Here is a 71867-nt window from a genome sequence, read left to right on the forward strand (position 1 = left end):
GATATTTTATACAAATATAGCACACATATGTATGTATTTCTTTTGGGCAGGCTTGGGTTTGGTTGGGCCCAAGTTTTCTACCCCAAGTTCAACCCTAGCTCACAAACTCAGGCCCAACCCATGCAAATACTCGGGTTGGTCAAGTCAAGCTCAATTGGACCCACCCAAGTTGCACCCTTGATAATGATAATAAAAGATATGTTTCCAAAATTTTCTATATTTTTTTATATTTCTATGTCAATAAAAATTATTCTTGTTTATCACACTTATTTTTGTTTAATATGATGAATATATAATATTAGAGAAGTGCCCAAATATTTTTTACAAATTTTTTATATTTTTTATACTTTTGTGTATTTTCATCTTTTTAATTTTTTATTATTATTTAACCATGACATCTAGGATTGACACATTTTGTTGACTTACCACTAAACGTGAAAACAACTCCATTTTTGGGTTAGTTTTAAATTTGTATTTTATTTTTATCATGAATAAAAAGCAATTGTTGCTTATTACACTTATTTTTTTAATATGATTAATTAATATAGAATTCAATTAAAAAATGGGAGTTAATACCCTAAATATAAGGCTTAATGAGAGAAATTGAATTAGGAAAAATGTAGTAGTTCAAATTACTTTTTGTTGACATCAAGGGTTGACGATTTTGTATTTGTATTTTTAATTTTTTATTATTATTTAACCATGACCTCAAGGGTACTCACAACCAAACCTAAAACAACTCTGTTAAGGAATTTGTAAAGATTTATTAGTTATTTCATGCATACTTTTTCGTTAATTTGTTTAGTTAGGGAGTGAGGACCAAAACACATTGTTGGGACCCTTTAGAGTGGTATTTTTAAGTCTTTTATTGAGTTTTCAAATTTTGTACATAATGTTTACTTAAAGTATAAATAATGATAAGAGGGGGCGGCCAGATCTGATTGCTCTCTCATTCTTTTCTTCTTCTCTCTTCTAAAATAAAGGGTTTCTAGAAGATAATGGCAACTTTTTGCCTTGAATATCAATAAAAGATAATAATTTTATAAAATAACAAAAATAAGATAACTTTTTTTTGGAAAATATCAAGGGCAATGACATTGTTCATCGCCTTCCTCTTCCTTTGTTCATTGTCTTCCTCTGCCCTTCATTCTTTGCCTTCTTAGTCTCTCGCACTCAGAAACCCAAACAAAAAAGAGAACGGAAACACAAGGACGATGCCATTTCTTTCTGTCTCGCTCTCTCAGCGGCAGTAAGAGATGATGTATAGTGTCGGTGCCATTATAGCAATAAAGAGGTGTCGCTCTCTCAGTCTCTCTCTCAGTCTCTCTCTCAGTGACTGAGAGATGATGTATAGTGTCAGGAAATGGCGTACAACGAATAAAGAGGCGGTAAGAATTGCGAGAACCGCTCTTCCTCTGTACAATGATAAGAGATGATGTACAGCAAATAAAGAGCCGTTGCTCTCTTAGTGATGGAACCAGACATAGCGAATAAAGAGTCGTTAGTGCGTCCTTTTTCCCACGAGAACCGCTGTTCTCCAATAGGTATACTAGAACTGGAACGACACCATTTCTCACGAGAACCTCCGTTAATGCATCCTTCATCGAGGTTTCAAATCCAAATACAAAGGAAGAGAAAGGCGATGAACAGTGTCAATGCCCTTCCTTGATATTTTCCAAAAAAAAGGTTACCTTATTTTTGTTATTTTATAAAATTATTATCTTTTATTGATATTCAGGGCAAAAAGTTGCCCTTATCTGCTAGAAACCCAATAAAAAAACCTCTTATTTTCTTCATCAATAAAAACAATTGTTCCTTATGACACTTATTTTTTTTAATATAGTTAATTAATATAGGATTCAAAAAAAAGGGATTTAATATCCTAAATATAAGACTTAATGAGAGGAATTGAATGAGGAGAAATGTAGTAATTTAAATTGCATTTTGTGACCTAACAATTAGAGAGGGACCAAATTAAAAAATAGGGGTATTCTAGTCAAGAATAGGATTCAATAAGTATTAATGAAAGTTAATATCTTAAATAAAAGACATAATGAGAGGGATTTGAATGAGGAGAAGAATGGTTGTTCAAATTACAATTCTCACACATTTTTATTCACACTTTTAATAGTAGTATACATATAGATTGGCATAGTATCCCCCACAAAGCTTGCTCCGCATCACAACCCCAATATAGAAAATGTTTCCAATGCATGTTGAGATCTGCATATGAGGCAGATGTAGGATGTGTGGGGAAGCAATCTGAAATCCATTTGTAGCATTTGAAATAAAAAAAAAAAAAGAAACAGTTGATGTGATGCATTGATTTTATTTGGAAAGCTTATCTTCCCTAGACTCTTCTAGAATCATCACTAGGCCAAAAGGTCCAATTTTCCTTTGTATTAATTGCAAGCATAGTTTGCTGAAGAACCAACCACATGATTCCATTGCGACCATGGTTGCTGCAAATTTCCTCTTGTTTGTGGCTAGCAAATTCTCAACATATATCAATATGATATTTGGAATGAATGACTAGATTATAACTATGACTTAACATTTTTACAATCTTTTGAATTTCTTTTTTCCTATTATGGTTTTGATTTCCGATTATCTTGTGAGTTAGACACTTGTTTTGATCAAAGGATTTGATTTTTAATTCTTTCATTTCATAGTGAAACATCATGCTTCAATTCAATGGTAGAAGAGGGTACATTGCTATTCTTAGAGAATAGTCCTCTAGGGAGGAGAAAGGCATACACAACTATTATTGTAGATGAAGTATGATTTTTAATTCAACATGCCTCTTCTGTAATTGAAAGGGGATTTGGGCTATTTACACATTAAATGCCACATTGGACATCAAATATGTCGTGTCAACTAATAAAAGGTCAATGTGATGGCATGGATATTAACAATATATCAGCTTATCAAATGAAACCATGTCATGTATTCATTTTAATTTTCTTAGCTATCAAATACTGGAAAACAATTTTTCTCACATATTTGGTTTCAATAACCAAACGTAGAACAAATATCCTGTCTCATCAATCAAATGAATCTTGTTTCTTGTATATATTAAAGTCAAGGTTTTAAAAGGCTAAAAGCGGAGGCGAGGCGGTATTGAGTGTGAAAGGGGTGACGTCTAAGCCTCGAACAAAAAAAAAGAAAGAAAATAAAAGCTATTTATTTATATTTATTAGGAAAAACAAATGAAGGAAAGATAAGTTATTTTTTTCTAGATTTACATTACCCAACCCAAACTGAAATTGACCTTATCCAGGACCAAGCTAACAATTTCTTTATTAAAAATGTAATCATATATCCAAAGTGCCAAACTTATTATTTTGTTTTTCATTTTATATTTTCTCTAATACTTTTTTTCCTAGGTTTTTTTTCTCATTGTGGTCTAAAAGCATCAAGGTTGGTTTATTCTTTGTAGCTCTATTATTGATAAAAAAAAAATTCTTTGTAGTTCCATTGGTTTGTTTTAGACATTTAATTTTAGCTACATAGTCCATAAAGAAGTTATTTGGATGTGGTAACTTTGGGGTCATTTGATAATAGCTGAACATAGAAGCTTATTGGTTTGTCTTTTAGTGATTAAGTTCTTAAGGAGGTTGTGGACTCCTTAATGGAATAAACTTAAGTTGGGTATATTACTATACCCTTGAAAATTACATCATTTAATTATTTTAACAACTAATATATATATATATATATATTATAATATTTCATTCATTTGTTTTTTATAATAAATATAAATATATAGTTTTGATTTCTTTTTTTTTTGTTTCAGGTTTACGCCTCAAAATGCCTTGGGGCTTAGACATCGACCCTTTCACATCCAATTGCCTCGCCTCCGCCTTTAGCCTTTTAAAACCTTGGCTTTAATATATACAAGAAATAAGATTCATTTGATTGATGAAAAAGGATATTTGTTCCACGTTTGGTTATTGAGACCAAATATGTGAAAAAAATTGTTTTCCAGTATTTGATAGCTAAGAAAATTAAAATGAATACATGACGTGATTCCATTTGATAAACTGATATATTGTTAATATCCATGCCATTATGTTGACCTTTTATTTGTTGACATGACATATTTGATGACCAATGTGGCATTTAATGTGTAAATAGCCCTAGTCCCCTTTCAATTACAGAAGAGCCGTGGACTTAAATATTGAATGCAGAATCATACTTCATCTACAATAATAATATATAGTTGTGTATGACTTTTTCCTCCCTAGAGGACTCTTCTACCATTGAAATATGATGTTTTATTATGAAATGAAAGAATTGAAAACCAAATCCTTCAATCAAAACAAGTGTCTAATTCACAAGATAATCGGAAATCAAAACCATAATAGGAAAAAAGAAATTCAAAAAGATTGTAAAAATGTTAAGTCATAGTTACGTTACAACTTATAATTTAGTCATTCATTACAAATATCATATTGATATATGTTAAGAATTTGCTAGCCACAAACAAGAAGAGGAAATCTGCTCAACCATGGTCGCAATGGAATAATGTGGTTGGTTCTCTAGCAAATTATGCTTGCAATTATTGCAAAGGAAAATTGCAGCTTTTGGCCTAGTGATGATTTTATTTCAAATGCTACAAATGGAATTCAGATTGTTTCTCCACACATCCCACTTGTGCCTCATTTGCACATCTCAGCATGAATTGACTCTCCTACATGTGCCTCATATACACATCCCACATCCCACTAGCCTTTTCAAGTTTTCCCCAAACCCCAAGTAATTGCCGCTTTGACACAAACACATTGACTCCTGCAAAAGAAGAGACAACACAGAAACACTATTAAGATGAAGAAGAAGAACCCAAATGCAGATTTGTTTGTCATTGCTGAATGTATATATTATGTTCTTGAGGCCAGCCAACATTGCTGGCATCTAGTCGTGGGTTGCCGATATCTGTGCTTGCATAATAAAATTGTTCTATGTTGGAAGTACTTCCCAATTGCTGAGTAGCATATGGTATTTTCGGGTCAGACCATTTGTCCATTGGGGAAACATATTCCTACATCTCATGCAGCAAGAAAATTTTAGGGTGGCAAGGGGGAAGGAGGTGTTGGGGGCTTGAAATTTGAATAATATGGGTATGGTGTGAATTCTAGAAAGCTTATGGGCAGCTCAAAGAAATGGAATCACCACCCATTTTTAGAGGAAATGCGCCTTCATTTTTATATTTAAAAAGTCAGTTTGTCTTTGAGAGTGACTTTGTTGTCCATAGGAAAAGACACATAACTGGGAGATTCTAAACCCGAAAGGATTGGGAAAGGAAATGTGTTAGATACCCCTCTCTCCAAGCTGTTGTAGCAACCCAAAACGAGAATTGTTCAGGCTCAATTTCTAACAAAAAGCAACAATGAAAAGCTTTGCTCAGAGCTTTCAAAATAAGAAGAAAACGCTTCCGACTTTACCCAAAATTGGTTTGAGGTGATATTATCGAATCTTAGGTACTGATCTCCCTAAGACCCTTGCCTCTCTGCCTCTTTTTTGCTGGATGAATTGGGAATGCAAGTTTCCCTTGGTTTTTAGACCTTAAGCATCTTAGAACTAACCTAAAAACAAAGGTTTACGAATCATTTAGAAAAAAATGATGGAATGAGAGACCTACCTCTTATGTACGACTTTGATGGGAATTTCTAGTAGTGGGAACAAGTTCAAAGAAGCTTGAATGAGATATTGGGATGAATAGTACGCTTTTTGGTTTCAAATCTTGTAGCTAAAAACAAAGGGGTGGATTTGAAGTTTAAGCTCTGAATGCTTTGGAACTTTAGGTGATTGAGGGCATCTTAGAGGTTAGGGAATGCTCTTTCAGGTCTCTTTCCCCTTTTAGATCTCTCATATCTTTCTAGATTTTTCCCCAAAGTTCTCCCCCTTCCAGCCTTCTCTTTTAGGTTGAGTTGGATTTGTATTTATAGATAAGAGTTCTTAAATTTGCCCAAACAGAGAGCTTGGACTTGAAGACAACATTTTCACAAAAATGGGTAAAGATTTTTCAAAGGAAATGGTGTCCAACTAAGCTTTCTTCTTTGGTGAAAGGTTTTCTTCGATCTGGGGGTGGTTTTCATGGTTTTGTGCATTCAATTGTGGCTTTATGCATACCTGTCATGGTAATCTTGTATTTGGGGCTATCAGTGGTAGAAAATGTAAATTTGATGCACTTTTAAAAGTGGTTTTGCAGTTAAGCTTTCTTCTTTGGTGAAATGTTTGCTTCGATTTGGGGGGTGGTTTTCATGGGTTTTATACATCAAATGGTAATTTGGGGTGTGTCTGTCATGGTAGTCTCATATTTGGGGCTGGCAGTAGTAGAAAATGTAAATTTGATGAACTTTTAAAAGTGGTTTTTCCTTTTCCCAGTTTTAAGTGGGGGTATCTTTGGGTTTTTAGGCTTTTTGGGTCTATTAGGCTCAACTTCATTGGTCCAAGTGTTTGAATCGATCAGGAATGGGCCTGACATCAGTTATCACACTTTTGAGGTTTCAGATTGGGATAGATGAGGTGGTGATTCGATCTATGCGTCGAAATGGTATTTTCCTAGTTTAATGGTCAAACAGGCGAATCGGGTTGTGAAATTTGACATGCTGGGTTTTTTTTACGTCTCTAAATGCAATGGTGAGGTCTGATTGGCCAAATAGGGTCAGGATGATGGAGATCTATGGCTGACAAATTCAGATCAATGAGATTTACTGAAATAAAATCTTTGCTTGATGAATGGTCAAACGAGGGAATTTTGGGATAAAATTTGGTGGGTAGACATTTTTGAACGTCTTGAATCTGATGGAAGTAATGAATCTTTGATCAGAGGTGTGGATTGGTAGATTTGGTTTGGGTCAATGGTTTATCAGTTAACGAGACGATTTAGAATGGAATCTCTCTTTTTTAATAGTTAAATGAAGGAGTTTGGTCATGAAATTTGATGTGCTTGGATTTTTCGGTTTCCAAACATAGTGAAGAGGTCTGATTGGTCAAATGAAGTTGGGATGATGGATGATAAGCTCTAATCAATAAGATTTGTCGAAATAGGATTTAGGTTTTATGGTGGGTCAAGCAAGAAAATTTTGAACTAAACTTTGGTGGGTAGGCATGAATTAAGGTGAGGAATCAAGCCGATGGTTTTGATCTAAGAAAGAAATGATTAATCTAGGTTTTCTAATTCTAGTTGTGTAGGGCCATTAGAATAAAACCTTGGCATTTTTGAGATTGGTCGTTGTGGGCTTGCAATGAGATTATATCATAGTGATCTTGAGGCGAGGGATGTGTTGGATCAAGGCCAATAGAAATGAAGTTTTCGTGATGAATGGTGGATGTGTGACTAATTTATAGTTATCTAAGTTTGTATGCCATATTTGATTGGGCGTCAATGTTAATCTCAAAGTTTTCATTTGTCTTGTGGATTATGTCTGAAGAGATTTTTTTGACTTTGTAAAGTCACAATTTGATCTGGTTGTGATTCCATGTTTTAAGGGACCAAATTCTATTAGGTCCCTTTCAACGGAGGGAAAGAAACTCAGATTCGACTAGCAACATATCTTGTCTTCATGCATCGTTCTAAACAAGATTACAAGGCCATCGAAGTTGCTCTTTTTGATTTACTCAATCTCACCACTTTGTAGTCAATACGTATATTTTATTTCTTTCACATTCAGTTGAATTATTCACCAATCCATTCATGGCCTTCCTTGCTTATTCTTTGAAACCTTTTTTTTTTGCTTTAATTTCTACTTATTCTAGGAACAAGATCGTTATTGTAGAATCTGGAGCGGTACCAACTATTGTATGGGAAGAAGCTAACCAATATCTACGGGGATGTCGATGAGATCCAATTTTCTAGTGGAGTCTGTTTGTGTATCTGCTGAACCTAGCAAGGTGCCAAGGTCAACGGTGCAATCCAGTGCCATGGCCCACCTTGAAGACCAATTTCGTAACATATTCATCAGTTGGGTTTTATTTTAAAAAATTTGAAAAATAATAGAAGGCAAATTTGACTTTTTGTTTATTCCATTAACATTTAACGATGATGTTAATTATCAGAAGTAGTAGGGGTACTTTAAGACAATATGTAAATAATAAGGATAGAGTTAGTCAGTTAGCTAAACCATAAAGGTAAATTTTCCATATATATATATATATATATATATAATTTAATAGTAACTCTCATTAACAATATTTTCAAACAATTCAAGGCTTTGTACATCAAATGGGTAAAGGCTTAAAGGTGTAGGCCTCTAACAATTCAAGGCCTAAGCCTTGGCAATGGAGAGAAAGGCTACTGAGGCCCGGCCTTTTTGGTCAGCCACGCCTTGAGGTTTAGTTCTTTGGCCTTGCCTCAATAGCCTTTTAAACCCATGATTAAAGCCACATCATCCAATATCATTTTAAAGTTCTTTTTTTTTTTAATATAAAGGCATAGGCCTTAAAGAGATTTTTATTTCCCCTTTTTTTAAAGGAGCAACTTTTTTATTTCCTTTGCTATAATAAATGGTAACATGCAAATACGAGTAATATTCTCAATATACTACTATAGTAAGGCGTGAATAGGTGTAGGTATGGTTCTCGTGGATAGAAAATATAAATCGGTTTGAAAGGGCTTTTGGGTCACACATTTCTTAAGTATTGAACTGGGCCCCACTAAAAGCTATGTTCAATGAAAATCAAAAAGCGTGCCACCTTATTCTCTATGCCAAAAACTACTCTAGGTAGTGATTTCTCCGGGATTTATAGGTGCGAGGTGCTCCAACACAGATGCGGTATCAAATAAGTTGTTAGTGTTTGGTGGGTTAGTGGCGGTTTCCTAGGCTTACTAACATTTACGGACAAGTAGGGATTTGTTTAATACATATTTTTGATTTCTACTGTAAATTTATAAATATTCAAAAGGTTAATAACTCATACTTTATACACCAACACCCGCCCATAAATTGATATCAATTCTGAGTTGACACCTACCCTAATAATATTTTGAACCTACAAATTTTAACCCTGGGCTCAACTGTCATTCTCCCCTAACATTTGTCCCTATGTGGTAAACCATCTTTAAAGCTTTTGAGACATGAAATAATGGTATGAATCTCAATATTATTCTTTTAAATAAAGGAAGATGGTGTCATTCTACCAAACAATGAAAAACAAAACAGTATGGAGTATTTGTTTTCTTGTTTCCGTTAAAAAGGATATTGCATCTGAAAAAATAATAACAAAATACAACAACCAAACAAGAGAAAAAATAAACACCTTCTGATCTTTTAGCTCCTTCAGCGGCCAAGCCGCAAGCCAGGAGCCACCTTTTTTCCATCATGCAGAATATATATGAGGGGAAAAAAAAAAAGAAAAACTATTTCATCATTACCAATTGACCGTCCATAACATAATCCATTTTTTACAAACAGAGACGTTTTATAATAGTTAAATAATATCTTTCTATAATCACATGGTGATGTAGTTAGGGTTGTTAAAGGACTCCGAAAGTCTGATCCCTGATTCGACTCCGAATTTAATTATTTCGAATTCGGATATCAATTAGAAATTGTATTTGATTAATAATTGGATTAGATGTGGATTTAATTCCATTCAATTCAATTAAAATTTGAGTTTGATAAATATTTTAATATTTATATATATTTATTATACATATAAAATGCATCTGTTAATCACCATTGATTGTAGAGGCCACAACAAAACCACCAAATTTTACTTTAACAAAACTTAAAATATAAATAATATTTTGATATATATAATCAAGATTGGGGTAAGGTGGAGACTGGAGACTACACTCTCCATCCTTGTTCCCGTCCCCAATTGGGTATATATCATTATTTTCTATCTCTGTTTCCTCCCCATCCCCGCCAAGGCAATTTCCCCCTTTTTCGGCTAACAAGCTTCACCAAGTCCAAGTATGGATGCTCTCCATACCAAAATTTTGACATATGACATATTAGAGCATTAACCGAACTTTTTCGTTTTGACATGTCATATCATATTTAATTATTTAAAATGTCACATATATCATTTCATATTTTAATTTGAAATGTCACATGCATTGCATTGATACATTTGATATTTTAAGCATTGGATGCAACTTGCTTGGCGGGTTAGTGGGGATGATGGGGAACAGAGGGGGTCGAGGATGGGGATTGTTTTGGTAGGGCGGAGATGGGGATTAATAGGAATATCCGGTCGGAATCGGGGTCGGGGATGGGGATTGAGGTCTCTGCCCCGACTTTGATTATATATATGTATATATATTAAATGTTATTTATATAAAATATATTATTATATTATTTATATTATATTTATATATAACAAAACTTATTTAAAATATTATTTATAATTTAAAATTTTTATTTATTTTAAGTAAATTTATTTAAAAAATATTATTATCTGAAAATATTTCGGAGATTCAGGTTCTCACAAGGAACCCATCCCCATTGCGGATTGGGGATGAATGACAAATTTTATCCCAAACAGGAATCGGGGACAAGGATGGGATTAATTTCAGAATTGGGGTCAGGGATGGAGAATATAATGCCCGCCCCGTTGCCATTCCTAGGAACCGAATCCAATAAGGTAGGGTCAAAGTTTAGTTTTAGAGTTAAGGTTGAAAAGTATGAACTCATTTGATTTAACTTCGGGTTGAGGCCTTCATTGTTCCGATTCAGTTTAACCTTATAAAGCAATAGACAGATTTTTTAATGAAAAATCAATTGTTCATGTTAAAATGAATTGATTCTCAAAAAAGAATGGAATTGGCAATTGAGGCGTTCATCCATTTGTTTATTACTTTATCTATCTATTTATATCAACGTTTTCGAACCGTTGTTGACCTGGATGGTCGGACCATTCGGCCCGGGAATCGTCCAGGCAACCGGTTCCGTTTTACCTAAAACCCGAAATCTGATAAAAAACCATTGAGAAAGTCAACAAACTATTGACTCGGGTGGTTGAACCGTCGACCTGTCGACCTGTTCAATGGTTTTTAACCGTTTTTTCATTTTTTAATTATTTTTTAATTTTACTATCAGAACAAGCCGTCCATTCGAACCGAACGGTCAGACCGTTGACCCAAAAACCGGTGCCCAGAACGTTCCGTTTCTGGATCGTTTTTTAAAACGTTAATCTATCTATCTATCTACGTGTGTATTATATGCCAAAAATTTAAACTTAAAAGGCAAACTTTCATAAAACATGATAATTAATTATGTTCTTTTACATATAATAATGTTAATATTGAATTAAAATCAACCATTAAAACAGAGAAACAAGGCCAACCTGATCCCAATCCAATCCATAGCTTTTGTGTTGGGTAAAGTTAGGATTAGGAGTTGGCCTCAACCGACCCTAATCCGATCTGCTGTCTTGCACAACTACTTTGGAATCATTATTTTATTTTTGTTTTTTATAAGCCTGATAAGGCAAATTCATTGATTTCAAGTGCTCATCATACAATATTATCATGAAAAATGAATTCCTCAAGAAAGTACTAAAGAGTCCTAGATACCAGGTGTGCACATGTGATATCAAGAGGTTATTACTTGCATTCCTAGTAGTGAAGATCACCGAGCAGAGCACTGGGAGATTTTGAGCACCCCAAATTTAATACCGAAAAAACGTTTATTTACGTGCCAAACAATCAAAACGGGTCAATTGGGTGTGAGTTGCGGTCAGCACCAGCAACTCTTCATGTGTAGTGTAGTCTGTCATGGGATGGCAAGGTGGGAATGGGACTAATGACAGATTGTCTGGCTTGCTACTTCATACTTGTGGATCGGAGCACCAAGTTTCCCAATTTACAGGTTAATTACAGCTTCCGTGAGATATCAATAAACAAAGAACGACTCGTAATTCCACACTGACAAATATCTTCTTTCTCAATTTATTTCAAGTTTTACCTGATTACAGTACAAATTAATGTGGTAAAATAAGATCTGAAAGCAGAACAAAGTAAAATCCAAAACAAAATCAAATCAGAATTTGCCCACCTTCTTTTTCATTTGCACTCCCATGCATTTAAGTTGGTGCAAATAAAATTTCACTGCAACCAAATGCAGCCAAAATGAACGATACTATTATTGTTCTTTTAATTGTTTCACTTGAACACAAACAAGACTTATTAATAGCAATACCAGCGATTCAAAAGATAGTATGGGCAAGATTACCAATACCATTTGGCAATGCTAGCTGGAACCTTGGATCAGGATAAGGATTGGGTGAAAACTTGCATGATAAATCTATTTTTGTGCTCAAATTTATTCTCTGTTTTGATCTTGATTTTTCTTTACTTCTATGTGGCTGGCTCGGTCGTTCTTATAAAAAGAGAAGGAGCTAGCTCTACTCATCTATCTAAGCCCACTCGTAGTCTAAGTTCCAAACCCCCAGGAAGATGGCTTCTGTTTCTCCCTTGAATCACGCCATTATTATTACCTCCACCACTTCTAAAGGATCTTCATCTCTGAGCCCTTTCAACCAGAGGAGGCCTCAAGTCTCTACAGTTGGCAAACGACGCCAGCGAATGGTCGGTAAGGTATCATGTGGAGCTAGAGGAGGAGAGCAGAAACCAACACAGGGTGACGCGTCTAGTTCCGGCAATGGAGAAGGGTCTCTCGGGAGGATGGATAGGAGGAATGTGCTTATTAGCTTAGGAGGCTTGTATGGTGCCACCGGCCTCGGTGCTGACCGATTGGCATTTGGGGCTCCGATCATGGCGCCTGACTTAACTAAGTGCGGTGCCGCTGATTTGCCTACCAGTGCGAAGCCCACCAATTGCTGCCCACCTACCAGCTCGAAAGTTGTTGACTTCAAGCTGCCACCCCAAAACGAAGACATGCGCGTCCGGCAAGCTGCTCACTTAGTGGACGATGAGTACGTCGCCAAGTACCAGGACGCCATTGCCCGCATGAAAGCTCTCCCAACCGATGACCCACGTAACTTCACTCAACAGGCCAATGTTCACTGTGCCTATTGCGATGGAGCTTACGATCAGGTTGGCTTTCCAGACTTGGAATTGCAAGTACACAATTCATGGCTCTTTTTCCCATTCCACCGATACTATCTCTACTTCTACGAGAGGATACTGGGCAAATTGATCGGCGATCCTACCTTTGCCTTGCCCTTCTGGAACTGGGACGCTCCGGCGGGGATGACTTTGCCGGCCATGTACACCAACCCCAGCTCATCTCTCTACAATAAACTTCGAGACACCAAGCACCAACCGCCGACGTTGATCGATCTGGACTACAATCTCAAAGACCCCTCGATCACGAATGAGGAACAACTGAAGCACAATCTCGCCATCATGTACCGGCAAATGGTGTCTAACGGCTCGACGGCGCAGCTTTTCCTTGGAACCCCCTACCGTGCCGGAGACGAGCCAGACCCTGGGAATGGGTCGCTTGAGAACGTTCCACATGGACCGGTTCACTTGTGGGCAGGCGACCGTAATCAGCCCAATGTGGAGGACATGGGCAACTTCTATTCAGCCGCCCGAGACCCCATCTTCTACGCCCACCACGCCAATGTGGATCGTATGTGGACAATATGGAAGACTCTAGGAGGGAAGAGAAGGGACTTCACCGATCCGGACTGGTTGGACTCGGCTTTCCTGTTCTATGATGAGAACGCAGAGCTAGTGAAGGTGAAGGTCCGAGACTGCCTCGACGAGAAGAAACTCCGGTACACCTACCAGTCCGTGGACATTCCATGGCTGAAGACGAAACCGACGCCCGTCCGTAAAATGAAGGAAGCTCTGAAGGAGGAGGAAGGTCTGAAAGACAAGATCAAGGAGAGGGTGCTGAAGTTGGAGAAGAAGATTGCAGTGAGTGAGTTCCCGAAACAACTAGATACGGCGTTCAAGACAGTGGTCAAGAGGCCTAGGAAGTCGAGAAGCAAGAAGGAAAAAGAGGATGAAGAGGAGATACTAGTGATAGAGAAGATAGAATTGGAGAGAGATTCCGTGGTGAAGTTTGATGTCTACATTAACAACGAGGATGAGCCGAGCCCGGACAAGAGTGAATTCGCTGGGAGCTTTGTGAACGTTCCACACAAGCACGGGAAGAAGAAGAAGAAGAGGGTGAAGACGTTCCTGAGGTTGAGCATAACGGAATTGCTGGAGGATTTGGAGACGGAAGATGACGACGAGGTGGTAGTTACCATAGTCCCACGATTGGGAGGCGACCTTGTCATCATTGGTGGGATCAAGATCGTTTACGCTTCGTGATTAGTTACTGCAATCTGCTGCCGGCCACTCGATTCACAGTAGTCGGCATCTTTTGAAGGTTTAAAGCAAAAAATAATCATGGGCTTTTCCTCTTATATTAAATAAAGGAAAATCTATAATTGGGCCAAGCCAAATTGAATCCACTCCGCGCATTATTTTTGGATTCATGTATTGTCCTATAAATTTGTATTAATTTCATTATTTTTGTTAATATTTATTAATATATTTTATTATTGTTAAATAAATTTATATATATATATATATATATATTCACTAATCGGAAGAATCTTTTCTGAAGTTAATAGGAAGAATGCTATAAAGAAAGGGGGAAAGTTTTTTATACATTCAATTCACACCCTTCGTTGGTAAGCTATAAAGAAAGGGGGAAGAATGCTATTGAGTTTATTTTTTGTCAACTCTATAATGTACAAATCTATATAACTAAAATTGAGTCAATCTCTTCTACTTCTTACTGCTTAATTACTTCAAACTTCAAAATTTTATAATTTAGAAGTTTGCTCCTGAACCAGAAATGTCATTGATTGTATTAATTGTATGTGTGAACAAATCTTTCAACCATGCCTAGAGAAGCGTTAAAGTGGTCTGTTATGTGACTCCCATTATTGCTTTTGAAGATTGAAAGCAAAGTTTTCGAAAATAAAAATTCTTGAAAATATTATATATTTTTCTCGTAGGTGTAGAATTTTTGTCCATTGGAGGGGTAGAAATATCGCATTCTCTACCTCAGTGAAAAGCATATTTTGAAACCAAGATAAGGGCTTTATGCATTGATTTTTCTTAGGAGACAAGAAAGCTCCTTGTCCTTTACTTTAAGAGCAAGAAGAAATTGGCTTATTTTTACTATCCATAATGAAATTAGGAACTTGATTTGCTATATACAAATCTTAGACTAGACTTGCTATGGTGCAAAAATGAATATTTGCAACACGTTATATCTTGATATTAATCAATCACGTTAAATCTTCACTTTTTCACATTTTATAAAGTGTACATACTACAAAAAATATGGGTTTTGGTGATGTTAGACAAACGTCGTCAAAACCACTACAAACATCGTGGAAACTTTCTCGCGACATTTGCGCAATCGTCGAGCCTATAAAAGTCTGAAAAAATTTTCGCGACGTTTGTAGCGATTTTCGGTGACATTTGAAAATGTCACTGAAATCAGTCTTTAGAAACAATGATGATGGAAGTTCCATTAAATAGCTGGAATGTTTTGAACTTGGTCTGAAATGGTTAGGCTTGGGCTCGGGCTATGCTACATCGGGTTAGTTAGGCTTGGGCAGATTGGTTAAGTTTGAAAAAAATTTATGTATAAATTTTTACGTATTTGTCTTTTAATGGGACTTATGACTCAATTTAAGAATAGAATCAATTAAAAAATATTAATAATGCACATTTACAATTTTATACATATACACACGTACACATAATTAGAAAAAAAATTAAGATATTTTATATAAAAATAACACACATATGTATGTATTTTTTGGGTGGGCTTGGATTGGGTTGGGCCCAAGTTATCTATGATGAGAATAAAATTTATCATATTTTATCCCCAAATATTCAGTATTTTATACTGAATTAGTACTTATTTGGACTCATATTTCTTGTATTTCGGTTCAGGGCATGAAAGAATGCATAAGAGAAAAGCAAGGCAAATCGGATGATTTTTCACAATTTCGGCACTGTTCAGTAATCTGGGCCTAACTCTCGTATCCGAGATCCGATTGGGCTGATTCAAGATTCACTGGAAAGATAAGAGAGGAAGCTACAACTTTTATGTTTTGGACTTTCGCAGATTCGGCCTGCATCGAAATCAAATCCAGGCCTGAAGTCGGGGAAAATTCGTAGGAATGCCTAATTCACAGCTGAAGCCCAACTTGCAAAAAAAGCCTTGCAGCAGCCAATTCGCAGAGGAAGTCTAATATGAATGCAAGAACAAGAAACTGAGAAGAGTCCTACCAGATTTAAATTTGTGATGTAATCCTAGAAAGATAAGGAGATTGAGTTCGCTAGATAAAGAGATAAGAGTAGGATTAGAGTAGAACTTTCTATTTTTGAAAGATAAACTCCAAGAAGGAGTTGGAGACCACCCCCTCCCCTTTCAGCTATATAAAGGGATGGGGGCGGACTAGAGAGGTATCAAGAAGTAGAGGAGCAACCAATCTATCAAGCAAGAAGACTACAAGAAGGACATGGCGGCAAGGAGAAGGGGAAATCTCAGCTCTAAGGGTGACACCATGAGTTCTTTCTTTCCTCTTGTTTGCTTTATTCCCTCTAGTATGAACTGATTTATTTGTAGCTAGGGCTGTGAAAAGCCTAATCATAACAATGAATATAATTTTATTCTGATTTTTCCAAGATCGTGATTTTCATATAGTCTATGAGTTATCTTGCTTAGTGCTATTAGGAGTGACCATCTCTTAATTGATTAGGTTTATGTGAATGAATCGAGAGAGGAATTCATATAACAGACCAAATAATTCATGGTGTGAATTGAATGGTATATAGGGGTATATACACATGATTCATCTGAATGTAATAGTTTTTCTTTGAACTTAATGCATTTCTATCTTGAGAACTCTAGTCGAGAGATCGATGTATTACCTGATAAAAGTAGTTTTGATATATCTTGAGAAAGAATATTGAATAAAATTGGAAAAATTTCAGCTTATGGGAATGAAAAATTATCTTGGATAATCTCATCTATTACTATTCATTGGAATGGTTAGGCGGACCAAAGGTCCTAGCGAATTCAGTAAATCGTTGCATACTTCAGTATTGGTACTCTTGCTCTTGTCTTCTTTTTCTGTTTTTCAGTAGCTTTTACTCTTAAATTCGATTGTCCAAATAATTAGGGAAGGTTGTAGTTCTAACAATTATTTTGTTAAATCCTCGTAGGAACGATATTTTTATACTACTTGATAACTAGTGCACTTGCTAGGGTTATAATCATAGCTATCAATCTACCCTAAATCCAAACCGTAGCTTACAAACTCAGGCCCACCCATGCAAAAGCTCGGGTTAGTCAGGTCAAGCTCAATTAGACCCACCCAAGTTGCACCCCTAATGATGATAATAAAAGATATGTTTCCAAAATTTTCTACAATTTTTTTATATTTCTATGTCTATAAAAATTAGTCTTATTTATCACACTTATTTTTGTTTAATATGATGAATATATAATATTAGAGAAGTGCCCAAATGTTTTTTACAAATTTTTTATATTTTTATGTATTTTCATCTTTTTAATTTTTTATTATTATTTAACCATGACATCAACGGTCGAAATATTTTGTTGACTTACCACCAAACATGTTCATTTTTATCATGAATAAAAAGCAATTGTTGCTTATTATACTTATTTTTTAATATGGTTAATTAATATAGAATTCAATTAATAAATGGGGCTTAATATCCTAAATATAAGACTTAATGAGAGAAATTGAATTAGGAAAAATGTAGTAGTTTAAATTACTTTTTGATGACATCAAGGGTTGACGCATTTTGTATTTGTATTTTAATTTTTTGTTATTATTATTTAACGATGACCTCAAGGGTACTCATAACCAAACCTAAAGCAACTCTGTAAGGAATTTGTGTAGATTTATTAGTTATCTCATGCAGATTTGTTGGTTAATTTGTTTAGTTATGGAGTGAGGATCACAACAAACTGTTGGGAACTCTTTACAGTGGTATTTTTAAGTCTTTTATTGAGTTTTCAAGTTTTTGCACATAATGTTTACTTAAAGTATAAATAACGATAAGATGGGTCGGCAAGATCTGATTGCTCTCTCATTCTTTTCTTCTTCTCTCTTCTCAAAAGAAAAACAAAAACTCTTATTTTCTCCATCTTTCTCTTTTTTGTTTTTGCAGATTTCTACTCCATTTTGGGTTGATTTTAAATTTGCATTTTATTTTTATCATCAATAAAAACAATTGTTCCTTATGACACATTTCTTTTAATATGGTTAATTAATATAGGATTCAAAAAAATAGGAATTAATATCCTAAATATAAGACTTAATGAGAGGAATTGAATGATGAGAAATGTAGTAGTTTAAATTACATTTTGTGACCTAACAATTATAGAGGGACCAAATTCAAAAATAGGGGTATTCTAGTAAAGAATAGGATTCAATAAGTCTTAATGAAAGTTAATACCTTAAATACAGGATATAATGAGAGGGATTTGATGGAGGTGAAAAGTGGTTGTTCAAATTACAATTCGGTTATTATACTTTGAGAGGGATCACATTCAACAAACAAAAGTCTCACACATTCTTATTCACACTTTTAATAATAGTATAGATATAGATTGGCATGGTTTCCCCCAGAAAGCGTGCCCCACATCACATCCCCATTACAGAAAATGTTTCCAATGCATGCTGAGATCTACACAAGTGCACATGCATCAGGCACATGTGGGATATGTGGGGAAGCAATCTGAAATCCCTTTGTAGCATTTGAAATAATAATAAAAAAAATCTGTTGATGTGATGCATTGATTTTATTTGGAAAGCTTGTCTTCCCTAGACTCTTCTAGAATCATCACCGGGCCAAAAGGTCCAATTTTCCTTTGTATTAATTGCAAGCATAATTTATTGGAGAACCAATCACATGATTCCATTGCATCCATGGTTGCAGTAGATTTCCTCTTCTTGTTTGTGGCTAGCTAGCAAATTCTCAACATATAAAAATATGATATTTGGAATGAATGACTAAATTGTAACTATGACTTAACATTTTACAATCTTTTTGAATTTCTTTTTTCCTATTATGGTTTTGATTTCCGATTATCTTGTGAATTAGAAACTTGTTTTGATGGAAGAATTTGGTTTTCAATTATTTCATTTCATAGTGAAACGTCATGCTTCAATGGTAGATAAGGGTATGCTGTTATCCTTAGAGAAAAATCCTCTAGGGAGGAGAAAGTCATACACAACTATTAATATAGATGAAGTATGATTTTGCATTCAATATTTAAGTTCGTGGCTCTTCTGTGATTTGGGCTATTTACACATTAAATGCCACATTGGACATCAAAAATGCCGTGTCAACTAATAAAAAGTCAACGTGATGGCATGGATATTAAAAATATATTAGCTTATCAAATGGAACAACGTCATGTATTCATTTTAATTTTCTTAGCTATCAAATACTGGAAAACAATTTTTCTCACATTTTAGTCTCAATAACCAAATGTCGAATAAATATCCTTTCTCATCAATCAAACGAATCTTGTTTCTTGTATATACTAAAGCCAAGGTTTTAAAAGGCTAAAAGTGGAGGCGAGGCGGTATTGGGTGTGAAAGGGACGACATCTAAGCCTCAAGGTGTTTTGAGGCGTAAGCCTCGAACAAAAAAAAGAAAATAAAAACTATGTATTTATATTTATTAGAAAAACAAATGAAGGAAAGATAAGTTATTTTTTTCTAGATTTACATTACCCAACCCAAACTAAAATTGACCTTATCTAGGACCAAGCTAACAATTTCTTTATTAAAAAAGTAATCATATATCCAAAGTGCCAAACTTATTTTTTTTTTTTTCATTTTATGTTTTCTCTAACACATTTTTTCCTTGTTTTTTTTTCTCATTGTGGTCTAAAATGATCAAGGTTGGTTTACTCTTTGTAACTCCATTATTGATAAAAAAAGAAATTGTTTTGTAGTTCCATTGGTTTGTTTTAGACATTTAATTTTAGCTACATAGTCCATAAAGAAGTTATTTGGATGTGGTAACTTTGGGGTTATTTGATAATAGTTGAACATGCTGAATTGAAGAAGCTTATTGGTTTGTCTTTTAGTGATTAAGTTCCTATGGAGGTTGTGACCGATGGAACTACATCATTTGGGGGGCATGAAAGCTTTTGAGATATGAAATAATGGTATGAGTCTCAATATTATTCTTTTAAATAAAGGAAATATGGAGTCATTCTACCAAACAATGAAAAACAAAAGAGTATGTAGTATTTGTTTTCTTGTTTCGGTAAAAAAGGATATTTCATCTGAGAAAAAAATAACAAAATACAACAACCGAACAAGAGAAAAAATAAACACATTCTGATCTTTTAGCTCTGGTGTTATCCGGAGCGCATCGTTAAACACTCCGAAACACCAGTTTAAACATTTATAACTTTTATCATTTTTCAAACAACTACTAATGTAGTAAATGGGTGAGAACAGGTCGTTTCCACATAGAAGCAAGGGAAACACCATTACATACTGAGGTTCGGGAAATAGAATACAATTGGGAATTGCAGAAAGTAAGAAAATAAAATTTAGTATTGCTGAAATTAAATGTTTTGAATTTAAACAAGACAATAAATAAAAATCAGAATGTAATAAAGTATGGGAATCAACAAAGAAAATAAAAGAAATAAATAAATAAACGATCCAGAATCCGGATCCGGTGGCGGTAACTGCAAATCGGCCAAACAGCTTGCAAGAAACCCTCCTGACAAGAACCGGGCATCCATCCTTTCTACAACCCTCGAACCCCTCGAGATACCTTAGCCTTGAACCGAATGAATTCAGATCTGCAAAATAGAGAAACGAACAAGAATTAAATCTAAAAGATTGCAGAAATAAAAATAACAGAAAAGAAAATTAAGAAAAGAAAAGAATGGTTGATCAGATCCAGTGGCAGTAGTTGCAGAATGGTTGAACAGCTTGCAGGAACCCCTCTTGACAAGAATTGGGCATCCTTTCCTTCTACAACCCTTGAACTCCTCAAAAAACCTTAGCCTTGTGAACTGGGTGAATTGACCAACCCCTTCTATAGGGCCCCTAGGACCCTTTTTATAGAGAAGGATGGACACAACTGCAAATAGGGAGAAAGATGGGGGGGGGGGGGGGGGGGGGGCGACAGCTGGGATTTAGCAAAGTTAGGGATGCCCTAGGGTTTCTAATAGATGGCTAAGATGGTTTTGAGGTGATCCTATGGCTGAAAATAAAAGGAGAGGGCGCCCAATATTATGTAGGACTGAGATTTGGGCGCCCAGAAATGGAGGGTGTAGATTAGAACATCTAGGGTTGAATGGTTAAGATTAAAAGAATAGGTGGTGCCCTATATTGAATGGTTGGGATATAAGATGGAGGGAGTGGCTGAGATTTAGAGGTGAGGGGCTGAATGGTGAGGATTAGCAGAATAGGTGGCGCCTTAGGGTTTAAAAGCTATAAAGGAGAGCCCTAAAATGAGTGGTTGAGATTAAAAGAGGTGGAGGGTGGAGATTGAACACCTAGGGGCGGCTAGGGTTTGCTAAGAGTGAAGGGCTCCCTAGGGTTTGCTAAGGAGAGGGGAGCATGGTAATACAATAGGATGGGCGCCAACTAGGTTTAGCAAATAGGAGGCGCCCTCCTGTTCTCAGTTCTTTACAAAAACACCCTCTCTCTCAACTGGTCTTCACACCAGCTCTCTAAAAATTGCACTTCAACCTAGAAAATTTCTCAGTTTTCTATATAATTTGCACAGAGACCCTCAAAGATCACATAATTGGGAAAATGGTACACTTTGACTATTCTAAGGCCGAAAATACCCCTGAATTGATGCCCTTAAGGCATAAAAATGCAGGGTTATCAAGCTCTTCAGGGGCCAAGCCACAAGCCAGGAGCCACCTTCTTTCCCCTACAAATGTCGTGGAAACTTTGTTACGACGTTTGTAGCGATTTTCGGTGACGTTTGCAAATGTCACAGAAATTGGTCTTTAGAAATAATGGCAATGGAAGTTCCATTAAAATGGCTAGAATGTTTTGAACTTGGTCTGAAATGGTTAGGTTTTGTCTCGGGCTATGCTACATCGGGTTAGTGTAGATTGGTTAAGTTTGAAAAAAAATTATGTATAACTTTTTACATATTTGTCTTTTAATGGGATTTATGACTCAATTTAAGAATAGAATCAATTGAAAATATTTATAAATGCACATTTACAATTTTATACATATACATACGTACACATAATTAGAAAAAAATTAAGATATTTTATATAAATGTTACACACATATGTATGTATTTTTTGGGTGGGTTTGGGTTGGGTCGTGCCCAAGTTATCTACCCCAGGTCCAACTTGTAGCTTACAAACTCAGGCTCAACCCATGCAAAAGCTCGGGTTGGTCAAGTCAAGCTCAATTCAACCCACCCAAGTTGCACCCCTAAATGATAATAAAAGATATGTTTCCAAAAATTTTCTACAATTTTTTTTATATTTCTATGTCTATAAAAATTAATCTTATTTATCACACTCATTTTTGTTTAATATGATGAATATATGATATTAGAGAAGTGTCCAAATGTTTTTTATAATTTTTTTATATTTTTATATATTTTCATCTTTTTAATTTTTTATTATTATTTAACCATGACATCAACGGTTGACACATTTTGTTGACTTACCACCAAACATGTTCATTTTTTTCATGAATAAAAAGCAATTGTTGCTTATTATACTTATTTTTTAATATGGTTAATTAATATAGAATTCAATTAATAAATGGGGGTTAATATCCTAAATATAAGGCTTAATGAAAGAAATTGAATTAGGAAAAATGTAGTAGTTTAAATTACTTTTTGATGACATCAAGGGTTGACGCATTTTGTATTTGTATTTTTAATTTTTTGTTATTATTGAAAGGAATGGTAGGATCCATCGTATGGATGCCAAGACTGTTGCGGAATGGGTGGGCGAATTTTTTGTTATTATATATAATGTATTATAATGAAATTCAATTTCATAATATATATTATAGGTTATAATATATAATATTTTATATATCAATTAAATTCGGTTTTTAACCGAAATAACCAAAAATTTTGATTTTGGTTATTTCAATTTTCTTATAATTCAGTTTTGGTTTGGTTTTCATTTTTTATTTCGGTTTGTAAAATTTTGATTTATTTAATTCAGTTTTTAACCGAATAAACTGAACGTTCACCTCTACGCATCACGAAGGAAACCAAATCATGGACTGGCCGGTGAACAAAGGATACACAACGAGAACGTTACATGGCACTACGTTGAATGTGCAGCCGTTTTAACTTTCCTCTTTTTGTAGATTTCCTAGGTCTTTCTTTTTTGTGTCATGTCTATTAATCTCCCGTGTTTCTATAGACTCATGGACTTCAAACACTTATTACTTTTATCTTTTAGTCAATAAAATTAAGTAAATGATAAAACTTTTTAGGATATTGTGATGTTCTCAACTTCAGTTACATTTCACTTTCAGTCGTTAAGGAGTCCACAACCTCCTTAAAAATCTTATTCACTAAGACCATGTTTGGTTTGAAGGAAAAAGTAGGAAAAGAAAAGGAAAGGCAAGAAAACCTTTACAAACCTTGTATAGGTTTTGATATCTTTCCCTTCCTTTCCCTACCTTTTCCTTCAAACCAAACCAAACATATCCTAAAAGACCCACTAGTCAAGTTTCAACATGATGGTTGGAAATGCAAGATCCTTTTAAGTTAGTAAGTTGTTAAGTGGGTTGTGATCTCCACAATGGCTGAATGGAATGTTGCCCTGTTTGGGTTGACTGCATGCAATGCAAATTGAACACAAAATGATCATAAGGCTGTATTTGGTTGCAATACAAATAAATTTGCACTCATGCAAAACTATGACAGTGCAAATGATTTGAGTGTAAATTCTGACCCATCTTTGTTTTAAATTTTAGCTTGTTTTGTTTGATTGCATTACAAATAAAATAAATTAAGACATAAAGTAGAATAAAGTAAAACCCAAAACAAAATTAAACTAGAATTTGCATTTTCTTCATTTGCACTCCCATGCATTTATACTAGTGCGAATAAAATTGCACAGAAGCCAAACACAGCCTAAGGAATTGTGGTCGAAACATTCAACAGTTTGAATGAGACAAATAATAAAAATTGTTCCTTGAAGCAGCCATCTGTAAACAAACCAGCAATTCTGATAACTGAATTTATACTAGATAAAATGTTGGATGATACAAGATACATGATATCTGCCTTGTAGAAAAAATGATACATGATATCTGCATTCTTAGTGATGCAGAAATGGAAAATGGAAATTTTACTGCACCAAAAAGAAATCTCATATTATCAGAGGTTTAACTTTCCGATTGTGGCCCATGCTATTAACAAGGTCTTTGCGGGTACAGGTAGGGAACAAATTTACATTCTTAAGCACCTTAAGTTGCCTGAGAATATATGGAAAGCTTAGTTGATCCCGTGAAGTGAATCGAACTACTTCATTGAACCAGAGGCACATGAACAGATTTGTCAATGGTGTGTGCTCCCTCACGATGACAGATGATTCAGCTAAAGCTGCAAAAACAAATACCTAAGAAGTTCAGCTCATAGTCATAGCAGACAAAAAAAAATAATTTTAGTATTTGAACAAGGAAAATGAAATTTTAAAAGACAATGCATATAACACCTTGATGCTCTTTTCTAAAAACGGAAGGGCTACAATACTTCCGTTTAGCAAATCTTGAGATTAGGCTATTTATTAAGAATGGGATACTTCTATTCCACATTGAGCATATACCATCAAATGTTGAAAGATAGGCCAATGACATAATGAGTGTCATACCATGACTAACATTTGATTTCCCCAACCAATTAGTCTTGGAATAACAAGGGGCAGTCATTAATACCTTTCTTGCCATTAAACATCTTATCATCAGGAAAACCATCACTGCGATACTGAGCCAGTTGCACCTCCACCTCTTCTGGGGTTGCTTTGTTTTTCTTCACTACAGCTTTACCCTCTTCATAGATGCTACCACGTCCATGTTCTGAAATTGCAAGTGTGGATTTTGTACGCCAAAGAAGGGCTTCCAGAACTCGCAGTGGATCCCTACGGAATTGAGATTTAGAGTCTACCCAAATTGAATACCTTGCTTGAGGGAACAATCGATGGCCCAGCATCTGAAAAAAAAAAAAAAAAAAAAAAAAAAAAAAGTTGAACTGAATTTCACATGGATGTTCCTCAACAATAGGAGTGCAAAGTAAGATACATGAAATTTAATTTTAAGTATTCAACTATGGTCCAACAAAAGGGGAGAAAGAAACATGACATAAATCAAAGTGAATCACATAAATTGACAAAATTCTAAGCATCCTAGAAATCCTGTAAATTAGTTCTCAATTACATGAATCTGTCCTGCCATTCTTCCCTATCAAGAGTGATGGAATAACACAACCTTTAAATAGTTAATTACCTACAAAATCAAACTTAAGGTTAATTCATCAAAACATAGCAACAAACCAAGTGAATTGCACCAAAGTTCAGGTGGGGCACAACCCACAAAATAAGCCTTGCCTAAGCCTATGCATGCTTAAGAATGGACATAGGTATTGATATTCTATCTAATATGCTTGTATCATGCTTCTTTAAATCTAGTTTCCAAGTGCCATTTTGCAATACTAATAGTTTGCCAAATTTAATTGACCTAATATATACAGGTTTTCTATACTATGATTTTTTAAGGTATACCAAAATTACATATTTTGAAACTTTTATCATTGTAAAGTATAACCTAGATGTATCCATGCAGTATTTTGTGTTGTTACTGCTGTAGTGTATTTATAGCATTTGGCATCAGTACGATCGGCATTTACATGTATCTAGGTATCATAAACTTCGGTAACATATAAATGGCACTATTGTACTGTGAAAGCTCTATGACTAACTGGTTTTTTGAATGGCGAAAGCTGCTTGTTTATGGCTTTCATGTGTCACTGTATATTCTCTCATGTGGACACAAATACTTCAAACTTCAAGTTAAATTTCATATCCATGCAAACTATCTTCAAAGAATAGCTTCTTGAACTTCATCTTGTTTTTGATACATTAATGTTAGGGATATCAATGGGTTGGAGTAACCCCAAACCGACCTGACCCAAGCAAGAGAAGATGGGATTCCAAACCAGAGCCGTCTTATATGTAGTACACCTATACTCAACCAAGACTACCTCTACAAATTTTTCAATGATGCAACAGCAATAGGTCAGGTATGGTACAGGGCTCACCTCAACCTGCACCTGACATAAACCTGATTAAGGTTGACCCAACCCTAACTCAATGGGATCGGGTCAATGCAGGTTTACCACTTAACTAACCCAGTGGCATCCCTATTCAAAATGATGAATGTTCATTAGATCCTCCTCTTCAAAGTTTTGGGGTGAAAACATTAATATAATCAGTCTCTTCATGTAGCACCCTTAAAAAGTTGTGGTCTCTTCCCTTAAAAAGTTGTGCATAATTCACTTAAATGAATGTTTATCAGGTGACTTAATTCTCTAAGAATGGTAGAGTTTGGACGATGGGACTGGCAATTGAAACACGCTAAAGCATCAACAGCTTAAGATTTTTGAAAGTAAACTCTATAACTTGGTTCTCTTGGAAGGAGAATGTAGAATGCATTTAAGGTGGATATCTACTAGAGAACAAAGCACTTTGGGATTACCTACCACATGAAAGAGAAGCAATCAGTGAATATGTTGGCCTGTTGCTGGTACAGGGAGTGCTAAGAAGAAGTTATTAGTCTAGAGACTAAAACAGAACATATTTGCTCCTTATAAATTTCTTATTCTTTTATTTCTCTGAGCTAGGAATGTGAACCTTATTGCAGGGTTTATGAAGGTGGGGAGGGGGAAGGGAGGGGTGGGAGCTCCAAAGGTTTATCAAATTGATGATCCCAGGGTTAAATGACAGCATTTATGGGTGACGAGATGATAATAAGTGGTGAGGTGTGATTCAACAATCAGGATTCAGCAACCAGAGGAGGCAGAACAAAATATGGTTAATCTTCACCTGTAAAAACCACTTAACTGAATTTAAGGTTGGTTGGATACACACTATTCCTGGTAAAGAAGGATTCTCGCCATACCAAAGGTGCATAAACATACAGAAGCAATCACAAATAATATGCAGCATTTGGTACCTTAGGGATTTTACTATTCAGCCGTTGATCTGTGAAAGGAAGATCCCTGACAACCACAATGCGCCATTTACCAATCATATTGTTCTCACTAATTCTCCTCCCCGCTGCTTCCTGAGCTGCACGTGTGATTTCATCCCAAAATGCAACATAGCAGACCTGCAACCCGACCAAATCTACATATATGGAAATGCACAACTATAATGTCAAATAGGCAAAGCTTTGGATGCTACGAAAGGGAACCTTTCTAAGTGATACATCTGACATTCCAATTGGTTGATAGAGATCATCACCACCACCAAATGCACATGTGGATACAACAATTTTGCAAGCTTGCATGTAATTATTGTCATCATCAGAAATCTTAAACCCTCCTTTCTCACTGTAGAATCCACAATGCACCACAGCAGTTTCATTCACCTGACACATTCGTTATGCACATTAACTAGTATAATGAATCGGGCATAAACAGTTCTCCGTCAGGAAGAATCAACAGCAAGCATATAAAGAAATGTAGAAACATCAACTTCAGACTAAGTTTTGTAGGTATCATCGTTAAACTCTTCAAGTAACTCTACATAGACAGTTGTCTGAATACTTTTGGTTGCACCAAGAATTAAAATGAAAATGGTCATAAATTTATTTCTAGACCCATTTGAGAATATCAAGTTGCAAGTTAAAACCTAGACTCACTTGAAAACTATCAAGTTGCAGACTAAAACCTTAAAACTTTGTTTTCTCTCATGAAGAGTTTGGTTCCCTGCGAATAAATTAAATCTTGTCTCCATTTGCTTCTGTAATGGAATAGAATAAGATGTATCAATATCTGACTTGTACACTACTCTTCTAACAAGAAAGTTGGGTTTTCGAACCACAGGAATACCAAGATTCTTGAGTTTTTCGGGAGGCAAGAGCTTCAAGCAACCTGATAAAATTCAGGAAACTAAGTGAGATAGCCTTCTTGAGAATTCTACACCAACAGATGATCAGAGATAACGCGGTGACTTACGTTCTCTTGCGCCCCCAATTATCCTGGTCACCGGATCGAGACGATTCAAATTCCCCTCTACTTTCTTCTTTGCGAGAAATTTCAACTTCGTTCCGACTCTTGACTTTCTAAGTTCTCTGACGCCTCCAACTACCCTAAGCCTGGGATTGAGACGACTTGAATTCCCTATCGCCTTCTTTTCTGCAACGAATTCCAACTTCGACCCGTGAATGGACTTTCCAGCAATCCTCGATGCCTGGAATACAAGCAACCCGATTGCGAGAAGAAAGAGAAAGACCCACCACCACTTGAGCAGCTTCCGAAACGTTGGCCGGAAAAAATGGTCCGTATTAGCTTGGACACCCCCAAATTTCTTGCATTTCCTTCGAACTGACACTCCCATCCTTTTCCACTCGTTAGAATCATCGTCTGAAACGGACATAGAGATGCTGTTGAATATCAAAGACGCCATTACAAATTCCCGGGAGAAACTCAAAGCTTTGCATAAATTGGAGAGAATTAAGACGTCGCTTCTCTGAGGAAAACCAAATTCAAATCGAAGTCGGTGCGTGGACAAGGGGGTTTGCACTTCAACACATTACACTACATTTAGTTTATTCTCGAAGTCACTTGTCTATTTTCTGGTTTTCTCCAAGTCACTTTTTTTTTCACGGATTTTTTAATTTTAAAATTTAACAAAATAATTCAAGTGACTCCCTTTCTCTCTCTTTTTCCTCTTTAGGCTATATTTGATTTGAAGGGAAAGGTAAGGAAAGAAGAAAAATGGAGGAAACCTTTACTTATAGGTTTCGTTGTCTCTCTTTCTTTCCTTACTTTTTCCTTAATATCAAACACAGCCTTAACTCTTTTAATAATCTCTCTTCATTAATTATAGGGGTAATAATATATAAGGGCAACTTTTGGGGTTTAATATTAATAAAATTAATATATTTAAAAAAAATTCAAAAATAAGTTAACTTTTTAAAAATAATATCAATAAAGAGCAAAAATACTGTTCATCTTCTTCTTCTTGCTATTTGTTCACCAGAGCCGTCGCCCGCCACCACCCGCCGCCGTCGTCCGCTGCCGCTCACCGCCGCCTCCGCCTCCAACAATGTTGTCAGAGGTGAACAAAGGCAAAGGTGGCGACGGCGGCGCTGGTGATTTCTCTGTCCAACACCACCACCTCCGCCTCCTCCTTCGGCAATGTTGTCGGAGATGGGTGGAGACAGAGGTGGTGACGACAGCGGGTAGAGGAATGACCACCAGCGCCAACGCCGCCACCTCTGCCTCCGGCAACGTTGCCGGAGGCGGAAGCAGAGGTGGCAGTGGACGGCGATGGTGGGTGGTGGTGGACAGCGGTGGACGGCGGTTCTGGTGAACAAATGGCAAGAAGAAGAAAATGAATAGTGTTTTTGCCCTTTATTGATATTATTTTTAAAAAGTTAACCTATTTTTGAAATTTTTTAAATATATTACTTGTATTGATATTAAACCCCAAAAGTTGCCCTTATATGCTAAAAACCCTTAATTATACTATTAACTCTTTCCTTCGATAATTCATGCCACTAATTCTCTCTCATCTCCATTACTCCATTAAATTGCATAAAATAATTAGTTATATTTGCATTAAATTGTAATTATTAATAAAGATTAATTATATTAAAATCGAGATATTCAATAATATATTATTGCACAAAATAATATACTTCCATTCAAAATTATAATCCATTTGAAAATAATAACAATTAATAAATAATAATAAAAACAATTTAGTATGTTACATAAATAAATAAAAATAATTATTAATTATTGTTATTGATAAAAATATTTTTATTGATATAAATAAAAGAATTTAATTAATAAAAATAATAAGATCAATCAAAAAATAATGTCAATTTAAAATAATATAAAACTAATACAAAATTATCAAATAATTATTAGTTTGATAATTAAATTTTATTAATTTAAAACCAACTTAAGTTCCAATTCCAATGAAAAATAAAAATTTATATAAATTTCATAAGGAATTTAAATTTAATAAAAACTTAATATACTTAAATAAATTCAATTTTTACTAATTAATAAAAATATTAATTTTAAATATAGTTTAATTATTTTAAATCAATTTAAATTTCATTTAAAAATAAGGAAAATTATAAAAACCTCATTGGGTTTTCTAACAATCCTATGAAACTCTCCAATGTTTTGACCTTAACAAAACCTACCTTATTGTTTTGAAAAATGATGCAAATACCTTCCTTTTGTCAACATTTCAAATAAAAAAATGTTGATGTAATGCATTAGTTTTACTTCACTTCAGCCTTTTTGCCTTATTTTATCCAACAAGAGTAAGGAGAATTGTTCTTTGAAAGTTATTTGAAAAAAATAAATTAGTGAAGGGTAAGGTTGAAACTTTAATTTATATATTGCATTAACATTGATAAGACTTCTTCAATGTCTTTGATACCAAAAAGCCAAGGGAAATGAGGTATTTGCACTTTTTTCTCAAAACTATAAGAGAAGCCTTTGTTAGGGTCAAAACGCAAAGGTGGTTTATACAGTTGTTTTAAGAGGATATTTTTTATAATTTTACCTAAAAATAATAAAAAATAATAATAATCCAATAAAAAAATTCTTTTTTCAAAAAAAAATAATGCAAATTTATCTAAATAATAGGAAATTGGCCACTCTCACTAAAGTGCAACTTAAACTGTGATTGGATAAACTAGACATAACGGCAAAAATAATTTTTGAATTGAACTTAGATAAACACAATTTAATTGGAAATGTAATAGAGCTCCATCTTCATTTTTTCTTATAAATAAAGCCCATGCATCATACAGGTCTTGACTAGTATACGTTGTTTCCAGAGTTCTTATATGATAATAATCTAGAATTTCAAAACGACCTCCGTTTGATGAAAAAATTGATTGTTTAGGAGCAGCGCGCTAGAGACAAGAACCCAATTATCAAATAAAGGACAAAATATGCAATGCAATCATTGAGAGCAAGAAGACAAGCGTTTTGTGACTGTTGACTGTTGAGTAGTGTTGACTGAAAATAGAGAAGATGAGTTGGGATTTGCTCCTCACACAGTACTCACAAGACATTGCTCAAACCGTACTCAACAGCCCCTTGGATCTGTTTATTGAGAATATATTCCCATGAATAAAAACATATAAGTATAGAGATATTCTCAATACATGGTTGCACGGGGTTCGAATCTGCTACCTACAAGTTATTCTTACATCTATGCCAATGGGACATTATAGTTGTACATTAGGAATATCTCCCTTTTCATTCATAGGGAGATGTTCCCAACACATGACGGTGGTGTTCCATGGGTATAGATGTGGAAACATTTTGTTGGTAGCAGACCCAGAGTGGGTTGCAAGTGGCTGTGAGTATGGTGTGACTGCCTGAACATGATTTTGTGAGGACTGAATCTTATCTCTCTTTGTGCTTTCAGTACTTGCACCAATCTTATAGTAAATCTCACCATTTATCTGAAAACATATCTCCATCAATAACAACATAATGTGTCGGATGTGTGGCTAGAATGTGCTGTAAGGTCCGTATGAAGAGTAGATCCAGACTCATCCGGACTCAGAGAAGACAGGGTAGGAAACGGTTTGAAATCCATAGGACCAGGTTGGAAGAAATGAGCGGAGTGTGATGCATTGTAGGATAGGGTTGCAACAGGATGGGTTGAGTTTAAGCTCAATATTGGGTCTGAGGTACAGTTTTGCATTGAGTCTGAGGTTAAGCCCGAACTATCTAATTTGGGCCCAACCTTCACGAAAATTTGATGCATTTAGATTGGTCTCGAGTCTGGGCTTGGCGTAGATTGATCAATTAGTCTAGTATGTATGTATGTTTGGGTTATCAAAGAATTGTATGTATATATACATTAATGCATGTAAAATATGTGCTATACATGTATATCTGTCCGAGCCCAGCCCAAAAATTAAAAAACCCCAAACATATGGCAGGCTCTGAGAACTGAAAATTTGAGCCCAGCCCAAGTAATATAGCGGGCTGGATCAACCCCAGCTCGGTTGTACCAACCAAATCGCACCCACTTTATTTGTTGCGACGTACTATGTGGTATGTTGAGCCACAACCACAAACATCCCTTAAGCATCGGGATGGATTGCTAATTTGGCAAGAGATTTTGCTGGGCTACCATCTCCAAACTTCCCTCCTTTCAATAAAAAACCAGACAAACAGAAAAATAAACGAAAGAAAGCACCTTGGCCTTCTCTCCGGCCGACCACCTCCAGTTCGGAGGCGGAGGAAGGAGGCCTAATTGATCTTTTCTTCTATCGAGAACTTGCCCAGCTGATTCAATCTCCCACCCCACCACAATATATATGGACTACAACGACCAGAAAGGGTGCCCCACGGACATGAATTCATCAGGACCACCTTACCTACCCAAATATGCAATTCTGCCGGCCGGGAATGGGGATGGCGACCAGGTGGACGTTCGGCCTCCTTCCTACCGCCGCAACATCCCACGCTATCTGTCGACTCAGAACCGTAAGAGCGGGTCCATCTGCCTCCAGTGCATATGCTGCTGTTATTGCATTCTCCTGCTATTGATCGTCATTCTAGCAAGCCTCACTGTCTACCTCTACACCTTCTTCGAACCCAAGATGCCTTCTTACACGGTGGAACGCTTCGGAGTTAATTCCTTCGATCTCCAACCCGATTTCAAGCTTTATATCGAGTTTTTGGTGAGTCTGAAGGTCGAGAACCCAAATGACAAGATTGGCATCATCTATGGCAAGGACAACTTGGTGGTCGTCGCTCACCAAGGCTTAACGCTTGGTACTGGAAAGATTCCAGCTTTCTTCCAACGCTACAAAAATGTGACCTTCATGGAAGTTGTGGTTAAAGGGAAGAGCGAGCTTGGGTCGGCTTTTCAGGCAACTTTAATGGAGAACCGGCTGGGCATGAGGATACCCATACCCTTAAACATGAATATCAAGGTACCTATGAACTTCATGTTGGGGGAGTCCACATTAAGACAGTTCACTTTTCTTGTTAATTGTTCTTTCGCTGTTGATAACTTGTCGCCCAAGCACAAAGTTGATATTTTATCAAGTAATTACAATGTGTCCTTTGCACTCTGAATTCGATCTCCACATTCTCATGCGCTTGTTTTTGTTATCTCAATCTCAATACATGCTTTCTAATTCTATATCCGCAGTTACAACTGACTAGAAGTTTTTTTTTTTTTTTTCCTCTATTTTTTACACACACGAACAGCTAACATGTTCTTCAGTTAACCCTTTATTATTCTTCTCTCAAATATGATGTTCATTTGGGATGGTGAAGAAGAATAGATGAGAAAAAGAAGAATTAATTATTATATAGCCTCCTTATCTAACTTGGAATTCAGTAATGAAATTTCTCCTTTTTACCATAATTCTCATTCTCTAATGAGTAAGAACTTTGGAATTCAGAAATTCTTTAGACTCTGATTGGGGATAGCAGTGCAAATGTAGGTTAAGTGCATATATGCACTCTGGTTCAGTTTTATTGGTGTTTGGTAAGAATGCATTTGTGTCTTAAAATGACCACAAACATAGATTTCAAGAGATGCGTGTATTAAAAAAGACAGAAAATTTGATCAATATTAAAAAGGTGGATTCCAATTTGGAGATTCTTGTTTGCACCTACCATAATTAAAAATCATTTGGCAAGAGCACAAAATTAGCATTACAAAACTCAACCAAGTTTGCATTTTTATGAACCAAACATTTTTGCATTTGTGCTGAACAATTTTATATTTACACTCTTCCCAAACAAAACCTGAAAAAATTTCCCTCAACTTTCTCCATCAAACCAAAAACAGCCTCGGACTAGTGTGAATTAGATTTGAACTTGATCAAGTTAATTGCATCAATTCTTAAGTCTTAAGGCTCAGTTTGGAAAGAGCACAAATACAAATTTGTACAGTGCAAAACTTGTATTTTGTAATATTTTTGTATATATTTTACTGTATATATTTCTATTTGTACTCCTTCCAAACTGAGCCTATACAAATGCAAAAGTTAGAGTGCAAAACCTTGCTTTTTGTATTACTTTGTATGTATTTGTATTTATACTCTTTCCAAACTGAACCTAATTAACATTATCATGCACTTCACTGGGCCAAAGAGCTATTACCCAGCCTGGACCTCATGCTTTGAGTTCAATCTAGGGCCCAAAAGAAAGCCCTTACACTGGACCCAAAATCCAGCCCAACTACATAGTATGGGTTTCGGTAAAGCTTGGGGAAGCCCAAACAAAACATAATTGCTACGAAAATCCTTTTATTGACTCATTCTTTTGGCACAAGCGTCAGCCCACTTTATATACCATTGAACATAAAATGACACTTCCCAATCATTCTCTCTTTATCTCATGAGTTGTCGTGTGATTTGCAAACAGCATGGAGAGAAAAGCAAACAAAAACACACTTGCACATCTTCAGAGGCTGAAAACATGGACAATGGTGTATTCAACCCCATGGGCCCTTGGCCCAACTCAACCCATCGCGTTTTATTTGATCCAATTAATGGGTGCATTAACCCATATTCAATCTGCAATACGAATGGATAGATTTGGAGTTTTGGATGGGCACAAGTGAATTGGGTCAAGTAGGTTGGCTCAGAAATTGCCACCCTGTAACAAGTGTTCTCTTCGCCGCGTCATCAAGTGCCAATCACCGTGCCTACAGCTGCCACTCCAGCGTCCAAGTGTGTGTCATGGGTGGGCTATGCATGTACTTTTGTATGGGGGATTGCCAATGGCATTATTGTAATACTGTAGTATGCTTTTTTACCTTTTTGATGTTTCTTATTGTCACTCCCCCAAAAGCTTAACATACTCTTTGAGGGGAGGTAGGTAGTTGAGTGAGCTCATAAGCGTGTAAAGGTTAAGCACGAGATCCCCTCGACACTGTACTGTGTGCTTGTGCTTACCACTGATTAATGCAATACAAATAGCCTTTTGCTAATTCGTGTGCCATCTTGTTGCCTTATTGTGTGTGTTTGCTTTGTTGCGTAGGCTTACTCGCCCATTTCAAGTGCCACACGGGGCCCCAACGATTACCCCGTGACAGTTGGTATTAGAGCAGAAGCTCCTTTTAAGCCATTCGACCTGCAACGTGAGTTACAACATGAAGCACAATAGGGACATCGTGGAGGAGATCGAGCATGGACTCTCTACATCCCATGAGGCCGATGATGCGCCCACCGACGAAATCGGCAAGGACAAGGAACCGAAGACCAGCAAACGTGAGAAATCTTCCAACAAGCATGCAACCGTTGAATTGCGCATGCTGCGTTGCGAAGCCACCGTAGGTGAGATGCGAGACTCGATAGACGAACTGCATCAAAACATGGAAGCCATGGACAACACACTAGTTGAGATTGAAGGTCGCTTGAGTGGAATTGTGGACGAGGTCCGAGACATAATCAATGGCACGCTCAAGCAAATTTGCAGCATTGCGCGCCAACAAGAAGCAAGCTCCTCCAACTCGTAGGTCCAAGATAGGCTTGACAGTTTTCAAGCCCAGCTCGATGAGATGAAGAATGAGTGGGCAACGTGGAGAAGAAACACCTCCACATCAATGGCCGTCTAGGCCCAACTAGATGAAATGAGAGCGGAGTAGGCCTCACTGAAGTCCACCACATGTGCCTCCTCCGACACCCAAGCTCAATTAGAGGAGCTCAAAGCAGAATGTGCAATCTTGAAGAGGGCCGTCGCTAATCCAGTTAGCACTTCCTTTGCACATACTCCCTCCCACATCAAGTTTAGGGAGCCAACTCCCTATTCGGGTACCCGCAATGCACGAGAGCTCGACAACTTCCTGTGGCAAATGGAACAGTACCTTGCCGCCGCTAATGTGACTGATGAAATGACTCAGGTACGCACTGCTACTATGTATTTGACTGATGTCGCTATGTTGTGGTGGCGCAGAAGGTGTGTTGATATAGAACGTGGTACGTGTGTTATCCGTACCTGGGCTGACTTTAAAAGAGAGCTGAAGAGACAGTTCTACCCAGAAAACGTAGAATACCTCGCTCGTCGCAAGATGAAGACTCTCAAGCACAGCGACTCCCTCCATGACTATGTCAAAGAGTTTTCAGCCCTCACACTAGAAGTCACCGACATGTCAGACAAGGACTTATTGTTCAACTTCATGGATGGCCTAAAGCCTTGGGCCGAGCTCGAGCTCCAACGACGCAATGTTCAGGACCTTGCCTCCGCCATGGCCGTGGCTGAACAACTTATTGAACGGAGATTATCGGATGACGAAGGAACCAGACTAGCCAGCCCGCGTACCACATTCGAGTGGGGGAGATAGACAACCAAGTCCCCCCGAAGGAGAAGCCACCCTTCAACCACAAACCAGTCGAGTACCACAAAGGGAAGCAGCCCCAAGGAAGTCAAAGCTACTACAACAATAGATATCAAGGGAGACCCAGCCGTCTTCCCATTTGCTACATTTGTGGGGAGGAGCACTTCACCAGGAATTGCCCAAAGCGAGCAAAGCCGAATGCCCTCATTGCCAAGCTAAGTGATGATGAGCAGAGTGATGGAGAACGGAGTACCCATGCACCAAGAGTGGGCGCCCTTCAACTTTTCAATGCCATGATGAAGAAAGGGGCTACCTCCAAACAACCCTCCTCAGTCAAGAGAGGACTGAGGTATGTTAATTATTTTTTTTAAACCAGTTCAGAGGGGTTGGCTTAAGTCCCGGTTACCCTCTGAACCATGGTATGACCCAATACAACCCTTGGAGGGGCGTATTGGGAAGCCATTGGCATGATACGTATCGGTTGATACAGGCCGATACGTGTTAATACTTTGAACCTTGCTACCAGCATTACTCATGAGCACACACATGTTCATGGAGACAGTGCATGGACCGGCACTACACCATGCACATTGAAGGGAGGCTTGGCACGTAGGTCTGGCCCAAGCATGACCCTTCACCATGCCAGCCTCGTGTTTAAGCTAATTGAGCTACCTATTGCCCACAATGCATAGGTGTGTTCACAGGCCCAATAGTTGCCTTACATCATCGGCACAACATGTGCCTCGCATCATTGGTGTCATAGTTGCCTCACATCATGGCCTTCCCCCTTTGGCACATAAGCGGCGCCTCACCTGCCGTGGACTGGCAAGAGCCACAGATAGCTCCAATCATGCGCAATGAGGTCATAATCTAGTCCCACTCGCCTTGGTGGAGTCATTCATCAGGCTACACATGACCCTTATACACACATCAGACTTGTTTTGGCCGCCCATGGCCTGGATGCTGCACGGGTTTCTTTCTTTGCAGATCTACCCCGTAGCACTATGCTGTGTCAAGAATCAAGACCGTCACTGACTGAATAGACCCTGTTTAGCATAATTGATTAAAAGTTAAAACTCAATCAATATATAATTGTTCTTAAAAGTAGTAAATCTCTTGTATTTTCGTTGGATCTATGACAGACATCCAATTACGCGTATTTAAGCACTTGTCACAAAGACACAAACTGAATGAAAAATATAGGAGATCGGCTTCTCCCTATGAAATAAAGCAGTAAATAGGGAGATATTCTCATGGCAAGTTTGTAAAGGCAAGGATCAAAGTATCGGTATCGGGTATTGTATCGGATAAATTGGATACGGATACAGATACGCTTTGGAAACGCATGGATACGAATGAAAGATATTGAAACACTTAGATATGTTAGTGAAATGCATACAAATCACATAAATACATTAATCATACTAAACCAAAAGCTGAATTATCTATGAATAAGATATAAACACATGAGAAATGCATACTTCAATGGGTTATATGATGAGAAATATTACAATAAACAATACCGGGACTCTAAAACATTCAAACATTGTACAACTATTTTAGTATTAATTTAGTATTTTATTTAAATAACAACTATTTTTTAAATAATAAAAATGTTTTCATTTTTAACATATAATGTTTTTATTTTACACATAACTGTATAATAAAACAAATAATTCATTTAAGGTAGATAAAATAAATTATATTTAGTTTTCAGTTTTCATTAAATTTTTGGGAAAATTTATTTATTTAGTATTTTTATATAATAACTCTATTTTTTCAAATAATAACTATGTTTTCATTTTTAACATATAATTATGTGTAAAATAAAATATATAAATCATCTAAGGTAGATGAAATATATTATTTGTATAAATTTTAGTTTTTATTAATTTTTTTTAGAAAAATTAAATCTTAAATTATTTATTTCAGTTTTCATAATACTATTTTTTAACTTGTATTAAAAATGAAAAACAATTCAAAAGTACTCAATGTACAACTTTGTCAAACTAGACATGAATACATCTCCATATCAGTGTGTATTGGACCGTATCTATCGATACGGTGCGATACGGCCCAATACGGAGGCGTATCATGCTAATACACACAACTCATAGGATATGTATAAAATTGTAACGTCTCAATACGGTGCGATACAGCCCAATACAGAGGCGTATCATACTAATACACACAACTCGTAGGATATGTATCAAATTGTAACGTTTGTATCCATGATCATGAATACGAATACGATACGTCCTATATTGAAAATATTGTATCAATACCTTAATATACAAGCTGCTCGAACAAACTTTACCATTATCAAAGCCGAACTCAAAATATAGCAGAAGGGGATTTGAGAGAATTTACAAACCAGTTCGAATAGTCTTTACAGCCTTGAATTCACCCTATGTGTTTTATTTAACGGGGAGATATTTATAATGCAAGGTTAGAAAAGGCGGTTGGAACGGTGTGGGCACGGACTTGCCCTACGGAAGCCGATCCCATCTTTCGTCTGCGTAACAGCGTTTCCTGGCATCCTGCCACGTTCAAGCACACCTCTCTCCACATGGAAAACGGTCCCCTTTTAATGTCGTTATGGTTCCTTGGTGAAAAGTTTCAGAGCCCATTCCTCTATCAGATTTTAGAATCCAGACTCCCAAGAGATGGGTCCTGACGAACCAATTGAGCAATCCCCATCACCGTCTATCATTTTGATATAATTTGATTAGCTATTTGTATGGTGGTGGTTCGGCTGGGCAAACACCTAATCCATGCATGCAGTGCAGAAGAACAGAAAAGCATTAATGGTGGTCACATAAGCTTCTCTGAGTCTGAGGATAATTTAATGCGGGCTTCGAAGATTTCTTTAAAGCAAAAGCACCAAACTTGGAAATATTTATGGCCTTGCTTGCTCAATCCAAGTCAGTCAGAAAATTCACGTAAAAGAAACACTGGAATTGCATCCTCACCCCTTCTCTGTAAATCATCAAAAGCGTGCATTTGCGTGAAGACAGAACTCGTCACCGAGCCCGCGCCCAAGCCTGTGAGCACTCTCCCTTCTCCCTCCTCTTCATGTGATCTCCTCCACTTCGTTGCATACAACGCCTGTGATTTGCTTCAATACCTTCCTTCTACCCTCTGCTTTTAAATACACCCTTCTACTTTCAACTCTCCTAACTTAAACTTTTTTGTAAGCCTACTCTACTTAGAACTCAGAAGGATGAGAGCCATGAGGAAGACCCCGCTCCTCGCCGCAGCATTTCTAGCCATTCTCCTCCTTGCTCCGACAGTCATCGTCTCTGCTAGGCAAATTGGCCGGACTCGCTCAAGTATGTCTTCATCCTTTGCATATTCATCAACTGTAGTTCAAACTAGGGATCAGAGACTGATCATTGGTTTCGAGAAACAAGCCTAACTGTGATTATGAGTGAGACCCAGTTGCACATCATTCACCAAGTAGAAATCTGTAGCAGAATTAGCTCATTACTGAGCTGGTTCCATACTTCCATCTCATGCATCTAGACCCACCCACCTGCAATAATATTATATTTCAAACATATATATTAAGACAATTACTTCGGTGTGGGGCTTTGGGTGATAATTTAGATTTCAGAACTGACAACTTTATGAGTCTCCTGCGTTAGCATTAGGGCCGACTTATCACCAAGCCCTAAGCTCAACTTCTCAAGAGCAGTAGATCCATCGATTTTCTGTTAAATTTAATTAAGCTAGCGTTTACTTGATCTGATCATTAATTCAAATTAAGTAAGGTTGATTTTCTCTGTTTTATTCTTTTCTAACGCTATGGTTATTATATACGGTGTTTCACAGATCATCATGGCCATCATCATCGTCACACCCCACAACCCAGAAAAGGAGGTGGTGAAACGGTTAAACCCAACTTGTATGTAGAAAGAAGGCCATTGAAAGCAAGAGGGCCTGATACAGTTCAAGTAGCAGGGTCAAGCTTACCAGATTGCTCGCATGCTTGTGGATCATGTACACCATGTAGACTAGTCATGGTGAGCTTTGTGTGTGCGTCCCTTGCAGAGGCAGAGACATGCCCCATGGCATATAAATGCATGTGTAATAGGAAATCTTATCCTGTTCCGTGATGATCATAACTCAGTTAGCTAGTCCTAGCTATCTATCATCTCAGTGTACCATATATGTTTAGTCTATCTGGTTTCTTTGAGGCAGTTTTGTCTTAATTTGCCGCTGTAATTTCTTTAATTTGATTCTTATATATATAGTCAATCTTAATTTTTGGAGGAATGCATTTGTGTTTGCTTTTTGCCTATTATTTAGGAATACTTTTTTTATACAAATTGAAAAGAGAGAGATGAAGTACACTACTGATGTAACCGTTTTCAGTCATATACCAATTTTTTTGTGATGTGTCAATTTTTTGGCTAAGTATTTCGTCATTTGACCTGCTCCTGGGTGACCTGTGACTCAGAGGATGGTGGAGCTCCTTGGTGGCGAACTGCCTGGTGGTGAGCTACTTAGTAGCGAGCTCCCTAGTGGTGAGCTACCTTGATGAGCTGCTGGGTGCGCTGTCTTAGTGGTGAGTTATTCTGCTGGGGTTTCAGCGAGCTCATTATGCCGAGTTGTGACTAGGCTGTCATGCCGAACTGTCACTTATGTCGAGTCATATCCACGTATCCCTTATTTAAGAGGTCGGGTCAAATCACCCTCCATCAACTACCTAATCAAATGACTTGGAATCGTCTAATTAATCAAGCTAATTTTTGACATATGGGATTGGTGCAAGTTATATGGACCCCAGACCTATCCTGTGTCCCCAAAACCAATTATCAAAAATGAATAATGCCCAAATCAGTAACCCTTAGCATATTTTGATAAAATGGCTAGACCATCGATCAAAGAGATGAACTAATTCTTTTTTAAGCCATAGTTTTTAATTATTTTTATTAGGTAATTTTTTTCTGGGGCAATGATATAATAATGGTTATAATTTTTTTAATCCCTCCTACCATCAATAATATTCCCATGCACATGGGGCGCCCCGCTAGTTTATATTCATTGTTTAGGATTTTTTTGTTTATAGATGCTACTTAGGATTGATAGCTGAAACATTTTCACAAATTTTTATTTCTCACTTGAAAGAAGTGTTTCTATGAAAAAATATGCTTTTTTTTTCTCATATAAAGTATAAAAAATAAGCTTTGAATATTTTGGCATCAAAATGTAAGGTTAGTCGAAATCGGAGTTTTACTAACAATGGCAATGATCTAATAGTACTTAACCTATCCATTGCTATTGGTTATTGTATGCAAAACAACCGAGTCATCATGATTAGTTCAAACTGACTAAACAACAACTGAACAGGCGGCCCAACTACAATAACTTGCTATCCAATAAGCTGAGTTGGTTTCTTTTTTATTCCGATATGATTTTTTATTTTTTTTGTTAAGTTGCAGAAACTTGGATCCAACATCTGGTTTGAGAAAGGATTATTGAAAAAAAAAACATGTTAATGTTATGTAATGCATTTCTTGTATTCAAAATTGGAAGTTAGAAGAAAAAAAATTGAATTTATACATTTTTTTGCTACTAAAAACACACTTTTCTTTCAGTGGTTTGATATTATATTTTAATGAAATCATTCAAAGAAAACTATGAATGAAAGAATTGATTAACATGGTGTTGCCCCCTGCATGTATAAAAGACCATCAACAACATCCTTAAGAAAAAATTGATACCTTGCAAGTTAAAGGGGCTAAAATGGTTAGGAACAAATCAAAATAAAAACATGGATAGAAATTGTAAGAAATGATTTAAGTGCCATTAATTTAACACAATAGAATAGAATAGAAAAATGACTAAGGTTTGATGTTATGTATATTATTTTAAACATATGGGGTTTGTTTATTTATATATATATATATTGATTTGAGAGGGGAGAACGCTTGTCAATAGGATTTTGATACCCATTGACATGTTTTTTTTTTTCAGATTTATGTGGGGTCAAGTGATACCTATTTCCTAAGTGGATAAATAACTTTCTCACATTGAGAAAAGTTACTATCATTTGAATGAAACAAAATTATCCCTTTTATCCGGATAGTCTTATAAATTTTTATGGATAAAATAGTAATAATCTTATTTAAAAGAATATAAATAATGTATTTATCCAAATAAATATTTCGTAAAAAATACTTATCTAAATAAATACATTTAACCGGATAATTAACTTAATAAAAAGGGGCCATACTACTCTTATTTTTATTTCCAAAACTAATAAAAGCAAAAAGGCTATAGTTGAATTTCTGGTTTTGATATTATGTTTCATAAAACATACATCATTCAGATCGAGATATATGGTTAAATAGATATTAAGTCAAAAAAGTTCATTTATAAATGTAGTGATAACCAAATTATCGAGATATGGTCGCTTGAAAATTGAAATTAATACAAATTTGTATTCCGATTATGGTACCATCCTGAAAAACTGGCCGGAAAAAACAGCCTGGGTACCTTGAAGCTACGCGTGGTTCATAAAAGAACACTATGTACGGTAGTTCTTGCCTTTGGCTCCCGACAGCTACGGCGTAGGGTGTAGCGTTTGGCTGGTTGTCTGAGCGCTCGAGAGCGAGACATTCTCTCTTCCTTCCCCTTCCTCTGCACGCAGCCTCCTCCCTGTTCCCCCCATTGTAGAGAAGTCGAGCTCAGATGTTCGTCCTCTCCCTCCTCCTCCCCCGCCTCCTCCCCCGCCTCCTCCCCCGCCTCTTTCCCCTCCGCTTTCAGGTTCGGTCCTACCGCCTTACCAATCAGAGCCGTCGCAAAGAGGGTCATCCCTGTATCTTATCAACCACAAGCTCTCCTCTTGAATCCATTCCAAGGTGTTTCTCTCTTCCCTTCTCTGTATTTCCGTATGTATTTGTTTGTAGCGCTACCCTCAATCATTCTGTGCATGCCCTTTTCTCTCGTATTATGTTTGTTCCTGCTGCAAGCAATCAATTAAATTATGCACATTTGCGCCACAAAAGAAAGGAAATCATGGAGGGACCCGTTGATTGCGCTCTTTGTTTTCTCATTTTTTACTCACTCTTTGCTCCTTTTCATTCCTGTCGGGGATTTCGGTGCGGGAGATTTATCTCTCTATTTATGCATCTAGCTGTAATGCCATTTCTCGACTCTTTCTATATACGTAATTAGTGCTGCATAGACAACTGAAATTATGAGTGATTGAATACGAAGCGGAGCATGGATTGCTGCAATTATTTTCTTCTCTTTTTTCCTTTCTTTTCCATTTCCTTCTTTCCTGGTTCGAAATGGAGAAGGAATCTTATCGTAGACATCTCCTGATATGAGACTAAGGCGTCGCCAATGTATTCCTTCCTGCTCTTCCCTTCAAAGGGTAAGACACAGTAGAACCTTACAAAAGAAGGCAATGAGGAAATAACAAAAACTTCGCCCTCCTTCTGATTATACCCTCTTCGCTTCGGCACCCTGACCTTACCGATAGGCGTTATGTTAACAGAAATAGAAGGAGAGACCCGCTTCTCTTGTGCTCAAAGTTCTATATTATAATGTCAGACCAAAATGTAGCATTGTAATATCTAGTCCTATGAAGCATCTAATCGTGCGCTCTGTTCTTCCTCCTTTTGATGCAACTCCAAACCGATTCCAATTGGTGGTGCAAGAAAGCCTAAAAAAGCGGGGTACTAGGGATCCACCCTGAAGGAGTACAAAATCGAAGAATCAAAATTGGACATACTGACATAGCCCAACAGATTGAAAATGTAGAGAAGAAGGGTAGATATAGCGAACTTCATTGGGAGGATATTCCATGGGAACTTCTTATATTTTATTTTTTGATCTCTGTAGAGTCTGTACACAGGCCTCATGTATCTTTCTGGTTTGGAAACTCCTTTGACAAATTTTCCTCTAATTTATTTAATGCTGAAATTAATCAGAAAAAGGAAATAAAAGTCCTTCCACTGTTGACTGTTTTTTAGTTCTTTGAATTTCACTGAGTCAAGTCTGTGGAGGAACAACTTAATTTTACACACAAGGTTTAGACAAGTTACTTGCCTACTAAAGACTTTTAATTTTAAGACACCAAATAAAACGGGAAAAACATATGATGCCTGCACTTGATACTGGCGGTTGCCAAATCATGCCAATTGGTTTGATTTATGAATTAGCAAGATTTTATAGTTACTGTGTGCTAATACTTGCTTCTAAATACAGGTTGATGAGGATGAGGGATATTGGAGGCAAAAAAGCAAGCATGAAGAGGTGGCATGGTCGCATAATTTTGCTCACGTAATATCACAGTCTGTTCAATGTTTTAGTGAGTATGAATATTCTTGTTACTCCCTTATAAGACCTAATCTGACTTTGTTATCCTTCTTTTTCTTTCTCTGTTTTGATTTAGTCAATTTTGTCCTATTATTGGGAGGATTGGTATATATTTGGTTATAGATGAGATTAATACAACTAGATGATAGAACCCCAACACAGGTGCTACCTTGTAACCCCTTGTTTAGCAAGGGAATCGGCTATCCCATTTGCACTTCTTACCCACTTGAATTCAGCATTTATGTCCTTTGCAATCCTTTCCACTTCTCTAAAAGCATGTTAACATAGTTCTTTTTGCAGCCTATGTATTTCTTTCATAAATTCTTGTTACATCTCTTTTCCTTCTTTTTTCTTCTTTTATTTCCAGTAAATTCCATTCTCTGGATTTCTAGTTTCATTTCTTCATTCTTTTCTTTTCTTTTTCCTTTGTCCAATTTAAACTGGGGTCAATGTTTTCTATTAAGGCAACAGGTTTAGACCTGCTTCTACAAGATCAAATCACATAGAAACTGAATTGGCAGCCTAAAATGGGTAAATGTGTTCTCATAATACCTTTTTTCCATGTGGCAAACTTCATCCTGATACAGTTCTGCCAAGTGACAAAACAGGCTTATTTAATCTTTTTTATATTAAAAATTCAAGACAATTTGGGGCTATTATTTATAGGAGAGTGCAATACATAGTGAGGAATAAGGAGGACATGGACATTTCTAGTATACATTTTGCTGATCCAGAGAGTTCCTCAGCAGATGGATGGTGTTTACCTGCCTAAAATGGGTAAATGCGTTCTCATAATACCTTTTTCCATGTGGCAAACTTCATCCTGATACAGTTCTGCCAAGTGACAAAACAGGCTTATTTAATCTTTTTTATATTAAAAATTCAAGACAATTTGGGGCTATTATTTATAGGAGAGTGCAATACATAGTGAGGAATAAGGAGGACATGGACATTTCTAGTATACATTTTGCTGATCCAGAGAGTCCCTCAGCAGATGGATGGTGTTTACCTGCCTGTCATCCACATGTTCAGACAACTATCCACTGCAGGTCTCTTAAGTCATAGCCACATTTTGCTGATCCGTCTTGTTATTATATTGGCATTTTGTTGCTTCTTCTGTAAAGAAGTTTGGCTTTAGCTTCATTGTGGTGGGACCTTGTCCTTTTGAGGTTTAACTTCTAGAGGTTCTGCACTTTCTGATTTTTGTAATTCAGTTCTTTTACTTATTTCATATTTGAGGCATGATTTTCATGGTCAGTTACATCAAAATCGGATATGTGTTGCTGACTGATACAAAGCCTACAAGGTCAACTTATGGTGTTGGTTTGGTTACCATAACCTATAGGATCATTTCCCTAATTCTGCCAACACATGTAAAATGCATTTTCTTTATAACCTTTACTAGAACAATTTTTGCAACAATATTAATAAACCTTTGAACTCAAATTTATGGCCTAGCTTCTAACGCAGCTAATATCTGCATTTTTACTTTCCATCAAGGAGTTTCTTTTAACGACATGTGGTTGTTGTAGGTAATGCTATGGTTGGATCACGATCATGGATAGGAGCACTCCTGAGTCGCACAGGCAATAGGCGTCATGTAGACAAGATTCCTGACTATACTATGAGCCCTCTTCAGGTAGATTTGAGATCTTAATTCAGGGCCTGTTTGGCAAGTCTTTTTGAGAAGATCTTCTTGTAGCTCTGACAGTCAAAAGACGCATTGAGCTTTTGACATAAGATCTGGGCAGCCCGAAGATTGTTTGGCAGATGCGTGTCTTTCTGTGTGTCGTTTCGGGTCTTTCCGCGCAAGATTAAAACGCAAAAGACACGGGAAGCTTCATTTGGAGCTTCCCGAAATCAGCCTAAAATGGGCTTCGCGCGTCTTTTCGGCGTCCCGTCTTTTGGTGGCTAGATCTTCCGCGAGCCAAACAGAAATAGACCGATTTTCAGTCTTCCCGGCTTGTAAACAGCCGAAAGACCACGTGGAAAGATGCACCAAACGGGCCCTCAATAAGCTTTCTGCTTGCATTCATTGACATATGAAATTCATTGCATCTGCTTACAGTTTGTTGCAATCAAAAGACAGTTATAAATTTGGATTTTTTTTATATAAATTTGAATGTAATCTTTGAAATACATTAATAAAATTTCTTCTAATGATAAAAAAAATCAAAAGACAGTTATGATTATGTGAACATATGAATTGTTTTTTTCCAATAACCCTTATATTACTTCTTTTAGTACATCCTAGCTGGAATTTGTATACATGCACTCTGGAGATTGGTTTCTTGTTTGGAACAATCTGAGGGAGAGCAAAGCTCTAAAATGGGAGCCGATCATAAATGTAAATTGGGTTCACAGATTGGCCAACAGGTTTGTAGATGCAATGGTTAAAAACAAGGAGTAAACAGAGAAAACTTTTTATGCGGTGTCTTGAACACTATTTTATGTAAGAAAAGTACAAAATCTATTAGAAAGGGTAGGGTGGCTGAGCCATGGCCAGAAAGCTGGGATTGCTTGGCACTTGTTAATACATTATTCTTTTACACAATCAATGAAATTCATTGATCTGCAACTAATAAAAAAAGTAAAAAAAGATTGGTTTCTTGTATATCTTGCAACTGTTGTTTTGATTTTGTAGCCATAGATTATTTACCATTTATGTGTCACATAGAAGTTATAGCTGTCTTTTACTGCTTAGCAGGAAGAGAGATTGCAAAGGCTTCAAGAAAGACTGCAAATACCTTTTGACGAGACTCGCCCAGATCATCAAGTATTAACTTCTTCCCCTTGGGCTTGTGAGTGTAAGCTAGAAAAAACTTGTGATAGTTACCTTATCATCTGGTGTGGTTACTTATATTTAATTTGTTTTGTTAGGAAAGACCTACCCTAGCTTTGAGTGGCTGTCCTATTCTTCTGTTCATTACACTGACACGCATTTGTACATGCATATATATCTTCTTGTTTTATCATGACTCCCCATTGGAAGTCATAAAAGAAAACTACTTAGTTTTTTGTGCTCTGGCTTTCTTCTCCTTGTATGAAAAAAAAGAATAATGACTTACAATCTCATTTGAAGGAGCCTAGGAGTAGCTCCAATAGGTGATAAAATGAAGGGAAGTAGACTAAGATGGTTTGGTCATGTGCAGAGAAGACCATCTACAGCACCCTGTAAGAAGAAGCCATCTATTTCAAGTTGAAGAGGCTAGAAGAGCTAGGGGCAGACCAAAAAAGACATGAATTGAGATTGTAAGAAATGACTAAAGGGCTTATCATTTAACAATGGATATGGCACTGAAGAGAACGGAATGGTAAAAAACAGGATTCATGTAGCTGACCCCATATAGTTGGAACAAGGCTTAGATGATGATGAACTGGCAAAACTGTAAACAGATGGGGTATTTGTCAATAAGGTTTTATTAATCATTTTGATGTTTGAGTGACAAAATTTTATCCTTAATGAATACTTGTTCTTGGTGACACATTGTCTCTTTATCATGTTTGTGTGTAAATTGCATATATAATGTTGATCAATTGCATTATGCAAAGATGATATTGCTTTTTATGTTTAAAGAAAATTTAGTAGAACTCTTTTGTAGATTAATTGATGATTAGAGCCTTCAGGTTGAAAATTTCACTTTGTGAAATTCAGATAGGAGTCCAGATTTTGACATTTCTGGTAAACTTGTTGGTGCAAAAAAAAAAAAAAAAAAATTTCAAGTGATTTGTGGTCATGCATCATTGCTAGAATTCACTATTTTTGCATGTACATTGTTTCATAGATTTTCTTTCTTCAGAATGAGATTTCTTCAATGGAACTACATGATTGTAACCAATGTTCTGAAAACTGGAGCAGATGTTGAAAAAGAAAGGCCTTGTTTAACTGTTTCGCTGGTCCGGCTGAGGTTCAAGCAGTTTGACTGCTAACATCATAAATATGTTCATTTAAAACATAAATGCTAAAATGAGAAGATCCTGATTCAATTCTGTTTCAATTTGGGTCCAACCTCAGCTGAACCATGGTTTAATCATGTTTTGACTAGCCAATAGTTTCTTACCATGTTCCAAGCAGTTCACTTTTGGGAATCAGAGGATGGTCTGGTTCCAGTTGAACCAGGTTCAACCAGTTGTCCCACTGTCTGGTTTTCAAGACATTGGTTGTAATTTTCTACATGTTTTCTCCTTCAAGTTCTTATTGTTGGGTTCTACATTAACATCTTTATCTCATTGGCAGGAGGCTCTTAGAGCATTGTGGCATGCTGCTTTTCCAGATGTTTATCTTAAAGGCATGATCTCTGAGCAATGGAAAGATATGGGTTGGCAAGGTACTAATCCATCCACTGATTTCAGGTAAATTTCATAATTTGCAATACTTGTTTGTGTCTAGATTCCTATTATTTGATTTTTGACCTATAACCAGTAACCAGTTTTGCATGTACCAAATGAATGAAATGTCCATGTCAAAAATGCATTGGATTCTAAGAAGCTACTGTAAATGACATATGCCATTCTTTTTGATCATTGTATGCATTTTTTATATGTGATGTTACAAGGATATACTTTTGCACCTTTTCTATATATACAAGATTAAAGGGTAAAAGCAAACAACCTTATATGTATGTATGTGTCCATGCAACACTGCCTATAATTATGACAGACATTAAAACAAAAGTAACCATTGCAACTTTTTAAAATGAGGAGACACAAGGGAGAATGAAAGAAGACAGATTAGGGCTTTGGGTTTTAAAATGAAAAGAAAACATGTGACAGATTAGGGCCGGTCACCGTTTAGGTTTGAAAATATGTGGTTGGAAGATCCTACCTTTGTAGACATGGTTAAACGTTGGTGGCAAGAGGTAGTGAGCAGAGGCTTGAAGAAAGGGGTTAGTTTCTTGAGGAAGTAAGGGTTTAAAAGAGAAATTAAAGGCGTGGAACAAGGATACTTTTGGTAAAGTGGAGGAGATCAAAGAAAATATTATTTCAAGGATTGGGGAGCTAGATAAGAAAGAAGCTCTTAGAACCATAGTTTTCAAGGCGCCAAGGCGAGGCTAGGCGACCACAGGGCGCCCAGGCGTCGCCTAGGCATTGGAATTTTAAAATATTAATTTTCTTGAGTTTTTTACTTTATCAATTTTTTGTAAGCTATTTTATTGGTTTTGTGTGCTAACTAGCAAGCATGTACACTAACTATTAACTCTATAAATCATTCAAATTAGTATAAAACTATAAATTTCATATAACTAGCAAGCATGTACACAGTACACCAACTATACACTAACTAGCAAGCATGTGCACTAACTATTAACTGAAAAAAAAAAAAAAAAGTAAGTGCAGGAACTAGGAAGGGAGGAGAGGAGTATAGGGGCGGAAGAAGAAGAAGTAAAGAGGATTAAGGGCAGGGAGGAGTATAGACCCCTGTTTTTTCAAAAAAAAAAAAGGGACTGAGAGTCTGAAACTATCGACTGAGAACAGTCAGGGGCAGAGAGGAGTATAGGGGCGGAGCCCCTGTTTTTTCAAAAAAAAAAAAAAAGGGACTGAGACTAGGACTAGCGACTGAGAACAATCAGGGGCAGAAGAAGAAGAAGAAGAAGAAGAAGAAGAAGAAGAAGAAGAAGAAGAAGAAGAAGAAGAAGAAGAGAAGAAGAAGAAGAATGACAGAAATTATGTAATAGTGTGGGAGCTTTAATCCCATACACAAAGTTGTAAAACTTTTTTAACTCTAATTTCAAATAAAATTCTCCTTTGCTGATAAAAAAAAATTACACCAAGTCAAAACTTCTTGATCAAATAATGACAGAAATTATTCCAGATTATAAAAAAGTGGTGGGTTTCTGTTGGAAAAGGTCAAAGTGGTTTTTTGAAACACTCATTAGAACACTCATTAGAAATTATTCAGTTTAATCACTATTTTGTTGTCTGTAGTAACCTACTTGCAGCATCTAAACCTATATTTGTTTTTTGTATTTGTATGGAAGAAGAAAAACCTGCAAGAGTATTTTTCTACCTGAATGAGAATCTATCTGGTTTATATAATTTATTTGTTATACATTTATTATGGCTAGAATATCATTCTGTTTAGCAGTGTAATTAGTATTTCATTTAGTATGAGAACTGAAAGGCATGAGTTTTGTCTTATTACATCTATCCTAGTTGTTCTGTAACTGAAGTCTTGACGCCTGACCTGGTTTTAACTTATCCCAACCCCAGATTTGAATTGGAAAAGTTGTCTGAGTTTGGTTCAGAATAATTGTCTCAGTTTTATTCTTGGATTGGGTCAGGTAATGATTTGACTGTTAAGTTCTTCAGGCTGGGCTTGTATTAACCCTATAAGCTGATATCATTGGGTTGAATTGCAGTCCCTAATGATAGGTCATCTAATTATGATATGTAAAAATAGAAGTAAATGAATAATTAATAGAGTTTCTTATCATGTTTGTATGCTTGAACCTGTTGTATTACCTTTAACAGTTCAAAACAAATGTTTTTGTGTGACATTATTTAGTTTTTTTCTTTCTTGTAGGGGTTGTGGATTCATTTCACTTGAGAACTTACTGTTTTTTGCCAGGACATATCCGGTATGCTTTCAGTTTTGTTATTCACTTTCCTAAACTTAACAGCAGTGTAGTCATCAAGGCATTTAGGCAATATGTAGGTGTTTCTGTCTGTGAGGCATTGAGTCAACAAGTTGTCATGGAAGCAACTACACACACAGAGAGACACTTAAATTTAAGTAGTAAGATATTGAGTTGCTGACCATATTGGCCAGAATTGAGATGTATGTGGTGTTTGGAGGCAGTGGTTTGGTGGGGCTGTGGCAAAACTTGTTACTCAGCCAGATGTGGGTCCCGGCATTCTTTTAGCATGCTTTTAAACCATATTTCATGTAATCAAAGTACAATGATAATGAGAAGTGCTTCTATTTCACAATGAATTTAATAACCATCACTATCAGTGGAGATCAACTTTTCATCTAGAGCATCCTCAATAACATTTGTGTTGGTAGGAGGAGGCTGGGGTAGAAGACAAGCCATAATGTGGCCATGATAAGCAGTGAGATCCACCACATTAAAGATGGGATTGATTCCATTGTAAGAAGTTCTTGAACATATACAATACAACTAATATTCATAATGATCTTGTTGCGTACAGTTTCTGGACTTCTTTTGAGGTCCTTCTGTTTTGTTGTGTACAGTTTCTTATTGTACAAAGGACCTTTTCATCAATACATTGATACTTTACCTTTGCTCAAAAAAATAATGATCTTGAAAGGAACCTACACTTATGGAACAGTAGGTGTCCTTAGGAAAACATTCTGGCCTAATTTGCACCATAATGATGTCATCTGAGCAACTAAATGGCAATGTAAATCAGCCTTAGCTTTATAGGTATCATTGCTTAAAGAAATCCTTATATGCTCATTTTCATGTATTTCATGGATATATCAAACAAAAACCCTCTACTTTGATGCTGCTTCATGCATTTGTTATAGAGGTTAATGGGTTTTTCCTGGACTGCAGTCCTGCAACCAACTTGATAGGAATTCTATCTGTAGGTATATTGGCTTAACTATTATTGAAGGGCTTTAGAATTGGGAGTTATGGATTAAAGGTGCTACTTTATGATTTATAGCCTAGGAATTTGGTTAGGGACTGAAAAGTGCTGAAAATTCTATGGTGAAAATTTGCAAGAGGTTAAGAAAATAAAGGGAATATAATCAAATGGAAGAAAAGCAGTTGAGGTTAGGATATGTACTTGGGGGCAGCTAGGGTAGAATGTATTCGGGTTTTGGGGGTTAATTAGAAAGTGTGACTTCTATTTCCCAAGGGCAGGAAAGAAAGTAGGTTTTGGGGAAAACTTGAACAATTACCAAAACATGCTTGTCTGGTGAATATTATAATTCCAAACTGAAAACTTTTTTTATCACTTTTTATGCACCAATTTGGTTCAAATAAAGTAGGAACAAGAAATTGAAGAGAAGGGAGCAGACTCAAAGAAACCCTAAAAGCACTTTAGGAATTCTGGGGATATAACTGTAGCCAAACCGATCAATCTTCATTCATCAGAAATAGGGTATTATTGGAGGACACCCAACCTTAATGAGCAAAATTACAGTGGTGCCCCTGCACATAAAAGTAAAAGAAAATTGTTAACTACTCTAACTGCTAACCCAATCAATAGCTATGAAACTTCAGACAAACTAAATAAAACCCAAATAGTAAATAGCAAATCATAAAACCCAATCAATCCCTAAGGATCCCCATGGAGCATACAACCTTTTCCATTCTAAAATAGTTCTTCAATCATTGCTTTGGATCCCCATCGATGGGTCAATTTTCTAAGCACCTCCTGTAATGCTTTAACTACACTACAAAGCTGGACGTTAATATTTTTTAACCTCTCATTTTCCATTTTTCTTTATTATTTATGTTTATTTGATGTCATAATTTTATACTAATTTTACTCAAAATCAAAATGAAGGCTGCTTTTCATAGGTTATTGTTCAAGCAAGATGGTGAGAGATCCACTTGGGAATATCCATTTGCTGTTGCAGGCATTAATGTGTCATTTATGTTGATTCAAATGTTGGATCTGTATTCAGGTCAGTAAGATAGCAAGTAAAGTCTTTTCGACAATTCTGCATATTTTGTTAATTAGCAATGTGTATTATTATTCTTACTTGTGAATTTAGGTGCCAAAGGGCTTTTCCTTTTTCCTTTTTCTGTTGGCTCTATACATTTTGAGACAAAAGAAAAAAAAAATACATTTAAGACATTTAGTAACCTGTCCATGCATAATTGCATATGCAGTTTTGCCAAAATGCCTAGGTCAAAGGCCTAGCTAGTAAATTGGGCTGCTTAGGAATCTCAGGCTACATTACACTAGGTGATGTTCTGACTGTTGTTAGCTATTAGGAGTATGAAAAAAATATAGTGGAATAAGTTAGCGAATGGTGGTGGTTAATTTTCAAGAGAAGTAACCTTAAGTTCAGTAAAATAAACACAGTGAGATAAGAGATTGGCTGGATGTAAAGTGGCCATAGTTGCTATCAGCATAGGGAATTCCCTGTCCTTACTGGGGGGGGGGGGGGGATGAATGAAATAATATGATTTATGAAATAGATTAAATGTTTGTGATCAGTGATACCCAGAAGTTCTCATATTTTCTGTCAACCTGTTAACCATTCATTATTATATTAAGCTTGCTATTGATAAAATATCAGATAAAGATTATGAAGATATATGAATGGGGATAGGATCATAGGATTACGATTCGCTGACTCCCTGTGTCCAAGGAAGTTGTTCCATAGTCAAAACACCAAGGCAAAACTAGGCAACAGGGGATGACCTTGTCACCTACGCATTTAAGCAGCTGTCTAGGTGTCACCTAGATGCTATGGCACCTGGATACCTGTACATGCCTAGCGTTCTGATTTCAGATATGATACTTATTGGATACAATATCAAAAACTTCACAAATACTTCTATATGTATTCTATAGCACTAAAACTTTTAAAGTATACAAGTTGGTATTTTTTTATCAGTAACAGAATTTATTAATAAAACAGAGAGGATTACAGCTTTTAGGTAGCCTCAGCAACCCACGCAAACTCAACCAAAGGACATCAGTTACTAGAAATCTTATACTTCTCACTTACAAATTAACCCAAAAGCACTGTTCCCTGTTTACCCCCTGCTTTCCTAACTGATCTACTAAACCATTGGCTGATCTTGGGGTGTAGGGTCCATTGAAGAACCAGCTGCATATCCTTTGAAATTCTCCTGAACTTCTGATTTCATTTTTGAAGCACCAGGGAGTCTGCTCCATTCGTTTCAGCCAGTTTAGGTCAACTTTAGACTCTCCTTCAATTATCAGTTTCCTTACCCCCAACTCCATAGCTTTTCCAATCCCAAATATCACTGCCTTCAACTCAGCTTTTGTTGAATCCCCTACTCCAAGTGGTCTGGAGAACAAACCCAGGATTACTCCATTTTTTATCCCTTAATACCCCTCCAATTCCTGAAGGGCCCAGGTTGCCAAAGCTACTACTGTTTAAATTCAGTTTGAGGAATCCATTTTCAGGTGGGACCCAACCTCTTAGGATTTTCTTTTTTGAGGATGACAAAGCTGCTACTCTGCCCCATGATCTGATTATATCAACAATAGTAATGTCCGAGAATAAACTCAATGATTTCACCCAATGTGCAACCTTTACCATGATGCTTTCAATCAGTGACTCTTTGCTTCATTTCTTCCCCTAAAAAATTCTTAAATTTCTTTCCTCTCAAACTGTCCATAGGATAGCAGCCCTCGTACATTTCTACATTATTCTCCCCCTTCGTTTTGGCACCCTAAAAGTAGTAAAACAATTTGTCCAGACCTATTTGGAGAGTTCCACCTGCAACCAAAAAGAGGAAGAACCAATCCCAAATATAACAAGAAAAAGGGCAGGAAATTAAAAGATGATATGCAGTTTCACCATTAGATTTGCACAAAATACACCAATTTGGGGATAGACACCAGCCAGGTCTCTTTCTTTGCAACAAGTCGCAAGTATTAATAGCACCATGAAAGACCTCCCAGCAAAAGGCACCCACTTTGGGAGGGACAGGATGGCACCAAACTTCTTTGACTGAAATACAAAGGGTTAGAAATTTTTTAACAAATTATATTTCAAAAAGGTTGCACAAGTTAGAAATTTAATTAAATTTGGCAAAACATAAGTATTGGGAAATGATATTTAGCATAAAAAACGATATCTAAATGCTTGACATAAGCATATTACATTGGATTGGATATCCATATCCATGCTGAGAATATTAGGGAATGGAGAGTCATATATCCCCATTTCCCATATCCATATCCATATCTGGGCGTCATTGCCTAGATGATGATTTTTTTTTAAAAAAAAAGAGTTAAATATTTATTTCCTGCAGAAGTAAATCAGTCCTCTACAACTGATATAAACTTGATTAAAATAGAGAAAAAAGTAGAAGGTAGAAGACAGCAGAACAAAAGAAGAAGATGGAGAAAAGAAGAGGAAGGAGTATTCGATAATCTCTTCTCTCCCCTCACTAATCCTTTTGTTAATCTTCATTTTCTAAGTTAATTACAAGTATGCCCTTAAGTGGGTGGCCAGGTAAGCAAGAACTTAAAATAAACTTATAAAAAGAAGTAACAGGCCCATTAACTAACAAATAAATAACACACTACATAAATAAAAGAATAGATACTAGGGCCCGTTTGGCCCAGTCTCTCTACACCTGCATTAATATATTAATGAAAGGAGTGGAAATAAACACATATTCCTATGTATGGTTTCAGATGCCAAAGGAAACAAGCTCATGACTTTCTCCTGAATTGTATATAGAAATTCAAAAAGAAAGCATATAGTTTGCTCAATGTTGTGATGCAAATAATTTTTCGAGTGTTACAGTTTTGGGTGTTTTACTGTTTTATTGCATCCAGTTAAAGCCGTAAGCCTGTGAATCTGCATCTGCTAAATTAATTTTCTTATGTTCTGTGCTACATGCATTGAGGATCTTCTACCTGCCATTTATTATACTTGTCTGATTCTCTCTCCATTCATTTGCAGCAAAGCCAAAATGCATCCCAGGAGCAAACTTCATAAAAATTTTATCAGGTAGTTACCAGTTTTCATACTACGACAGATAAAAGGTCCTTTAGTATTCTATGGTCCCACTTTATCATGTTGCTTTTTTAATAGCACATCTTTTTTTTTCTAATTGCAGAAGATGAAGAGGCATTTGATGTATTGTATTGTATAGCATTTGAAATGATGGATGCTCAGTGGCTTGCTATGCATGCTTCATACATGGAATTTAACGTGATCTCTCTCTCTCTCTCTCGTGCATGCCATGCTTTTTGGTGCACCATATTGCTTTAATATTTATTTTGTTCATTCAGGAGGTCTTGAAAGCGACACGGACCCAACTGGAGAGAGAACTTTCTTTAGATGATGTTCGTCGGATTCAAGATTTACCAGCTTATAATCTCTTATTTCAGTAGCTTCAAATTTTGGCTAACCCATCAAAATCCTCACCATTTTTACTCCCAAGGCTTCATATCCCCTGATGAATATGCCTGCTAAATGATTTAACATGTATTATGCCGTTTGGATAGGCCTTTGGCCAGGGGAATTTCTGTGTAACCAAAATAGATTCTTTAATATACTACTTTAGATAATGCTTCATGAGTCATGACTCTTCCAATCACCTGCTCCACTGTTCCTTTATCACCTGATCAAGCAAACTAAGGGTCTTCATATTGGTAGCAAGCTTTTTCTGCTACAGCCCATCGAGTAGATTCCTTGTCAATTCACTCGTAGGAGCATCGGTTAAACACCACCTCACCCAAAACAATTGAAAAAAAAGAGCCTGCTCTTATCCATTGCATTACCATTAATTAATTAAGCTAAAAACGATCAAAATGTTGTATATTATACGAGCTAAACATGACTGTTCTTGTTGGATCGAATTGATTGGGTTAACGATTATGTATATTCATTTCAATTATAAATTGGATGATTTGAGATCACCTTAATCACAATGGATACCGTCTGTAGTTCTATCTTCATATATCTAACATCTGAGTTCGACTAATTTAGCATCATTTGTCTGGGCCAAGGTACAAAATTTTGATACGTATTGGGCTGTATTGGCCAATACGTATTGTATTGGGGGTTTCTCAATATTCTTCTACAAGGGGTGTTTCGGGGTTTAACTTGATTTGGGGGTAGACAGGCCTTAAATTGATCCCATCTGAACTAGGCTTAAAAAAATAACTAAAAAAAAATAGGGGAAATGAGCCTCAATACAGTTTGATACGCCTGGGCTGTATTGATATTTTGAACCTTGGTATAGGTCTAAGCCCTAAGGCACTGTTATTTATGGTGCATGCTACTTTTGTACTCTTCGTAATGTAGTATTTTTTTAGGGTAAATTAAAGATAGGTACCCTGTACTTTGGGGGTAGTGATAGATAGGTATGAACTTTTAATTCAACAGTTAAATACCCTGAACTTTCAAAAATAGACACTTGGGTCCATCTGTTAATAATCTGTTAGTTAAACAATATATAATATCAAAAATACCCTTTTCATGTATTTCTGAGATCATTCTCAAGTAACCGAACATCTCCCCATGAAGTCAATCTCACATGGACAGCAAATAACAGATTCAAATTTTCCGACGATAACATTCTCTAGTGATGATTTTACTCCATAGAATGATCTCAAAATCACACGAGAAGGGTATTTTTGAGATTATGTAATGTTTAACTGACGGAACAATAATGGATGGACCTAAGTGTCTATTTTTGAGAGGATACCTATCTATAATTTACCCTTTTTTATACTGAAGATATAACTGAAATAATCTCAAAAGTGTATCAGCATAGTATTAGTACAATTAGGTCCTGTGTGGTGATGCTAAAGCATTAAATAAACTTGGACATTGACATCCTTCTTTTGAGTCAAAGGCTAATGGAACCGAGCACAAAGTTATTTTAATTTCACCATTCATCGAACACCCTACATACGTGATACGCGTTCAACTGTTAACATGAATCCTGGACTAGGTCTATCTGGAGAAGAGTCGACTACAGGATTAGACTCTTCATGTCACAATTCCCCCACTGTTTTTTACACCAAGTCGGATGTCTAACTGAAGATCTGCCCATGTCTCGAGTTGAACTGTTCAACCAGGTGAATCGTGTCAAAATAACCCGGCACCCAATAACCTGTTTCGATGACCGATTCTCGGGAAACGCTGGAGTGGTGGTAACTGGTAAATTGAATTGTCTCTATAGTCTGGAGTGGTGCTTACAGTTGGATTAACCGAACCGTAGGCATATTGGATAGTGCTGCATCAGTTTTCACGGTCTGACCAATATATCGGAATCGATTCAGACTCGATTCTTCTCATATATTAAATGTATAATATTTTCAGCAGATTTATTATAACCGATTACATTGGGTCAGACCTGATTGTACTGTCTAAAATTACAGACCTTATTGGGTCTGGTTTGGTTCCAGTTTCTTGTCAGATCAGAGACCTTATTGGGTCTGGTTTGGTTCCAGTTTCTTAATATTTCTTGTCAGATCAGTTCTGGTTCTACCCAAACCCAATCTGTTGATAGTCCTATCATCAGTTAACTTTTTGGCCAGTTTTGATTTTAAACTAATTTGGTTCTTTGATTTTTATATCTATAATATATTATAAATAATATTATATATTATACATTATAAATGAATAATCCATTCAATTATATTTATAATATATATTGGTCGATTTGATTAATCACATTTTTGGTTCGATTCAGTTTTATGTTTTTTCGGTTTTTATGAGCACCCCCAGATAGTGGAACCAAAGCCTCTTGCTTAATTTTTTTTGTATGAAAATTAAAACAAAGTTAGATAACTCTTAAGGTTGGCTCTTTTTCTTAAATCGCAACTTTAGCAAGACCCACCTGAACAAACTGTTTAGACTTCAAGTTAAGCACCATTGATGGCAGAAGAAAGCAAGCAGCCTGCAGGTTGGCCTCATGTCCGAGAAGAATTGAATGCTATTCTCATCCATGATTTTCTGTATGTCATTCATAATCATGTGAATGACTCCACTTCTTTTTTCTGTGTACAATTTAAACTTTATTCTGTACTAGTAATTTGGCATGCGAAAAAGTTTTTTTCATATTAATTATTTGAATTTTAGATATATCATAATTAAGATAGAAATTGAAAATTAATAAAAGTAACAATATGATTAAAAATAAACTTAAGTGCTTGTAATAAATGTGTACATATATTGCATGTGAAAATTTTAAATTACAATAACAATTATTATTATTATTATTATTAAATTTTATTTTTCATTGCTATCATAAATAAAAATAATTTTATTTTAACAAGTGTTTTTATTTAATATGATGGATATATAACATTAGAATTGTTCCAAAATTTTTTATTTCAATTATGATATCATCAGTTTCTTTGAAAAGTTGGATCGTTGACCCACCATGTAGATAAGAAAATAGATTAATTTGCTTTGTGATTAGTTTTAAATTATATGTTTCATCTACATTATATAAATAATTTTTATTTATTACACTTAATTTTTGTTTGACATAATTAATTATTTTTTTGTATCATATATTTTATTTATTTTAATTTTTTATTATTTAATTATGTCATTATTTATTAACTATTTTGACCCTAAATGGTTAAATTGCTTACCCACCACCGGGAGAGAAGAAAATAGTTTTATTTTCAAACTACTTTTCAAAATATTTATATTTATACTATTAAAATTAATGTTGTGGATTTAATTAATAGAATTTAATGATGAGAAAAATATATCTTAAATATAGGATTTAATGAGAGAATACCTTAGATATGAGATTTAATGAGAGAATAGGAAAATAGTTTTATTTCCAATTGGTCTTAAATTTTACATTTCATTTTCATCATTAATAAAAATATTTCTTATTTATCATACTTATTATTGTTTAATATGTCGAATATATGATGTTAAAAATGTTATCTTTTTCTTTTTTAATTTCTATATTTTTTGCATTTTATCTATTTTTGAATTTTATTATTTAATTGCGGCAACATGGATTGGCCCATTTGACCCAAAATGGTTTAATTTCTTACCACCGCCTAGATGAAAACACTATTTTTTCTAGGTAGATTTTAAAAGTATAAGTTTTTATGTTATTGGAATTATTAATTTATTATGTATGGATTTAATTAATAGAATTTAATGATGAGAAGAAACAAAAATGCCTTAAATATATGATTCAATGAAGATGAATGCAAGTTAATACCTTAAATGTTGAGATTTAATGAGAGAGAATTGAATACATTGATTATATTAAAATTACTTATTTTCAACTCATTTAATATCAATAACCAATTACCCTATTTGCCCTCATTTTTATCAATAAATTTAAATATAGAAGGATAAATTTTGTCCTTAGGAAATTCCAAAAATATTTTTGAGACTATTCGTGTTTTTTAAAGTAGTATAGATTATTATCATTAAACATATATAGTTTTGTGTAGTTAATTAAAAAACTACTAATTAAGGGAGATAAATTGGCAAATCCTTTTTTGATAATTCAAGGTTTCTTGAGTTGTTCATTCCCAGTGCTCATGGTTATATATCCCTTACAAGATTGGTCTATTCGTTGACATTGTATTTTTTTTTGCTTGTCTTAATACTATTTGTACTTCATGTATTGTGATCTGACCATTTAGGCTCAGTTTAGGAGTACAAATACAAATACATAGTGTAAAACCTTGTATTTTGTTTTGTTTTGTATGTATTTGCACTGTATATATTTATATTTGTATTCTTTCCGAAATAAGCCCTAATTTAAGAATTAATTATGCTTTTAAGACTTAAAAAAAAGCACACCCTAATTAACAGCTAAAAGTTGTTGAATTAAGAGGAACAAGTAACTGTTGCATATTAAGCTTTGCATTTTATAAAATAAATTAACTAGGCCCAGTGGTATTCGACTATGATATGGAAAAGATATGATATCTGAAAAACTTTTGACCAATCAACTGGAATCATAAACACGTGATAGCCAATCAGGTGTTATTTATCAAAATTCATGAGTGGGCTTTGATTGGTCAAAACTATTCCCATACCATTATCCGTATCCATAACCCCCAAACCCTAATGGCAACAGGATCCCAAGTCTCTCCTACATCTATCCAGAAAACTTACCAATTAAGGGGCAGTTTGATAACAACTGAAATTGTTTGAACAGAATTACTTATTGTTTTATCTTTTAATAAAAAATAATTAAATAATAGAATATACAATTTACCTACCAAACTTCAGTTTCAGCCCTTAAGGTGCCCCCGACCTCCTTAAAATTTACTCAGTTCCTGTGCCTCTTATTTGGAGAGGTGAGACCATCAGTTACTATACAAAGATAGATATAGTAACTGCTTCAACTGTTACCAAAGGGCCCTAAACCACCATCAATTGGTCCATGGGTTTGATCCTATGCCTCCTTATTTGGAGATGTGAGACCCTTTTAACTACTGTATCATCAGCATCTAACAAAAGAAAACAAAAAATACCACTGGATCATAGGCCATGACAATCAATTTATAAACTACTGGGTCCCCATCTAACAAAAGAAAACCAAAAAGAACATTGGGTCATCGGCACATGGCACCCAAATAATCAGTTTATAACTCACCCCTTTCACCAAGGTTTTTAGAATTGGATCGGATAGGGAATCGTTCTGGGTCTGGTTCATGGGTCAAACGGTCTGATCGTCTGATCCAAATGGATGGTCTGTTCTAACAAAAAAAAATAAAAAAAGTTAAAAAGTAAAAAACAGCCGAAAACCTTTGTTCAGATTGACATTTCGACAGTTTGACTATTCGGGTCAACGGTTTATTAACCAAATTAATGATTTTTAGCCAAAAAGCGGTTTTAGGGTAAAATAGAATCAATCAAGTGACCGGTTTCCAGTTTTTCCAATACGGTCAGATTTTAAAAACACTGCCTTTCACATGTTTTATTTCCCAACATTTCTTTTTCCTTGCACATGCTGGGCCTGATTTTCATCATCATCATCTAAGCCTTATTCCAGTTATGTGAGTCTGCTTCATGAATCATTGAATCCTATTTTGCAAATATGGCTTAATCTATGATGCGGAAAAGATATAGTATGGGAAGAGTTTTGACCAATCAAAATCCATCCATGAATTTTGATAAATAACACCTGATTGGTTGAATGAATGCTGATAAAAAAATATGAGATGGTAAAACTGAAAAGAGAATATAGATGTTGAAAGTAAAATGCTGATCCAAAGATTTTGAAGTTAAAAATGACCTTAATTCATGACAAAATCTATGGTGCATCTGATGCACCGTGCAGTAAAAAACATGATTGGTTGAATGCGGTGTTAAATAGATTTTGTAAAATGTGAAAGTATATTTTATGAGAAGTGAATCAATAAAAAGTAAGCAGATTGTAGGGAAATTAATTGAGGTATAAGGTTAACATGCAACCAATTAGGATTAATGAATGCACAATAATTGAACTCTAAATTAAGGAGTAACATTGTTATTTGATAAAATTTTTTAGGCATAAAATAATCACAGAAATACATTCACTTTCTCATTCAGCAATTAAGTAGTCTAAAATTGCGGTGGAAATTCTGAATGGCAGATTTTAAACTTAAAATCTTTTCAGTTCAGCATTTAGATCCCAATTTATGGTTTGAAATTTATCAATGTACACCAAAAAGGACTTTCCAAAGAAAGATTTAACATAGGTTTCAAATTATGATATTGGATGAATTTACCTTTCATTGAGACACCTGGCTATTCAGCGGTTCAGCTAGTGATGATATGCAGGTGTTGAAAGTGGAATGTAAAAAAAAAAAAAAAGAGAAAAACGTTCCAAATTTAAGAACCCAATTCAGCATTTCAGCAATTCGTCTACACTTCTTTGTTCAGTGGAGAATCATATATGAGGCATTCTTTTTTCTCATTATGTTGATCATTTTACCCTGTGGGATTGTGGGGTTATGGGTAGGGGTGCAAGTTGGGGCACACGATTTAAAGTAGGGCTGCAAGTCAAGCCGGTTTAGGTTGGGTTGAGGCCAATCCTAATCCTACCTTAAGTTCTAAACTTCAAACCTAATCCTAACCAACCCTAACCGTAATCCTAACTAAATTCCTTCAACCCCAACCCAACCCAACCCAAAGTCAACTTCGGGTTGGGCTAGGCTCGGGTTAGGCCCAACTCAACCTTCTTCCCACCCCTTAAAATCTTGTAGAACTTCTTAATCTTAGATCTTAATTCAACTTTACTATATATATTAATCCTATGTTTTATTAATATTTGTTTGTTAATGTTTTTATTGGTTCTTTAAGTACAAAATTCAGGAAAAAAAGTGTTTGAAATGATTATAATTTATAATAAATATTTTATGGCCAGTAAGCCATGGGTGGCAAACAACAAAGAGGAGATAAAGAATAAAATATTCAAAAAACAGAAAAAATGTTATTAAGATTTTGGTATTTTCAATTATGATTAAGTGAAGTGATTATTTTAAAAGAAATAAATGATAGTATGTGGTATGGGCTATACAACTACCATGCATCTAAACAAATCAATGTATGATATCATTATATATAACATATATATGATATGTACTATAGAGTTGAATTCAGGTTGGATCGGATTGTCTGAGGGGTAAATCCTAACCCAATCCGAAATAAAGTTGAATTCATAAATTTCAACCCTAATCCTAATCCAAGCATCAACCTGACCCAACCCAACCCGACTTTTTCAATTGGTTTAGGATTGATTTCGGGCCAACCTGACCCAAGTTGCAGCCTTAACTTAAAGGTTTTACATTACGTCAGGCGCAGATATCTAGGCCGGATTCATTCCAATTTTAGCAAATCCAAACCCAAGCCCGCTCAAATATAGGTATTACGAGTGCTTGTACACAGGGTTGTAGCTAGCGTTTTGTAGTGAGCATATCCGAACTCCTTGCGGGGTATAGGTATAGGTATTAATTAGCCAAATTCTAATATAGCGTATGAAAACTGAAAAGTTCCTAGGATTTAAATACACAATTCTAACTATATGGTTGATGAACGCTACTACCTTCATCTTCATGGCACATGTTAGTGCGAAAAACTTTGGCTGTTTATATTTGACAGCCTGTGCTGTCCACACAACTCCGTTTCATCAAAGGAAAAGTTATACCATATTCAGGAGATCTGGGGTTATTTGACGGCATGGTAAAATGGGTTACGTGTAATAGAAGAGTGTGTAGACAGCACAGGATGTTGAATGTGGAGTTCACATCGGCGCCCTACAGGGCGTGTGCTCCACAGCAGCTCACAGCATATCTCAATTATGTATTGAAAATATCTCTTAATGACAAGGGAGATATTCTCAATACACGCTGAGATGTAGAATTCATATCAGTGCCTCATTGTGGGGTGTCCCACAATGTCCCACAGCACATTTTGATCTTGTATTAGAAATATCGAGTATAGCAGATGTTCCCAAAACAAGGTCGGAATGTACTGTGGGGCGCTGATGTGAATTCTCAAATGTGCATATAGGGCGTTGATGTGATCTCTTGAATGTAGACAGTCAAGGTTTTCTTGTTAATAAGTTAATAGGGGTGGTGCAACTTGTACGGGTTGGGTTGGATTGAAAATCAACCAGGCTCAACCTTAAAGGTGAAATTTTGGATCTAGGACTGGCTCAGGCTAGCTGACGCCTTAATCCAGGCTCAATCTAAGTTTAAGTCAGTCTCGATTCTTTTTTTTTGTCCAAGCCCAACTTGCAGCCCAAAACTCCAGGCCCAACTTGTAAAAAGAAAATACATAGGGTTGGGCCTGCCCAAGTTGTAGCCCTAATGACTAAGCGATAATTGGGACGTGTTTGAAGGATTCCACAGTAAAACGTTCCCACATGGTCAAGAAATTCAAAGATGTTTCTTGCTGGTTCTATCTTGTCAAATCGAATGCAGTAATGCACGCGACAGTCCGAGGTCCAATCTTGAAAATCAAACATTTCACGGTCTTTGTCTGAATCTGAAACTTTATTTATGTAATAAAAACCCCTAAATATAAATTCCCATCACCAGACACTGAAAGTACAAGAAATCGCAGATTGTATAGTCTGTTCCTCAGAAAAGAAAGAAGCATTTTATCTAATTATCTACGTTCCTTCAACAAATTAAGCCATGCAGCGTTCATTAGCCAAGAGCCTCCGCCACCAACTCGTTGGCTACCGGAAAGGGAACCAACAGATGGTTGCTCAGCCCTGCGACGTCTTCATTAACCACAGAGGTGTCGACACAAAGCGTACCGTCGCTGGGTTGCTCTACCACCACCTCAAGTTGCTCAAATTCAATCCTTTCTTGGACAACAAAAACATGAAACCAGGAGACAAGTTGTTTGAGAACATCGATTCCGCCATACGCAGTTGTAAGGTTGGGGTTGCTATCTTTTCTCCCAACTACTGCAACTCTTACTTCTGCCTTCACGAACTGGCTCTGATGACGGAGTCCCACAAGAAGATTATCCCCATCTTCTGCGACATCAAACCCTCTGAACTACAGGTCTTAAAAAGTGGAGCTTGCCCGTCCAATGAACTCCAGCGCTTTACGTGGGCTCTTCAAGAGGCCAAGTACACGGTGGGACTAAGCTTCAACTCTAATAATGGGTAAGTTCCTCCTGCTTATCTTCCTTCCTCTGATCTTCTGGTGGCTAACCCAAAACATGTTATCCAATGTTTTGATTCCATCGCCACTCTCAGACTATAATTCCATGTTTCTTATACTATCATCAGCTTAAGATTTTACCAGCAAAGCCCTCAAACAGGAGTGCTTCTCCTTCAAACACAAGCCTTAGAGTAGTTCCTACCCAGAAAAGGAGTTAGATGAATTTTGATTCTAAATTCTCAGACTACAATCCCACAGTGATATTTTAAAATAAATACCCAGAAAAATCTAAAATGTCTACATTAGCAAGTAGGGTTAAATCCTTTAAATCAAAAATCTAATTCAGTTTCTAACTCGAATAAAAAAGGGCAGCATAAAGACTTAAACTGATTTATGCCTTAGATAAAGTGTGTTGTTTTGGTTCTTCAAAGAGTTTCTAATCTTATTGGGTTGTCTTTCTATTTTTTTGTTTTTTTGAAGGAATTGGTCGAAGCTCGTTTCAGATGCATGCAACATAGTGGTGAAGACCTTGATTGAATTACAAGAAGAACAAGGAGGCCAGGTCTATCATGGTCCTATAATTCATTAATCCTTTTCTGGTAAAGAAAAACCACAGAGACCTAACACTATAACTGCTGAGTGATTCTTTATCGTGGGTTTGGCGGCATACGTGTCCATATATCAAATGGATACGGATGTAATAATCTTGATTTCTTTTTTTCTTTTTTTTTTCATTCTTTTTTCCTGACCAAGCGATTGATTTAATTAAGGCCACGTCTAGTAAAACAAGTGTATCACATAGTTATTATGATTAGTTATACAATTGTCAATGTGCATTCGATTAGAACCAACATGATATTCTAATTAGATCAAGTTCTGAGGTACATGATGTAACCAACATGAAAATTAATGTATATTAATATTTGGGCACCTTTTCTTTTCTTAAATTCAATGCAAACAAATTAAAATGGTTGGTGGGTACCCTTCAATTCTTTATTTCTCTTTATCTTAAATGTACTCAGAAATGGTAAATGGTGATTTGAATTCTATTCATTTCCGTCATCAGATTTTTCAATGTTTTATTAGTTTGGGGTTTTTATAGTTCAGTCCAACCCTACGGTGAAGCTAAGATTTTTAGGGGTGGACTGAATTATGACCGTAGATTGATGATGCTTTTACGGGCATGATGCGGTTTATTGGGGACTATATTAATAGGCTAAAAGGGAGCTGCAATTTCAGATTTCTGAGGTGGATTACAGTCCATTTATCCTTATTAGTTTTGGGTAAATTCTAAAACCACCCCTATTCCATGACGCTAGTGATTATCACTTACTATCTAAATTATCAAAACTTACATACACCCCCCAACTTTTACAAGTTAATCAGCATTAATGGTGGAAAGTAAAATGACCAAATTGAATTCATTATCCTGTTTGTTTCACACGTGGTGGGGGTTATGTTTTCATCAAACCCAACAAATTAAAATGAAAGAACTTGGGATTTCTTTAGAACAAAAGCCTCTTACCACCAAGGTTCAAAATATCGATGCCGCTAATATGTCGGTAGGGGCATATCCGCCTATATCGGCATTATTTCTTTTATTTGTGTAGTTTTCTTAAACCTGGTTCAGAGGGATTGGTTTAAGGCCTGTCTACGTACCCTCTAAACCGGGTTAAACCCTGAAATACCCTTTATAGAAGCATATCGGGAAGCTCCCGATACAATACGTATTGACTGATATGACCCGATATGTATCCAAATTTTGAATCTTATTTATCATAGAAGCAAAATAGAAAAGAAGCCATTTTCTCCTCTTGAAATGTCAAATGAAGAAGATGAAGGACAAATGAATCTATAAGGCTAATTTGGAAAATTTGAAAATTTTAATATAGGTTGCATAATGCACATGTGACCATTTTTATTCATTTTCTTGACAAAAAGGCTGATGGAGGATTTTTTAAATTCTCATAATTGGAAGTTAAATAAAGGCTTTACCCATAATGAAGTTGGATATATAATTACAAATTAACGAAAAATCTACAATGCCAAAAAGAAATAATACCAGAAAGGCTTTGACCAATTAAAATCACATCATTGGCTACCACTTTTATGCCAATCAGTCGGTCGGTTATAAGTTTTTAGGGCATCATGTCTTTCCCATATCATTGTCGAATCCAACAGTTAATTAAAGTGTTATATAATACTAGTGAGGCCTCGAAAACCAAATAATAAGATCGAAGGAAAGTAATTCATAGTAAATGATAAATGCATAATTATTGTTAATTTAAGGTTAATTAAATCAGAATTATTGTTAATAAATTATTATTACTTTATAATTAAATTTAAATAATTGTTGTTAGTTAATAGTAAAATAAGTAAATTACTGTTTATGATAAGTAATTGAATGGTGATGGAGTGGGTTTGGGGCAGAGACCATATTCCCTATCTCCAACCCTAATCATTACTAGGGATAAAAGTTTCCTTCCATCCCCAATCTTTGACTTAGACGGGTTTCCCGTGGGGGACCCGAATCACCAAAATTTTTAATTAAAAGTAATTTTTGGAAAAATGAATTACTTAAAATAAAGAATAATTTAAAATATAAACAATATCTTAAATATATTTTGATATATATATTTGTAAATAATTTATACTGTATATATAAAGTAAAACTCTCCTTTCTCCAAATCCCCTTCATCCTTAACTCTCTCTCCTTTCCCCTTCCTACTGTTCCCATTTTACTAATTCAACACCCTTTCTCTTCATTCCTTAATTAAGTAAGATAATGAAATTAACCAATTTACTGTTAATTATGTAATTAAAGTTAATTAAAATTTTTAATTAAAGGTATTTTTGGAAAATAGATTCACTTAAAATAGAGGAAATTTTAAAATATAAATAATATTTTTAATACATTTTGATTTATATATAATGTAAATAATATTTTATATACATATAATTGGGGTCGGGGCAGGGCAAGGACTTCACTTTCCATCCCCATCCCCAATTAGGGATCCCTATTATTCCCCATCCCCTCCCTTGCCCTATTAATCCCATTGGGTCAGGGAGGTCAAGCACCCAACGAGGATGGGCAAAATTGCCATCTCTAAGTAATTTTGTTAATTAAACAATATAACTAAGTTTTGTTAAGCAACCTAATAAATTAAAGGTTTAAAGTATTAAAAATTCAATAAATTAAGTAACTATTATGGAAAATTATAATTAACTATTTTACTGTTAATTATGTAAATAAAGCTAATTAAATTAATTAGTGTTAATTATATGAATCATTGGTGTTATACAACCCAAGAATGGGGTCTACCAGGTTTTGACTCAAGATTTTAATGCAACTCATATTGTTCTTGGCAATGGAAGAGGAATATGGAAATGGAAGATTGTTCAAAATCTTCCAAAAATACTTTATCCAACTTTGTAAGGAACCGGTTCTACTCTATAAGATATATATCTCACTAATTAGATAAACTATCCTAATATGGAAATGTAATGGACGTTAATTGATTACCAATATTAAAAGGGTGGTGACATGGCATCATGAGAGAGAGAGAGAGAGATGTTTGGTAGCATATTGAGTTAATTAAGGAATTGAGAGAAAGGATATTGAATTGGCAAAATGGGAATGGTGGGAAGGGGAGAGGAAAGAGAGTCAAGGAGAATGAAGGATGTGGGTAATGGAGCAAGGAGAGGTATGGTGACGTGGATCGTCTTATATATATATATATATACAATGTGGATAATTATTGATCCTCAACTTAAAGAAAAAGAAAATAAAAGAAAGATAAATAAAATGGAGAAATAATAGGGATAATATGATCTCGGGGAAATAGAATCGATCAATCTGAGAGTGAGGGCCAAGTAATGTGGTCAAGTGAGAGGGCCCCTTGTCTTTTGGTTCTCTCCAGATTTTTTTGATGCTTGTATTGGGCTGCAAATGAAATGGATTAAGTATGTATTTGAAACAATGGGCTTTGCATTTATTCACTAAACATTTGTACTTGATTTATTTGCAAAACTGAGAAAAGCAATAAATAGATAAAACTGACTTCAGATTTGGATTGGTTTCAAATATTAAATGACATTGATAAATTAAACTAAATATGTCTTTGATTTGATATTATTATCACGAATAGAAATGAATTTTAAAAAAAACTGACTTCAGTAAATAGATAACATGCAAACCAATCTATGAATCTATTCAGAAAATTCAGCTGAATCCTGATGTCGCAGGAAAGCTGAAATTATCATACATCTATCTGAAGAATATTATTAATCAGAACAGGGTTATTTCTACTGATATATGGGATGATTTTAGGGCTTGTCTCGTACAAGCTAAAAAACCATAAAGAGGATACAGAGTACATTGATCATCCCCAACATCTGCGGTATCTGCTGTTAAAAGATTGCATGAATTCAGGACTTGGGAGGAACAACACCTAGACAGATTTCAGAATAGTAGCAGCTCACTAGCGAAGTAATCCGTGCTGAACACGGGTTAGAGAATAAAATAGAATGTCAAGTAAAAATTTGAGTACGGATATTGCAAGTGATAGGATTATTATATATTAATTATTTATTATTTATCAAATTTATAGAATTGTTTTACCTTTTTTTCTTTTTCTTTTTATAAATTTGTCTCTGCAAGCTGTAGTTATCAACTGGTTGATTTTAATTGCTCTCAAGAAAGAAGAACACCCTAGAAAAATAAAACAAAGAAAAAGAATTAAGTTTAATTAATGGTGGGGAGGATTGAGAAGTAGAAGGAGGAGAAAGAAGAACAACACACGTCCAAACAAATGGAAGAAGATGTTTTATCATTTAGTAATTCTTTTGTGATACCACCCTGAAATTTGTAGTTAATTTTAAAAACAATAAAAAATCATTGAATGGTTCAAACGATTTGACTGTCTGAATTAATGGATCATTAATGGATTCAACAATTTTTGGTCAGAAATTATGTTTGGAGTAAAATGGAATTGATTGTCTAAATAATTTTCAAACCAAACGGTCTGACCGTTCAGATCAATGGCGGTTCAAAAATCATGACTTTTACACCAACACCCATGAAGCAGTAGCAAGATCTATATTTCCGATCGAAGATGTCATCAAAGCGGATGAGGTGACGGGGTTCAACCTACAAGCGGGCAATCAACAGCTGGCGGCATACGAAACCTAGGAACACGTTCGGAGGCATTGAAGCATTGAGACAGAAAACGTGCAATGGAGGGAGGACGAGAGAAGGCAAGGCAGATGATGATGAAACTCGGGGGAGGAGGCGGAGGTGGGTGGTGGCAGGAGCATAACAGAGCTGCGCGGTAACAAGGGCATCATGGAGAAAAATTGAATGCTCCATGTTTCGAATTCAAATTATCCAACCAAAAATTAAACAAATTTCCCACGAACTGAACACAACGGAGGAGAGACGATTCTGGGTTCCATGCTTGGTGCTGGATGACGCTGCATCTCTCTCGTCTCCATCTTGCTCTGAAGTCTAAACCTCTTCCTTGTCACCAAAATCAAAGATGAGTTGCAGTAAGATTATTCTGCTCCTTAATGCAACACAACAAGATTATTCTGCTCCTTCATGCAACACAACAAGAAACAAGTGAAAATCTGTTTATTTACTGATAAATTTTAGGGTAAACTTTTTAAATTACCCTCTATCCTTACTATTTGAAAATTGACCAAGTACAATTTACCGTTAAGTATGGACGGAAAAGTAAAATGCCCATTAACCTT

At 35.8% G+C, this 71867-nt stretch overlaps 5 protein-coding genes and 1 pseudogene across 16 annotated transcripts; 5 read left to right on the top strand and 1 right to left on the bottom strand.

Moving 5' to 3' along the window:
- The first annotated feature begins 12334 nt into the window (after positions 1-12334).
- LOC104586461 (polyphenol oxidase, chloroplastic) lies at positions 12335-14484 on the top strand. The gene has a single exon (XM_010243710.2). It carries the CDS (start codon positions 12407-12409, stop codon positions 14237-14239), a length of 1833 nt encoding a protein of 610 aa, XP_010242012.1. The 5' UTR covers positions 12335-12406; the 3' UTR covers positions 14240-14484.
- A 9682-nt stretch (positions 14485-24166) lies between these two features.
- On the bottom strand, positions 24167-28832 carry LOC104586462 (putative hexosyltransferase MUCI70). Its single transcript, XM_010243711.3, has 6 exons — positions 28193-28832; positions 27906-28108; positions 27427-27603; positions 27187-27342; positions 24895-25168; positions 24167-24562 (listed from the first exon to the last, which is right to left on the bottom strand). The coding sequence occupies exons 1-6, from the start codon at positions 28641-28643 to the stop codon at positions 24330-24332; spliced, it is 1494 nt and encodes a 497-aa protein (XP_010242013.1). The 5' UTR covers positions 28644-28832; the 3' UTR covers positions 24167-24329.
- Positions 28833-32118: 3286 nt separating this feature from the next.
- On the top strand, positions 32119-35385 carry LOC104586473 (NDR1/HIN1-like protein 13). 2 transcript variants are annotated; one of them, XR_016080206.1, is made up of 2 exons: positions 32119-33168; positions 34616-35194. XR_016080206.1 is itself a non-coding variant. In XM_010243722.3 (2 exons), the coding sequence occupies exons 1-2, from the start codon at positions 32548-32550 to the stop codon at positions 35357-35359; spliced, it is 747 nt and encodes a 248-aa protein (XP_010242024.2). In that variant the 5' UTR covers positions 32361-32547; the 3' UTR covers positions 35360-35385. The 2 variants fall into 2 exon arrangements, 1 of the variants encoding a protein (XP_010242024.2); XM_010243722.3 differs by lacking the exon at positions 34616-35194 and adding an exon at positions 35234-35385 and having other exon boundaries at positions 32361-33168.
- A 3514-nt stretch (positions 35386-38899) lies between these two features.
- Positions 38900-40908, top strand: LOC148803851 (uncharacterized). 3 transcript variants are annotated; one of them, XM_088894364.1, is made up of 3 exons: positions 38900-39576; positions 39743-39862; positions 40365-40908. In XM_088894364.1, exons 2-3 carry the CDS (start codon positions 39754-39756, stop codon positions 40646-40648), a joined length of 393 nt encoding a protein of 130 aa, XP_088750490.1. In that variant the 5' UTR covers positions 38900-39576; positions 39743-39753; the 3' UTR covers positions 40649-40908. The 3 variants fall into 3 exon arrangements, with proteins under 3 accessions (XP_088750490.1, XP_088750489.1, XP_088750488.1); XM_088894363.1 differs by having other exon boundaries at positions 38902-39576; positions 39729-39862; positions 40365-40906; XM_088894362.1 differs by having other exon boundaries at positions 38904-39862; positions 40365-40905.
- Positions 40909-41934: 1026 nt separating this feature from the next.
- Positions 41935-57085, top strand: LOC104586463 (ELMO/CED-12 family protein). Of its 9 annotated transcripts, none has more exons than XM_088894371.1 (10): positions 41935-43399; positions 44754-44860; positions 46397-46503; positions 47569-47640; positions 49102-49217; positions 51388-51442; positions 53346-53466; positions 56461-56508; positions 56618-56712; positions 56793-57085. In XM_088894371.1, exons 3-10 carry the CDS (start codon positions 46405-46407, stop codon positions 56892-56894), a joined length of 708 nt encoding a protein of 235 aa, XP_088750497.1. In that variant the 5' UTR covers positions 41935-43399; positions 44754-44860; positions 46397-46404; the 3' UTR covers positions 56895-57085. The 9 variants fall into 9 exon arrangements, with proteins under 9 accessions (XP_088750497.1, XP_019051396.1, XP_088750495.1 ...); XM_019195851.2 differs by having other exon boundaries at positions 47572-47640; XM_088894369.1 differs by having other exon boundaries at positions 44754-44856.
- Positions 57086-65633: 8548 nt separating this feature from the next.
- Positions 65634-66702, top strand: LOC104586474 (putative 2' cyclic ADP-D-ribose synthase BdTIR pseudogene; annotated as a pseudogene).
- Positions 66703-71867: the final 5165 nt, after the last annotated feature.

The sequence above is a fragment of the Nelumbo nucifera genome, chromosome 1, assembly GCF_055504915.1.
Source record: "Nelumbo nucifera cultivar China Antique chromosome 1, China Antique-T2T, whole genome shotgun sequence".
Lineage (NCBI taxonomy): Eukaryota > Viridiplantae > Streptophyta > Magnoliopsida > Proteales > Nelumbonaceae > Nelumbo > Nelumbo nucifera.

What these genes read in the sequence shown, in the direction of transcription:
- LOC104586461 (XM_010243710.2), top strand. Translation starts at nt 12,407, where the DNA reads ATGGCTTCTGTTTCTCCCTTGAATCACGCCATTATTATTACCTCCACC.
- LOC104586462 (XM_010243711.3), bottom strand. Translation starts at nt 28,643, where the DNA reads ATGGCGTCTTTGATATTCAACAGCATCTCTATGTCCGTTTCAGACGAT. An exon ending in CAGATGTATCACTTAGAAAG is followed by an intron (nt 27,343 to 27,426) that starts GTTCCCTTTCGT and finishes GTCGGGTTGCAG; the next exon opens with GTCTGCTATGTTGCATTTTG. An exon ending in TGAATAGTAAAATCCCTAAG is followed by an intron (nt 25,169 to 27,186) that starts GTACCAAATGCT and finishes TTTTTTTTTCAG; the next exon opens with ATGCTGGGCCATCGATTGTT.
- LOC104586473 (XM_010243722.3), top strand. Translation starts at nt 32,548, where the DNA reads ATGGACTACAACGACCAGAAAGGGTGCCCCACGGACATGAATTCATCA. An exon ending in CCTTAAACATGAATATCAAG is followed by an intron (nt 33,169 to 35,233) that starts GTACCTATGAAC and finishes TTTGTTGCGTAG; the next exon opens with GCTTACTCGCCCATTTCAAG.
- LOC148803851 (XM_088894364.1), top strand. Translation starts at nt 39,754, where the DNA reads ATGAGAGCCATGAGGAAGACCCCGCTCCTCGCCGCAGCATTTCTAGCC. An exon ending in AATTGGCCGGACTCGCTCAA is followed by an intron (nt 39,863 to 40,364) that starts GTATGTCTTCAT and finishes GGTGTTTCACAG; the next exon opens with ATCATCATGGCCATCATCAT.
- LOC104586463 (XM_088894365.1), top strand. Translation starts at nt 43,491, where the DNA reads ATGTTTGTTCCTGCTGCAAGCAATCAATTAAATTATGCACATTTGCGC. An exon ending in ATACTATGAGCCCTCTTCAG is followed by an intron (nt 46,504 to 47,568) that starts GTAGATTTGAGA and finishes TTTACTGCTTAG; the next exon opens with CAGGAAGAGAGATTGCAAAG. An exon ending in AATCCATCCACTGATTTCAG is followed by an intron (nt 49,218 to 51,387) that starts GTAAATTTCATA and finishes TCTTTCTTGTAG; the next exon opens with GGGTTGTGGATTCATTTCAC.